Genomic DNA, 72,089 nt, shown 5'->3' with positions numbered 1-72,089 from the left:
TTTTGAGATTTCAAATATGATAATTTTGGTCTGATTGGATTCAAATCTTCTATTTGGACTGAGTTATTTACTCAGTTAGTTAATATTTCTATAGTTGTGGATGCGGTGTCCCTCTACATGTTAGCTAAGTCAAATTTACAAGGGAGACTCCGCTAAAACTTCTATAGTAAAATATGAAATAAATAAATATATATATGTGTGTGGTAAATAAAAGAAGTAAAAAAAGATAATTTGAAGATAAATTTATTTTATTTCCGCATTTAAAGTGAAGTAAATGTTAACATATCTAGGTTTAAAATTTTTAAACTTGGGGTATTACACTGGGTTAGGACGATCATGATTGATATTAGCTACACCCTCCAAAATACCCAGGTGAAGGAGGAAATATGGGATGAGTAAAGGCTACAGTTTTTAAGGTTAGCACTACAACATAATTGTTTTTTTAGTAGCATTTATATTACTTTTTGGTGGCATTTCTAACTGTCGCTGGGCAATTTACTAGCATCTGAGGATTTGGACACTATAGTCAATGTTGGGAAAGGGTATTAGTGGCAAAACAACAATTGCTGGAGTAGATTCAAACAAATGTCGCTAAAAGACAGTCTTTTACGACATTTATAATATATGAGTAGCGATATTTATAAATGTCAAACATTCTTAATAAGAAAATTCAAATATTTTATAACAGCATTTATAAATGTCTAAAATTTTGGTTCATATAATAATTCCAATAACCTATAGCGGTATTTATAAATGTCATTAACTTTTGATCATAAAATAATTCCAATGACATGTGATGGCATTTAGAAAAGAAATAAAATTTTGGCCATAAAATAATTTCAATAACTTTTAGTGACATTTATATATAGTTAACAGTCTAACAAATAAAAATACATATAACTTAATTCCCAAAATCTCTACGAAAATCAAATAACAATCACAATCATTGTAATATTTGTACATGTATGAATCCAAAATTACATATGAATCCAAATTACAAAATCATATATGAATCCAAAAATTACAAAATCATCATAATAACCATAATAATAATTTTTAAAATCTCTGCATTAATCTCTCACAAAATGTGACATACGTGTGAAAAAATAAGATGTTAAAGTTCAAATAAAAAAATAATGTCATAATCAATACAACATAGGTACAAATAAATGTATATCTAGTTAAGAATAAATGTATTTCTAGCTACGTTGTATATACATTCTAACATGATACATGTTGAGTTTGATTCCGAAAATGTTTCGATGATATGAATTAAATGTAAAATTTTAATGAATATCTTTTAATTGAGTAAAATTCAAATCTAGAAGAATTAATTGAGTACTAAACTATCTTGGTCAAGTAACACATAATTTGAGCTTAATTAATCCAGTGAGTATAATATGGTCAAGTAACACATAATTGTTTACATAACCTTACACTTGTTCTTCAAAGGTGCATAGAAACTAATCTTGTGTTAAATACTGAAAAATGTCATTTTATGGTTGAACAAGGTATAGTTTTGGGTCATGTTGTTTCATTCAGGGGAATTGAGGTAGATAAAGCTAAAGTTGATATTATTCAATCCTTACATTATCCTACTAGTGTGCGGGAAGTTTGTTCTTTCCTCGGACATACGACTTTTTATTGAAGATTCATCAAGGACTTTTCCAAAATAACATTATCCCCGTGCAAGTTTCTACAAAAGGATGTGGCTTTTGAGTTCGATAAGGTGTTTAAAAAGGCATTTGATAAGCTGAATGAACTATTTACTTCTACCCTAGTTATCTAGCCCCCTGATCAGAATGTCCCTTTCGAGATAATGTGTGACTCAAGCGATTATATAGAAGGCAATGTTTTGGGTCAAAGAATTGGAAAAGCGTCTCATGCCATTTATTATGCTTCAAGGACTTTGAATGATGCCTAAGAAATTATTCTACTACTAAAAAGAACTTTTAGTTGTTTTTGTTTTAGAAAAAATTCAATCTTATTTACTCGGTACTAAAGTCAGTGTTTACTTTGATCATGTAGCTCTTCGCTATTTAATGACCAAGAAAAAGGAAAAACCAAGATTAATAAGATAGCTACTTCTCTTGAGTGAATTTGATTTGGAGATCAAAGACAAAAAGAGACAAAAAATTGTGTCGTAGATCATTTGAGTCGTTTAGTTCATGTGGAGGATGAACTTCATCTGTAATAAACGTTCTCTGACGAGTAATTGTTATCTGCCAGTGTGACATCACCTTGGTATGTGAATATTATAAATTATTTGGTTGCTAATATGTTCTCTCCTAGTTTGTCTAAGGCTCAAAGAGATAAGATCAAGAGTGATACCAAATACTATGTGTGGGATAATCCGTACTTATGGAAGCATTGTATAGATCAAGTGATAAGAAGGTGCATTCTTAAAAATGAAATTATTTCTATTCTCACTTTTTGTCATTCTTATGCCTATGGATGTCACTTTGGAGCTAAGAAGACGACAAGAAAAGTGTTAAACAATGGTTTTTATTGGCTATCTTTATTTTGAGATTCAAATTCGTTTTTGCAAGTCATACAATCATTGTTAAAAGGTAGGTAATATATCCCAAAGGAATGAGATTCCACAAACCCCCAAGCTATTTTGCGAAATTTTTTATGTTTGGGGCATCTATTTCATGGGACCATTCCATGTATCTTTTGGTTATACTTATATTTTACTTGCTGTTGATTATGTCTCAGAATGGATGGAAGCTAAAGCTACCAAGATTGATGATTCTAAAGTTGTTACAGATTTTATCAAGTCTAACATATTCTCCAAGTTTGGAATTCCAAGAGCTCTAATAAGTGATCGAGGCACTCACTTTTGCAATCACACTCTGAAAACTTTGCTGAGAAAGTACCATGTGACCCACAAGGTGTCAACTGCTTATATGCAAACTAGTGGACAAGCAAAAATGTCAAATTGAGAGATCAAATCCATCCTTGAAAAGATAGTCAATCCAAGTAAAAAAGATTGGAGTTTGCATTTGGATGATGCCTTGTGTGCGTATAAGACTGCATACAAGATGCCCATTGGTATGTCATCTTATTGGTTGGTGTTTGGGAAACCATGCCATCTTCGAACTGAGTTAGAACACAAGACTTATTGGGCTATCAAGAGTTTCAACATGAATATGGATGAAAGTGGGGAACACATGAAGTTACAACTATAAGAGTTAGAAAAAATTCACAATGATGCCTATGAGAGTGCAAGGATTTACAAGGAAAAGATGAAGGTTTTTCATGACAACATGATCTCTAGAAAGGAGTTTAAAGTTGGTCAAAAAGTCCTTATATACCATTCACGGCTTCGTTTGTTTCTAGGTAAGTTGCATTCTCGTTAGATTGGTCATTTTGTTGTTACTAATGTTTTTTCTCATAGTATAGTTGAAATTCAAAGTTTGGCAACTTCCAAAGTGTTTAAGGTGAATGGCCATAAATTTAAGCCTTTCTATGACGGTTTCCAAGAAGAGGATGTGGCAAAATTGGATCTTGAGGATTCAATTTATATTGATTAAAGATGGAAGCATTGAGTCGAGCTAACAACAATAAACAAAGGCACTACTTGGGAGGCAACCTAGGGGGAGTTTGTTTTTCCTTTTCTTCTTATTTTTGCATTTATATTTTGGATATTTTTGCAATTTCTTCATGGCTTTAGCTCCAATTTTTCTCTGTCTTTCCAAATTTGAGAATTTCAGAAAATAAACCGCTTCAAATCCGCTTGCAGGCTAAGGGACATTCCATAACTTCAACAATGCAGGAGCAACAAATTAAAGCCTGATTTCGATTTTAATAAAGCATTATCTCTTGAAACTCAAAATGTGAAAGTTGTAGATCTTTTTCTTGTTGTTCCATAACATCTTGAATTATCTCAATTAAAGTTCAGATGAGAGAGTTATGCCCAAATTACAAAGTGATGTCGAAACTGTTCAAAATTGCCCAATTAGCTTCGTATTGCACTTAATGCCTCCATTTGCATCCTAAATCAAAATATAAAAATAATGAGTACATTTAAGCACTAAATAAATATAAAAGAATAAACTTTAAGGGAAAATTTTACATTCTCATCACTAACCAAACCACTATATATCTTGTGTACTATATTGTTTATTCTAATTTTTATTTCAACACTCATATTTTATATTTTTAGCATAGTTTTTCAAGCTACAAAAAGATATAATACTATTTTTGTGCAAAATCCTTTCAAACCAATTTTTTTTTTTTGAAACAAACCAATTCACCTCCCTCTTGGGTGCACACACTCCTACATTTATTAATGATGCACTTATATCCTAACTTAACTATGTACCTTTTACTACATCAAAACTAACTTAAAATGTTGTTAAAAAAATCACACTCTAATAGCATACTCTCGAACAATAGACAAGATACAAAAAAAATAACAAAAAGATAGATACATACTTAATATCAACTATGTCATTACTTAGCTGAAAATGGCATCTTGATCCTAAAGACAAATTTATTACACAACATCTTGGAGATAAGATCAAGCAAATAACATCCATATAAAGATGAAAACTTACATTATCACTTCTCTTTCAATATCCAACAAACCTAATCCTAACCAAGATGGATACAAATTTTGCACTGACATAAGATATAATGACCTTGCAGAAAATATGACCACAGATAAAAATAATTGAAGGTTTAGAATTCATTGAGCGGACCCAGGGACTAAGATTTGTGGTGTTTGCTTCAATGTTGCCGGAATTTTCTATTCTGTCCTTGCAAAATTATCTTGTTCTTCTTTTATTTATTTGGTTAAAGAAATTAGTGCCCCCTAGCTAGGTTGGTAAAAATGGTGCTTGAATGTGCTATATGCATGCTTGTTATGCACCATATACTGGATTCTTTTACAAGGCCATATTAGTCTTCTAAGATGATTTTTAGAACAGGATATGCTAATTCCTAATTGCAATATGCACTTCGTGATCTAAGATCTTGAGTCATGCTACATTAGAAGTAGAAGCAGGCAGAGTAGTAACATAATGCTAAAACAATCATGGACCTGTATTTTAATTGTCACTGTATAGAAAAGAAAGTGAAAACGTACTACATCGATAAAAGTAAATCAAAGTATTTAAGATAAATTTATTTGGGATGATCGTCCTTGCGTGGCTTTCAGTGCTCGTGCATTCGATTACGTCAGAAAAAGTAAATAACAAGTTCGGCATTTGACCCTTGTGCAAGACAAGGGTCGAACTCAATCCACCAAATTGATATCGATATATTGCTTATCTGGCCACTCAATTTATGCTTGAGGCCACGAAGTTTACTTGATAGGTATTATATCCCACATGCACATAAAGATCTAGAACATCCTCCATATGTGTGGGACATACGTATCAAGTAAGCATTGTCTTAAATACTTTGCTGTATTTTCTGCTCAAAATGTATCTGAGTTTTGGACAATCTGAAGTATCAAGACACTAAAATGTTCTTTAATTGTTTGTTCAACTTTTAACTTACACATTAATGTACTAAAAAGATTATACTTTGCATAACTGTTTACAATAAAAAGTTGTACCAGAGTACCAATAATGTATCTTGTTTAAGAACTCCAAGAACCATGCACTTACAGACATTCTCGTTCTCTACTGTATTCTGTTTCCAATCATCATAATAATAATTTCACCTCTCACAACTGACTCTTGTCCTGTTTCTACAGCACATATCCAAATTTCGTTGCATCCACAATGATCTGTTCCTATATCTATCCGTACACATAGGATTCAATTGACAAATGTAAGAAAACGAAATAAACCAAAAAAAAAACGAAACAAATTGTGAGAAAACAGTTGCTTGCCACTCAGAAATAAAAAATAAGACGTTGCTGGAAGAGCAAAATGGCATAGAAGACTCACAATTGAAGATAATTGAACTGTGATCAAAGTGGAGATTAAAAGGGATTATAAAATTTGAGAGGAACAGGGGACGCGGCAATTGGAGGAGATTAGGATGGAGATTGAAGGAATACAAAGTAGAAGAGGATTGGGAGGCAGCAAATATATAATTGGAGAAGAGGTAGCGGACATGGGGGGATTAAATTAATGTAAAAAGAAGGGATGGTCGATTATTAATGGCGACGGAAGTGCGGCAGAACGAGGAAGAAGAACGGAGAAGCAAAGTACACAGCTTGACAAAACAAGGACCGAGTGGCCACCACTCGGTCAGCACCGAGAGACCACTCGGTCAAGAAGGTCCAAGGGCACATATAATATACAAACAAACAGCAAGTGCAATCCATGAGTAAACAAGGCAATTAAACAACACAAGCAAGAAGACCATCCAAATAAAATGAACAGAGAGATGACAAGAGTGGCCACTCGCCTTTGGGAGCCTCTCTCGTTGCCGACGAATCCTCCCGTGCTATTTATCCAACTGAATATATCAAGAAGTTTCAAGATTCCAAAAAATATACGTAGAATCTGCTATGAATATATCAGGAATATTCTAAAAACATGTTTGAAATATGCCACTTAAAAAACTCGGAATGCCGTGTCCCACTCTCTCTCCTCTATAAATAAGAGCTTGTTTTCTCTCTCAAGTACACTCACTTTGGTATTCAAATTTTATTTTTGTGCTCAAATACTTAAAAACTAACTTAAGTATCATTAAGTTTGTGCAAAAATAACCTCTCACGCTCTTAATTATTTTTTCATTTTGACAATTCTCTGGTCATTTGAAGCCTTTTGGTTAGTTAATCCCTTCCGTTTATCAGCAAACAACCATTCATCAACAACCAATCGCTCATTAGCAAGTCATCTTATTTTAAGGCTATTTAATCATTTGCTTCAAGATTTCCTGATCATCTGGGTTGCACGGAAATGGAAAACGTTTTTGATCGGAAATTCAAACGACATTTTTCTAAAAAAATAAGAAAAGGAAATGTGTGATAAAATGTAAATTAAAAAAAATATAGGAATTTTTTTTTTTTGTAAATAAGACTATCATAAATTATGTAATATTACATTAATATATATAAATAATATTGTCATGAAAATATAGTAATTATTTAAAAGATATAAATTTTTGTACATATTTTGAGTAATATATAGAATAAAAACTTTTTTATTTTATATATTATATATTGTAAAACACACCAACACTATACATTAATTTTCAGATAATACATATTTATTATATTTTATTTTTTAAGTCTAAATATTTATTGTTAATTAGTTTTATTATAATAAATGTATTATCAAAAAAGATATATTTAATTCTTGAGATTACTCGCCCTTGCATGGGTCCTCCTGTGCTCATGTCCTTGATTTCGTAGAGAGATGTAAATCGTGGGATGTGCCTTGAGGAGGCCAGGGTTTGAACATGCAACTTACTAGAATGACACCAGTATATTACGACCCGACTTCTACCATTCGAGCTATGCCCTTGGGGCAATATATATTTAATTCTTGTTAACCATATATATAGATCATAAAAATCAATTGATCAATCAAAAAGATTAAGTGAATCAAACTATATGTTATAATCCACCATCTGTATGCATGTTTATCATTCAACTAAAATTCTCTTGAGCATCTTTATATGATGTTATAATCATTGTTCTTGATTATTGTTATATTTAAAAAAATTATAAAAAAAATACTTAAAAAGTAAAATAGATAGAGTTTATGTGAAAAATAGTCGAAACTATAAGGGTGTATATAAAATTACTTTATAATTTATATTATATAAATAGTATTATAAATTGTAAACCCTAGATTGCAAATTTGCAAAGCAAAAGCATCTTATGTTGTTGAAGCCTGAAGGTTGGGAGTAGCTAGAGAAAGATCTATCGTCATCGACCCAAGTGTCCACTACTCTATCCATTAACTCGTCTTGCCGCTCGTCGCCAACCATTGACCATTATTGCATTTTCCATCTTTGTCGTCGCCTCTCTCATCATCGACGCCTCGCCTTACCTCTCTCACTGCCTCGCCTCTTGTTGCTAACCTGTCTTGCCTCTCACCCTTACTGTCGACCATCACTATATCCTCTATCTTTGCCGTCACCTTGCATCTTGATGGCCGAAAATAAGTTTCTGGCCATTTTCTATAATTTACAAAACAGTCCCAAAAAGCGTTTCAAGCCGTCCTTATCATTTTCGTGCTTTAGAGTTGATCATCATCACACCAGACTATCAAGATCATTCTTCTCACGTTATAAATTCATTATTGTATTTTGACAACAATAATATCTATTCTATTTATACCTTTAACTCAATTGTACAAATGCCGCTAAACAATTTTTAGCAAATGTCAATTTTGTTGTAGTGTTTTAGAGTTTTTTTTTATTGTAAATTTTAGATTTTAACAAGGGTATTATCAGATATCTTTCACTTAATTAACTATAACCTTTTTCAAGACAACTATAGTTTTTTATTTATAAGTGTTATGCAATTGTAGGTAAAAAAAAAAAAATTTGAATGAATATTAATTTCTAAAGAGTTGTGTTTAGTGTTTGAAAAACATTATTTTTTAAATAAGATGCAATAATTAAGGTTAATGTTAGCCATTTCCCTAATAGCAATAGTTAAAATGTAATAAGTATACTTTATTTTTAGATAAAATATATTTATTATATTTTATTTTCAACATCTGGACAATTTAATTGATTAATTAAATATTTTGAAGTATAATACATTTATCATTAATCAATTAAATTGTTTAGATGTTAAAAATAAGGTGCAATAAATATATTTTTCTTGAAAATAAGATATACACTTATTAAACTTTAAAATATTTCCTAATTAGCATTGCCCAGTAATTAAATATATCTTTTGTTGAAGATAAGTATTGTCATGTACCCTGAGGATTCCCCCACCCAAAAGAAAAAAAAAAAAAGGGCAGAGAAAGCGAAGTATATTGTCATGTACCGTGAGGATCGGCCCTCAAATATCTGTTTCCATAAACAGCATCTGCAAAGCAACCCAAACTTAAATGGGCCTTCCATTTATTCCAAACTTGAAAACCCATAACCGGAAGGAAGCGTTGATTCATGGAATGTGGAATTCAAACAGAGCAGGGGCGTTCACATTCACGATGACTTCCTCACCACAAATCATCAAATAAAGAGAAAAGAAAATGTGAATTATCCAAACTACCTGTCCACCATCTATCTATTCTTCACTCCTTAGCCCAATCTCAAATTTAATCCCCTTCCAAAGGAGGAAAAACACAGAAAAAACACACCATGATTATACACCTCTCATCCTCTCCATCTTCTCTTTCTCTCACCCGCCTGCTTAAGTCGAGGTCACCCATTTCGGATTCTCCCCACAAGCCCAAAACCCACTTCTCAAAATCGCATCTTTCTTCGGCGTTGAACTCATTCTCTCACAATTTCCACTGCAAGAATCAGTTTCTCTATGGAAAAAGCGGCGACCCAGTTGGGAAAAGGCGAAGTTCCAGGGCCTGGGCCTTCTCCGGATTCGATTCCGGCGGCTTCGAGAGCGCCCAATCGGTTTTAGAGGCGGCGGCAGTGTTGACGGCCATCATTGTTGTCCACGAAAGTGGCCATTTTCTGGCTGCTTATCTTCAAGGCATCCGTGTTAGTAAATTTGCAATTGGGTTTGGTCCAATTTTAGCTAAGTTCAATTCCAACAATGTAGAGTACTCAATTAGGGCATTTCCTCTTGGTGGTTTTGTGGGGTTTCCAGATAATGATCCTGATAGTGATATTCCAGTAGATGATGAAGATTTGCTTAAGAATAGGCCAATCTTTGATAGAATTCTTGTTGTTTCGGCCGGTGTCATTGCCAATATAGTGTTTGCTTATACGATAATCTTTGTCCAAGTATTGTCAGTTGGATTGCCTGTTCAAGAGGCCTTCCCTGGGGTTCTTGTGCCTGAGGTTAGGCCTTTTTCGGCCGCTTCGAGAGACGGTTTGCTCGCCGGAGATGTAATTCTGGCGGTTGATGGGTTTCAATTGCCGGAAACAACAGGGCCTGGTGCTGTTTCTGAGGTTGTTGATGTGATTAAGAAAAACCCCAAAAGGAATGTGTTGATTAAGATTGCTAGAGGGCAGGAAGATTTTGAAATTGGAGTCACCCCGGATGAGAATTCTGATGGGACTGGTAGAATTGGAGTTCAATTGTCCCCAAACATTAAGATTTCAAAGGTTAGGCCGAAGAGTCTGACAGAAGCCCTGAATTACTCGGGCAGGGAATTCTGGGGTCTGACATCTAATGTTTTGGACAGCTTGAAACAGACTTTTCTTAATTTCTCGCAATCAGCCAGCAAGGTTTCTGGTCCTGTTGCAATTATAGCTGTAGGTGCAGAGGTTGCAAAGTCGAACATTGATGGACTCTACCAATTTGCAGCTGTGCTTAATCTGAACCTTGCAGTGATAAACATTCTTCCTTTGCCAGCTCTAGATGGGGGTTCTTTGGCTTTGATTCTCATAGAGGCTGCCCGGGGAGGAAGAAAGCTCCCTTTAGAACTAGAGCAGCAGATTATGTCATCAGGAATCATGTTCGTCATAGTTCTTGGGTTGTTCCTCATTATCCGGGATACTCTTAATCTTGATTTCATTAAGGATATGTTGTGAATACTTGGCTGGTCTATGTGGTTCAGAATGATCAAATGCTGGTGCAAAATTAGGCATCTTCGCTGGCAATGTTCAATGAAAGCTATTACAATTGAGTTCATAATGTTTGCTTGAAGTGATCTCCTACTTGTTCTACGATTTTAGGGCTGGTAATTTTTGGCTCAGACTTGGATCTGTTTCATTTAACATTGTTCGGTCTCTGCCTTTGTCTGGCAACCCCTCATTGTGATACCGGTAACACTCATGAACTGGAGATTCAATACACATAAGGTTTTAAAACTTTTAGTAATTTGTATCGGTGTGTACATTATATGACATTCCTACGTGATATTTCATTATTGAACGCACTAGATCTAGCGGTTCCATGGTGGCTATGCTCTATTCTTTAAATTCAAACTTCAGAAAAGTGGAAAGTACTTTATTTGGGCTTTAACCTCTCTAACATTTTGCGAATTGTCATTGTTATTATTCTTGCTACTTATAGCTCAATTACCCAACTTGAAGGTGTAGATTTTTTTCGGTATAAACATACGTTGTTGTATGATTTGTTTATTGCCGATCCAAACTTATAGATTCATGGTTCCAATTAGAACATCAATCACCTCAATTGTTGAGCAGCGTTGGTCTTTGGCTGTTATCTGGGAAAGTGATTACAGAAACATAGGTTAAATGGAATATAATTTGCTTAAATTTTCTTAGCCTCCTTTTCTTTGCCAGTAGCTTGTGTAGCGTGTTGCCGAAGGAGGTTCTGTAAATTTTGTCAATTTTGCAAGTAAAGGACCTAGTCTTTGGAAGATGTTTGTGACTTGTGAGTGTGGTATATAATTTATCAGACTGGATAAATGACTTGCATATCAATATATGTATATATGCCTTGCTTATAGAGTTATAAGGCCTTACAGAATGAATATAAGGCCGTGGATAGAAATGATTGGCGAGCTACAATTTATGTAGCCAACACACATTGTGAGATTAAGGCTTGATATATTGTTATATATATCTTGCTTACAAATTAATGAGAATGTGACAACACTATATGTGCCTCTGCAACTTTATGAGTCTCTCTTCTCTTTCTCATATGATGTTCTCGCATAACAAATTGTAACAACAAATTTGCAATATTTATGTCTATGTCAAGAAGAGATTTGTTCTTTCTGCCCTAATGTTAATGGCAAAAGGGTGCTCCAAATGCATGAAAGAGATTCCTTTCTTTGTGAGGATTAGGCGATAGTCATATTTTTAAGCAATATTTCCCTTGCGTTTTCTGGGGACAGATTATTTCTACAACTCAAATCCATGACCCTTTCGGCTACAAAGAATCAACCTTACCATTACTACCAAAGCTCACCCTCATCCTAATATCCTGAACTAGAAAAATGAATGATCTCTGCTGCTTTATGCTTTGACTTGAGTCTCTGTTGAAGCAATTCCAGGGGAAGGAGTTAGATGCACTTGTTCCTGGTTAATTACATATATCTGAAAATTTTCTGTTGGAAGAACAGGTGGGATGGAGAATAAGGTTGTGTTTGGAACTAGAGGAAAGACAACAAAAGAAGAAACAAGTTCTCCTTCTTCCCCTGTTTGGTGGTTCAAGGGTGAAAAGAGACGGAGAAGAAAGCAGAAAATATAGTTAAAAGAAAGACTGTTTTCCCGGCTATTTTCAGATGGGTTTTTTGTTTTCCTTGAAATCAAACAAGAGAAGGATATTTTCTTCCCAGCTAACTTCTTTCAACTTTTTTGGGTCTTTCCCGTCCAAAAGTTCCACGCAGAGCCCAACTGTTGTTAATTGTTTGTCATCTTTTACCAAGCCATTAAACTGATTAAAAGCCGAAGCATCTGTGGGCTGGTTTGTTTGGGGGGGGGGGGGGGGCGAACTTTGGAACTTTCTTACTGAATGTTTGGCCCTGCATACACGATACACCAAAAGTATGCATTTTTGTTGATTGATATAAACCAATGAAGCGTTAGTTTTAAAATGCTTATTTAATATATTCTTATTATTACGGTTGGGCTGCCGAATTATCAATGTTAGATGGAAAATGCATGTTGGCTCGTGTCGTATTTCTTTTTCTGTTTTCGTTTCCTTGGAATTTGTCATTGAAGAAGATATGTGGAGACATAATCACGTCGTCCATTGAAATTCTGGGCTAAGGCATTCCAAGTGGACAACAAGAGCATGCTACATCAGTGGATCATCACCTCCAATCAAACTTCTCCCTAATTATATCCCTTTCAAACACTTAATTTTAATATCTTAAATATTTTTATTAAAATTAAATATACAAATAACTTAAGGTTCCATAGAATCAAGAAAGGGATCCAATATAAATGAAGAAACGATATTTTTTTAAAAAAATAAGAAATAAAAATGTAAAGAAATACATAAAAAAATATATATAAAGATCTTTTTATAAATATAATTGTTGACGTAAAAAATTATTAAAAATGTTATTTAATTTAAAAATAAATATAAATTCTATAGCATATTTAAATACATTTTGAAAAAATAAAAATTTTGAGTTAAGAGTTTTTCAAAGCACATTTTTAATATTATAAAATATAAAATAGAATCGAAATGTTTTTAAAATTATAAAAATGAGTCAAAAATATTTTTTTAATCTTTTTTAACGTTTTGAAAAGAAAAAATTCAAAAACATCCAAACGACGTCGTAGCGTTTCCGTGGATCATAGTAAATAACAGTTACGTTATTATAAATAGAAGGTATTCTGATCCAGACCGAAGCACTTGGAAGAATATTCATATTCATATTCAGTCTACTACATGCAAATCACAGATTCTGTTTTAATTTTGTATATCTTTTTATTTTGATAGAATTGTTAAAGATAATATAATCAAATTAATTTCCTAGTTCCATTTTAATCTTCATCCTAAATATAAGAACTAAAATTCAGTTTTAATTTTTAATATTTTGTTTTAAACGAAATGATGAGGAATCTAATTAATTCTATTAGCTTAATAACTAATTAAAATGATGGAATTTCAATTTCCATATTTTTACCTCTTTTATTATAAATTTATTTATTTTATTTATTCCAGTTACCATTTATTTGAATTTTTTGAATTTTTAACATAACCAAATCATCTTATATATAATCACTTCATACACATATCATTCTCAATATAATTAAGTTTTTAACTACAATATTTCATCATCGATAATTTTATATTTTTATTTCTTATACATTTACAGAGATATACTTATCTTAATTACACTTATATTTTATTTATATTTTACATGTATTGATATTCAAGTTTTTTATTATACTTTTTATATATTTTTTACGATATATTATGAGTCATGAGTGCGTGTCTGACTTATCTTAGGAATTTTGCATGTAAAATGATTTTGTGTATAGTTTGATTCAATATGTCTATGTAATTGAAACTTACCAGAACCACTAATAGATAAAGATGTTTTTGAAAGTTAAATAAATCATTTATAAAATAAATTATTTAAAATATTAAAAAATAATAATATTATGAGTCATAACGGTGGCATTAGTTATGTGGCGTCTCTTTATTGGAGAAGATAAAGAGACTATGTATTATTATTTTTTTTATTTAACATATTCTCTAATGAAAATGCAATATATGAGTGATGACACGACCATTAATTATGACTCTAAATATTATTCATTAAAAAATGTGGTGAAGTTACTATTTCAAGAGAAATAAAACTTTAATTGCATTTATGCTCAAAGTTGTTTTTTTTTCAGGAACTAGAATATATTAGCGAACTATGGGTGCAATAATTATGAATTTTTCTGTAAAGTCTATGTAGAAAACTCTAAGTAACGCACTGTTCCATAATAATGGTCTATTTCAATTATTTACTACTATCTGTAAAAGAGGTATAAAAATATGAAAAAAAAAAAATTATACATGATGTTTTGGAAGTCTAGTTTCTGAAAAAATATTTTTCACAACAACCCTAGTTATGTGCAAAAACAAAATATGGTCAATTTAGTACCGACTGTGTAGCAATCAATTTACGAAAACAACTGAGTTTGGGTCAAATTTAAAGAGATCACATCTTCATAAAAATCAAATGAATTTTGGGAGATGTTGTAACCCATCAAGTAAGTTTCCCAACAATATATGGCTCATGCAAAGATGCGGAAAATTGTTCAGTCAAATACCAAAAGACTAATTTAAGTTGAATTACGAGTCTTCTAGTTTTGGAAAAAGTTAATAAATTTTTACATTAGGTTATATATTTTGAAATTTTAATTTTGGTAGGACATGTTGGGTGGTAGCAATGCTAAATAAAAAACTAAGTTTCCTAAGCCTAAGAGTGTATCAAGACGACTTAAAGTATAAATTGTCAAAATTATTAAAATTTGATCTAAACACATTTATATATATGCGTCAAAACTCTAATTTTTCACTCTTAGTCAAGATTTTAGAACAAATTATTATATATATTAATGTAAAATAAATTAAGGATGAGACTCTTAAACTGTTCCTTGTAAGCTTAACTCAGAACAAAGGAGTGTTTTAAGTAACTTATTAGATGAGCAAAGGGGGGGGGGGGGGGGGGGGATTATTATTTAATAATAAAAGTTATATTAGTTATTTTTTAAATGAGAAAAAAATCTCTAACTTTTAATTTAATGACACATTATTACGTGCTTATCTCAATTATGTTCATATTTTATACATATTTTACATATATTGTTATTCAAACTTTGTAATATATATATATAACATCACTTACACTTTAAACTTACATAAATTTAATTTAGAGCTTACTTACCTTTAAAAACTTTTTTTTTGAAGGTGTCCCTGTATATATTTACGTGTTTATCTCTTTTGAGTGTAGAAAAATTTGGATCTTGATAGCAACCTGACTCTTTAGAGCTACACAAATCTATAAGTGTAATAAAAAAACATGACCCGAATTTCAATTTTATCTAAAAATTGAATATCGTATATTTTAGGAGGAGACCTTTTCAATTATAAAAATATCACTTGATTTTAATATCGTTCTTTTGCACAAAGATAGCTTTATTTATATATATATATATATGAATATAATTCTAGAAAATTAGTGTTCAAACAAAACTAAAAGAAAAGATTAAAAATCAAAAACCCTCCATCGAAGAACAAAAATAGAAAAATAAAAAAGCTTGAAACTCGGTGCGAAATACAAGCTCGGACCTATAAATTCTCACAATCCTCTTGTTGGTTTCGCTCTCACTTCTCCCCCCCTTCTCTCTGGTCCCACTTCTCTCATTCTCAACTCTCTCTCTCTCTCTCTCTCTCTCTCTCTCTATCTCTGATTTCTCTCTCTCTCTATTTCTCAAGCGACCCATACCCCCCCCCCCCCCTTTTCATCTCTGCATCTATCTCTCTCTCTATGAGAGGGAGAGACCTCGCTTCATAATTAATCCCATAATCTCAAAAACCCAGAAAAGAAAAGGCAAAAAATTGGAACGAGAAGAAGATCCAGATCATTCTAGGAAATAATTAAGCAGCAGGAGGAATATGGTGGCGAGCACAAGCAGTGGATCGTCGGGGAGGAGCCGAGGCGGCGGCAGCGGGCGGCATGTGCTGAAGAAGGGGCCGTGGACTCAGGCGGAAGATGCAATCTTGATGGAGTACGTGAGGAAGCACGGCGAGGGGAACTGGAACGCGGTGCAGCGGAATTCTGGGCTGTTGAGATGTGGAAAGAGCTGTAGGCTGAGATGGGCGAATCATCTCAGGCCTAATCTCAAGAAGGGCGCCTTCTCTCCTGACGAAGAGAGGCTCATCATTGAACTCCACGCCAAGCTCGGCAACAAATGGGCTCGCATGGCCTCTCAGGTTCTCTCTTTCTCTCTCTGCCCCCATCTTTCTTTCGGATTTTCATCTCCTCTTCCTTTCTTTTAGGTGTAGACGAGATAAACTTACGTAACACTCCTCTACAGATCATATGTTTGTGTTTGAATTTAACCCAGAAAAATTGAACCCAACATTAAAATAGATCACTTTAACCCCTTGCCGGCAACCCTAGCTCGTGTAACCCTCTTCCTTTCTAATTTCTTGACTTTGCTTCTTGTTGAATGATCAGTCGCTTTCTTTGACTTTAAGTTCTGCAACTTTGATGACGCTTTAAGATCTTTCCATATATATGTAGTATATGTATGTATGCATGTATGTATGTGTAGTATCTCTCTCTCCCTCTGCGATTTGTTTAATTGAGTTTCTCTCCGTGTTTCTCTGCAACTCATCCAATTTGGACGTTTGGATCTCAGCTTCCCGGAAGAACAGACAACGAGATAAAGAACTACTGGAACACCAGAGTGAAGAGGCTTCAACGAGCTGGTCTCCCTATTTACCCAGACGATATCTTGCTTCTCCACAACCAGCCCACTCTACAGACAAGAAACCCTAATTTGTCACCTTCTTCCCCCTTTTCAACCTCCAAATTGACCAATCCCTCTCTCTCCCTCTTCGACCCCATCAATTTCTCCACTATCATAAACCCTAATTTACAGCCAATCACCGGTTCTCCGTTTTTCTCCCACCCCACCCACCAATTCAAGCTTTTCCAGCGCTGCAAGGAGAGCAGCAACAATTTCGCCTTGCCATTGACGCCTTCCTTGAACTTTAATCCATTTTCGTCTCCTCCACCGAGCCTGTTGAACCAGGGATTTAATGGCCAACTGTTGCCGGCGTTCCCAATTCAATCAAAGTCCGTTGATCTTGACTTTATAGGCGGCGCCTTCAACCCTCTTGGATTAGACGCCGAGAAAGAACTCCCTTCGATCCAATCTCCGGCTCTCACCGCGGCAGCTACGCCGGCTTCTTCCGTGACTACCGGCGGCGATTACGTGATCGGGACGCCAAGCGATGGTGAAACGTTTTGTATTGGGCCTGAGGCGGCCAGTAGCGGCTTGCTGGAAGCTCTTCTCGAGGAATCTAAAGCCAGATCTTTGGGCCACACAGAGAAGACGAAGATGGAATATATCCCATTTGAAGAAGACAAAGGTAAAGAGAAGTGTGATTCTGGGACTGGAATTCCGGAAGATGCTATAAATGGTGAGCTTGATCCCAGTCCTGCTCATTCATCTGCTGGTGAGTTTGCTAATGAAACCGTATCTACTATTTTTCAAGTATATATACTTTGACAAAGTAACTGAGTATATGGAATAAACCTCTTCCCCGAATTTCTATGCCTCTATATATATTAATGAAAGTACACTAAATCTAAACCTTTACTTCTTTTAATTATTTTCCTAATTGTTCAGTACTTATTACCAATGACTAAGGTTTTTAAACCATTCGAGTTCCAGTATTTATGATTCAATCAAAGGCAATAAACCGAGTAAAAGTTAGTTGAATTAGCAATTACTTTAATATGTAGATAATAACTGCAAACCAATGTTATTGTTTCTTAAATTGCAATTAATTAATTTTGATGCTAAAGTTTCTATCTTTACCTAATTTTACCATATGTAAATATTAGATTCTTGCTAATTACAAACTGCTCTAAAACTATAAAATACAGCTTAATTATATTAAGCTCGTTTGCAGCCAGCAACCAGATTCTTAGGGGAAACTTTAGCTGCATGATCTGATAGAGCACAGAATTTATTCAACCCTTGTGCCTTGTATTCTTTTAGTTTTAACAATCATACAAACTGCAATTAGTTTTTGTTTGACATAGGGATCAAAGAAAACGACTCGATGGAAGGGATGAACTCCATTGATGATGATCTATCCAGCCTGCTCAACAATTTTCCATTGTCTGTGCCGGTCCCAGACTGGTATAGGGGCAGTGCCAACAGCTCGAATGGGCAGCCATCAAGCTTGAAAGATGGCGATTCAGGCCTCGAGAACCTCCTAGTCGACGGACCACAATCTCCGGCTGCAACCAGCTTGGAGACAGCAAACCCAAAATTGACTCTGGGATCCTGCTGTTGGAACAACATGCCCAGCATTTGCTAGGAGCTGAATTAATAGAGACATTATAGCAGTGGTTGATCTATATATGTCAAAGATTGAGAGATCAACTTAATTAGGCCTCTATCTCTCTTTGATTCAATGCTACGGTTTCTGTAGTTCTCTGTGCCTTATAGGTTATGTAATTTGAGAAATTAGGACATATATATATAGTTCTTGCAGCCAACAATTGCTTCATCTTGTTGGATAGAGAATGTTGTAAGGCCTTTGTACTGTTTTTGGTTGTCATGAACTTCTATAAGTGCCAAAAACCTTCTTATTGTTGATGCTACTGCTCTTTGCAGTTCCAGCAAGCTCCTTAGTTCAATGTTACGTTTTCCTAGTCTAGAAAGTAATTAATTTCTTGATTAATTAAGCAAAGCTCAACCCTTAACCTTAAGTTCTGCAGATTGATTATTTGCCTCCAATTTTACAGTATGAACTCTTATTTTAATTAATGCCATAGTCTACTTGAGATCTCTCCCTCAATTCAAAGTCCAGCTTTGAATTACACAAAAATGGGTCATTTAAAATACTTCTTCTCTTGGATGAAGACCGCCGCCGTAAAGGCTTTCCGACCACCGCCTTGGCCAGTTTTATTATTTGCCCACGGCCCTCCTTGTACTCTTCCCTTTTCTCTCACTTTTTCCACCGCCGTTGTTCTTCACCTCCTCGCCGTCGTCGATGAGAAATTAGGGTCACTGTCTTAATTGGGGTAATCTCACTAAAAACGTGTGATAATACACACAAGTTTTATGGGTGAACTTGTCGTCGAGATATTTAAACCTTAGTAATAAAAGAAATTATTAAAGTCATCATTTATCACTAAAGTTAACCAAAGTCTTCATCCAATTATTAATACTGTTCACTTTCTACAATAAAAGAGAGACAAAAACACATTCATACGCTTGCTGCGTTAAAGTTAAAGGAGGAATAAATTCATAAACCCATTGAATTCACAAATTCAGTAATAGATATTAAATATATTTTTAATTTTTCATTTGATGTGTTATCAGATAATAGTAATGTGAATCACCCTCCTGCAAAGTGCAAATTATTTGAATATAAAATAAAATATTAAAATTAGGTTTGCAAACAATATACATTTCTGAGTATGTGTGTATATATATATATTTATGTATGGATAGCGTGTTTAATTATAGCATTAAAAACGAGAGAATGTCGTCAGCTTGGGGGTTGCCTTTAGTTTGTATCAGTTTCTGAGGCTCTTCTCAATCACACACTTCTCCAAGTTCTCTTTCCCCACAAACACAATCATCCTGCCCTTTGCCTTCGCCCTTTACTTTTTTCATATGGCAACCCCACCACTTGTTCTTGGAGAAAAAATAGGGCACAAAGCTACTTTTTCCCTACAGAATGATGATATAATTAACTCCATCTTTATCAGAAAGTTTCATGATAATGATTCCAATTTAGAAAGTCCCGATAAGATACCTAGTAATTAATTACTTAATGGGTTCCTTTTTAAGAAAAAAGTCCATAAAGCTACTACTTCTTTATACATATAAAAATATAATTAGAGATGAGCAAAGGCAGCATGGTTCTCGTTCCATCTCGTATGCTTTCGAAATCTTTAACCTGCAAGTAATGACGTGGACGTGTTGCATTCCTCCTCTTCTGAATTTTGTGCCATGTACGTACCAGTGGCAGCCTACGTCATCCCGTGGCGGCTCAAAAGATCTTTGTTTTATCACCTCGAGGTGCATATATATAGCACAAAATTTATGGAACCCTGCCCAAACTTTTTTCACATACATATATATAGATAGATAGATAGATAGATAGATACCCAAATGGCCTTTTTTGGTTATTACATTCAATTCATTTCCAAAAATATTAAGCACGAACCTCCTGTAACAGCATGCATGCATGCATGTTAATTACATTATTAATTGAGTGATACTCATACATACATTTTGTATTATACATCACATTCCTTGAATTATACAAGCACATAGGTACCATAAGCTATTATAAAATTTTCCTCTTATATATATGGATATTATCAAAATCATAAGCTATTATGTTCAATTTTTACAAAAATAATCTAGACAATACATTCGAGAATCCTATTTTTAGTATTGCTTTGCAAAAGTAATTAATTTTAGTTATATATAACTTCAAGTTAAGATCTTATAATTATAAATGAATAGCTTTACTATTATATTCAAATAAAACTCGTTCTTCTCCTCAATTAATGAATTCTTTTGATCCATGTAATGTAAGGAAGGGTAATGGAATTTTGGTGTTGTGGGTAGGGCATAGGATTAGGGGAAGAGGATATGGAGGAACACAAACATTGCATGAGTAATGTGCTTTGAGGGATTCACCCCCATTTCAAGCCATTGAATCCTCCCCCCACCATTCTTGTGTTCCACTCGATCCTCATTTCCCATTCAATCTTGCAACTCTTCTCAATTCCCTATCTTCCACCTAATTAATTAAAATATTCACCTTCCAAAGTATTCCCCATCCCCTCACCATCCTTCCCTCTTTTTCACGCTTCTAGTCATCATGCTAAAGAGTTTAGAAAGATTTAAAAATATATCAGAATTGATATAGTTAAATCATCTTCTTTTTTATTCTTTAATTTAATTTACTTTAATTTTCTAGACCCAATTGATATCATCAGGTGGGTTGGATTTGGGTTAAGTCATGAGATACGAGTACGTAATCTTGTCTAATTTAATTTTTCTTTTATTTTTTGATAAATTTAAAATTAAGATGAATCTTAGTGTAATAGTAAGACTATTCTTATTTTAATTAACTTAAAAGATTTGAGGTCCCCTTAATGTGTTGTGTGTTCTTCTTAAGCACACTAATATAAACAAACCATTTCAAAAGATAAAAACGATTTTGCACACAAAATCAAGAGTTTGCTTAAATAATAAAAATATATTCTATTCTATTCTATTATTATAAGAAAGCAAAATAATTTAATATTATAAGATCCTGTTAATAAAAATAAATTTTAAAAATACCCCTTTACATATTTTATTTTAAAACAACAAAAATAAACTCTATCAATATAAAATTTAAACTCAAAACCTTTAAATTATACTTCACTTAATTGTACTATACTATACCAAATCTTTACTTCAAAAAGATACTCTATGCTGTCAACCCTCATCTGCAGACCTACATGCACCCCAATGCTCCAAAGCTATCAAATTAATTCTTAGCTTCCAACAGAGACAATATATATATATATATATATATATATGATGTCAACCAGCTCTTAATTGTTCCTTGTAGATAAAGCATTCTTTTTTTTTCTAAATATAGCATATAGTTATCAATTGTTTCACAGACAAGAGGTGATATGTGCTGACGAAGAGATGATTGAATCATCTATGTATATCATACATAATATTTGAATATTTTTGCTTTTAGAAAAATAAAAAGAAAATAAAATATACTCATGATTTTGGCTATAGTTGTCATGTCAAATACGTATCTGGTGGGGCCGGGCTGGCCCACGGGCCATTTCAGGCCGGCCAGCATTAATACATACATACATATGCAGGCAGCAAGGGCAAGGCCTTGTTGAATTTAATTTTTTTAATTAATTCTATTTTAATATAAAAATAGTAAATGGTTTTTTAATTCATCAAGAATATTTAAAATTTATTCTCAAAATAAAATAATGGTCTCTGTGGATAAAGGAGATGGGACTTATATGTATCATCCTTTTATCTTTCTATTTTATTATAAGTCTCGCTTTTTATCTAAAGTAACAATATTATGGTTTGTATTTATTTAATTATACTAGGCCACAAGCCCAAGGCTCTTGGCCCAGCACGGCCTACTACTGTATTGTTGGGTCGTGTTGAGTAGGTGTGTAGTAGTCGGTTTAAATAGTTTGGGATATATTTTTAAAATTTAATTATTATTAGTTGTTTATCTATCCTTTAAATTATTATATGCTTAAGATCACCCAAAAAAACATTTGATGGTTTTGGTTGGTTTTGATAGTTTTAACTATAGCAATTAATAAAAATTTATAAAAATAAAAAACATACATGTCAAGAACAATTTTTTTTTTATTTTTGGTTTTAAAACTATAGTCATATTCTCAAAATTCTAATAGTAACACCTTTAACACTAAAATATAGTCCAAATTTATGGTAAAAAGATATTAGATAAATACTCTCGTTCTCAAAATACATCACCTGGAATATATAACTAAAAATTCAAACATCAGTACATTACGTTTATACAAAGTCGAAAAAAAATAAGAGTAAATTAAGTCGAAGTTAAGGGCGAACTTGAATGATAACTTTTCCAACATTAGAGCTTGAGAATAGAGAAGCAAAAGCCTCCAAGAAGCTCTCAATCCCATGGTAAATTGTGCTTTGAGACTTGATCTTTCCGTCAATTAGGTACCTTTCCATCTCCTTAGTGAACTCCCCGAAACGATCGAGATACGATCCAGCGAGGAAGCCTTGCATTGTGACACCTTTTCCCACCATATTCATTAGGTTCCTCACCCCTTCTCTCTCAGTCCACGTCTGCATGTATAATTAAAATATCGAACATTCATTTATACATATATATATTAAAATTTTGGTGAGATTGAAGATGCAACTGTATGAGCAACATGAGGAAGATGATGAATATATATTAACCTTGTTATACTGAGATATCATGCCACAAAGTGGAATGCAAGCTCCAGTGTTGACATGGTTGAGAACTGCCTCTAGCATCTTCCCACCAACATTGTCCAAGTACACATCAATGCCATTAGGGAAATATCTGTATTATTTATTCATATATATATATGAAGGAAACCCAAATAATTAATGATCTACAATTACGGATAGTGTATGCTACTTAAGGAAAAAACACATTTTGTTCCCTTACCCCTTAAATTAGGTATAAATAAAGGGACTTCCCCTCAAGATACTGAAATTACCCAAACTATATATCACTGTTATAAGTAGCATACATCAGATTACTTTCAATTGTTAAATTTACAGGTTTTGAACATTTGTTTTATGGATGGGATATACTAGTATATATATATCTATATAATTTTCAAAATGATAGGGCTCTATGCATTGTAACTTAGTAAATATCAGCAGCCTCTGTAAATATTTATTCTTAAAGATAACATAAATTGCAATAGTCTTTCTTACTTGCATGCCCAAAAATAATTGTAATAAACTTAATTTATAAAAGAAAAAGAGAAATTAATTACTGCTTTTGAATTTTGTTTTAAAAGGGAATAAATTACTTGGATAAAGCAGCATCAAGATCAGTCTCTTTGTGGTAGTTGAATGCATCGTCATACCCCAACTCCTTCAAAAGTTTTACCTACCAAGCAAAGAGATCAAACTAAACATATATATATATATATATGTGAAAATTAATAATAATAATAAAATATTGCATAATATATGAAGAGAGAAACATATAAAATGCATACATATATAGCACTAAGGGTACCCCAAGCTTGACTATGACAAAGATGGATCCTAGACTATATAAGACAACCACTACTGTTGAAGAGGTGTGACTTCTTCAAAACCAATAAGTTGCAGAGGACTGACTGTATGATGCGATGGGCGGTGTGCTCCTAGCCGAGGGCCGACTGTGTGTAGGCACAAGTTCGTGTAGGTCTCAATGGGGCCTCATTTCATAAGAGCCACATCACATGTTAGACGCTAATGACATTGATTAGAAAGTAAGTAATTTACTCAATTCTTAAAGGTGGTCATGCCCCTTGGAAGACATTGATTAATTGACTTACGAGGTAGACAGGGACGGATCTATGTGTGAGCTGCCCTAGGAGTTCAGAGCAGCCCACAACAAAAATGAAATTTATGAAGTAAATTTTTTGATTATGTAGTATTAGCCCAGCCCAAAGTCACTCCAGCCCACCCTTATCTTCTCCTTCCTCTCTTGACCTCCATCTCGCTCACGGCTCACCCTTGCTGCCTCTCGTTGTCTGCCTCCTCTTCTCTTGCTCGTCCCCTCACGGTTACCCTCGCTCTCTGCTTCTCTCTTGCTCTTGCTCGCCCTCGCTGCCTCTTGCTCTTGCTCACCCTCCGGCTCTCGTTGCCTTTCTCTTGCTCTCGCCCTCGCTGCCTCTCGTCCTCGCTCTCTACCTCTCTTGCTTTCATTCGCCCTCCGGCTCTCGCTACCTCCCACCCTCGCTCTCTGCCTGTCTGCCTCTCTCAGTCTCTCTTGCTCTCGCTTGCCCTTACCCCCACGCTCGCTCGACCAATCGGCCTTGCCCTCTAGCTCGCTACCCTGGCCCCTGCTTTTGATTCAGTCATTCAGGTCTTCGTTTTAACACCCCCTCCCCCCCAAAACATCCATATTTGCTTCATTCGAGCCCAGGTATGTTTTCTCTTCTTTCAGTTCTTTGATTCTCTCGATTGACAGCTAAATCTTGATAGTTTTTCTATTTTTCGCCCATAAATTTTTTTTACTTGTTTATGCTTGATTTGTTGTTGAAATCGCTACCTTTTTTAGCAAGTTTTAAGTAAGTGATTTTGTTGTTTATGCTTGATTTGTTGTGTCTGCTTGCCTATTTGACTACTGCATTTAGCTAGGAACTTAGGAATTGGTGTGGCTGGAAGTTTGGAATTTGTTATTGAATATTTGAATCGACAATAATAGATATAGGTTATGTTGTAGGTGAATTTTTTGTTTCAAAATCTCATTAAGTACAAGTTTAATGAAAATTTATTGTACTAACTTTTTGGTTACATAAAAATTTTATTACATTAACTTTTTAAATTTCGACCCCCAACTTAAATTCCTAGATCCGCCTCTGGAGGTAGACATAAGTCCTTGTGTTTTAATGATGAAGCTACCGACTAATTGACATGCCAACTGCGATTAAAAAATTGAAACGTTCATATCGAATTTGTTAAGTTAGTGATGTGTCACTATTAATTTCCCTCGAGACCATATGACTTAGGGATCTTCATGTTTCATAATTACGTAACGCTCTATGCTTTTTTCATTCTTTTTTAGATGAATATTTTTGTTTTTACCATAATCTTTTAACCATTATCTCTTTTAAAATATTAAACTTACATATAAATATAACATGCATATATTTTATATTATTAAATATGCCATCCAACTAATTATTAATTAAATCTCTAAATTGGATCGTGTTCGTGAGTCCTAATTGATGGACCAACAGGAATACACTTAATAAATTAATATACCTTTTCATCTGACCCAGTGCTTCCAATGACCTGACAGCCTCTAAATTTCGCCAACTGTCCGGCGAGCATTCCAACACCTCCGGCCGCCGCTGATATGAACACGGTGGAGCCTGGCTTAGGGTTTGCAATCAGCTCTATACCAACCCATGCAGTAAATCCCGGCAATCCTATATTACACGTCATGGATAAACTTGTAAATCAATATAGAGGTTAGCCCAAAAGATAGTGTACGATATGGTAATTTGACAGTAAAAAAAAAGTACCAAGTGGGCCCAGGTAATCCGGCAAGGCAATCTCGGCCTTTGGATCAACCTTTCGAAGGGACGTCGTCGGTATAACACTATATTCAGCTATGGGTAAAAAGGGTTCAATTACAATATCACCCTTAGAGAATCTGTCGTCCGTGGACCGAATTACCCTTGCTACGCCAAATTCCTTTATGACCTGTCTCATAACAATTTCAATCAAATAGTAAATAAAACCAAAAGTGCAATCAAATGGATTCTTAGATTTCCTATTGCACAGGTAGGAGGGAGAAATTTTTATTTGATTGGATAAAAATTAAATAATATGAAAATTAAAATAATATAATATTAAAAAATATATTAATAAATTACTACAATTATTCTCAATCTATTTTCATATTTTGATAACATCTTATAATAACATCATTATTAATTTCATTGAATATATCATTTTTAATATATACAACTAAACTCTATCATTCAACCATTAATCTCTAATTCGATTACGCAACTTTGTCTTGATAAGTTTCATGACAAAAAATGTTCTTTCTACTATAGCAGTAGCAACAGAAAAAATTAATCCTAGTGTCACAAGTTTGTAAACTAATAGATACACATTATTTTTTCATCATTACTAACTTTTGTGCAAGATTTCTAAGGCATTGTAATCCTTCAAAAACACTTTTTGATTTAAATTTTATCTGTCTAAATACAGAGATTACAGAGACAAACTATAAGCGATGAGATCTAGTCAAGTAGAAATCAAAAACACTTTTAATCCACAATCCACATCATTCATTAACAATCAAAATTAAGAAAATAAGCTAAATTACTTTTAATCTAAAGACATTAAAATGTCAAAAAATAAATGAACTAATAAGGAGATTTTGTATGTAGTTAGGAGTGTTCAAAAAAATCAACAAATCGTGAAAATTGACCGCATCATGAGATTTTTTTAGGGAAATGGTTCAGCACAGTTTGAGAAATCTTCAAACTATGTGATTTGCAGTTTGAGGATTTCTTAATTCGCTTAAAAATCGAACAGCTCGAGTAGTGTACTTAAAAAAATTAAGAAAATTGAAAACTCATCTTCAATATTCCCTAACTTGTTAACAAAATTTGAGAGATAAAAACTGTCAAAGAAATTTAAGAGATAAAAAGAAACCAGAATATAAACCGAAAAAAATAAAAATGAAGGATTAGAGAATGTTAGAAAAAAGAGAAATGATATTTAGGATGAATTACAATTATAAGTAAAATTATCATAATAACTAAGTCTTCAAAATTTTTCGTACCAAAAGATTATGGAGGGTAAAAATATAAACTCAAAATAAATATAATAAATTTTTAAAAAAAATTGTTTGAGCATAGGCCCCCCCCCCCCCCCCCCCCCCCTGCCTCCACGGTGGATCCGCCCCTGCTTTTGGGCGTGAGTCTAATTTCAAGTCTTATGACAACAATTGAATGTTTTATGTGATTCGGTAGTTTATATATTTAACAGACTAATAGCTAAGATTATTATGTTACTAAGAAAGCTGTGTTTTAGTCGTGCAATGTAGGAAGAAACCCCATAGGGAAGGGGAAGGGTACCTGATTGAAGTCAAATTGGGGAAGATAGAGGCCGTCCTCTCGGCCCGTCATCGTGAACCGTGTGTACGGATTCACGGCCACCCAGAGGGCCTCGACCGCCACGTGCTGGTGGGGGATGGAATCAGCATCCAGTGCTAGCTTCACCGTTCTGAGTTTCAGGTGATCGGAGGTTGGCACGCCGTCCGGCGCGTAGGCAGTCAAGAACCACTCCCTGCTCTCTTCCGCCGCCGCAGCAATGCCGGCCATCGAAATGGATTTCACTGAAGTGCGGCAGCAGGTAGATCCAAGATTAAGAAGATGCGTTCATGGGAGATGGTGGATGCGGATGTGGATGGTAGGTAGTGGTTTAGCGTCAGCTTTCACCAATAATCCCAATTGATAAATGGAAAATTGCCAACAACACCCGTCACTCACGTTTAATGAAATTGTCAAAAGCTTCTAGTTCTATAAACAAAAACAAGTAATTAAAATAGAAGTAGGGGTTTAAGTGGGCTCATAAATGCAACTAAAATAATTTTATTTAAAATAAAAATAAGTATAAATATAAGATAGAAAGATAAAATTTATTTGAATAGTTAATTCAATTCTATTTACCTCCTAGAAACAAGAAAAATGACTTAGCAAAAGGGAGAAAATGTCAAAAAAGAAAATACTTTACAGGACCAGACAAATAGATTTGTCCCACTCATATATTTAATAGCTTAGTTTTGGCCACGTCACATAACACATCTACATTTAAACTTAAATTTAAATATATTATCGGACATTATCAAATCTAAATCTAAATATTTTTTAACAACAAAAAGTTACTTCAAGTTACAAGTACGTAATCAGAATTGATATAGTCAAATCATCTTTTTTTATTATTATTTAATTTACTTTAATTTTAAATTTAATATTCTAGACCCAATTAATAAAATCAGGTGGGTTGGATTTGGGTTAAGTCATGATATACAAGTACGTAATCTTGTCTAATTTAATTTTTCTTTTATTTTTTTGATAAATTTAAAATTAAGATGAATCTTAGTGTAATAGTAAGACCATTCTTATTTTAATTACTTAAAAGATTTGAGGTCCCCTTTATAAGTTGTCGTGTGTTCTTCTTAAGCACACTAATATAAACAAACCATTTCAAAAGATAAAAACGATTTTGTACACAAAATCAAGAGTTTGCTTAAATAATAAAAATAGATAAAAATATATTCTATTTTATTCTATTCTGTTATTATAAGCAAACAAAATAATTTAACATTATAAGATCCTGTTAATAAAAATAAATTTTAAAAATACCCCTTTACATATTTTATTTTAAAACAACAAAAATAAACTCTATCAATATAAAATTTAAACTCATAACCTTTAAATTATACTTCACTTAATTTTACTAATACCAAATCTTACTTTTTATTTATTTATTTACTTTCACCAACATAACACAACGTTCCTACCTCTATAATCTTTACTTCAAAAAGATATCACTCTATGCTGTCAGCCCTCATCTGCAGACCTACATGCACCCCAATGCTCCCAAGCTATCAAATTAATTCTTAGCTTCCAACAGAGACAATATATATATATATATATGATGTCAACCAGCTCTTAATTGTTCCTTGTAGATAAAGCATTCTTTTTTTTTCTAAATATAGCATATAGTTATCAATTGTTTCACAGACAAGAGGTGATATGTGCTGACGAAGAGATGATTCAATCATCTATGTATAACATACGTAATATTTCAATATTTTTGCTTTTAGAAAAATAAAAAGAATTAAAATACTCATGATTTCGGCTATAGTTGTCAAATGCGTATCCGGTGGGGCCGGGCTGGCCCAGCGGGCCATTTCAGGCCGGCCAGCATTAATACATACATACATATGCAGGCAGCAAGGGCAAGGCCTTGTTGAATTTAATTTTTTTAATTAATTCTCTTTTAATATAAAAATAGTAAATGGTTTTTTAATTCATCAAGAATATTTAAAATTTATTCTCAAAATAAATGTGGATAAAGGAGATGGGACTTATATGTATCATCCTTTTATCTTTCTATTTTAATATAAGTCTCGCTTTTTATCTAAAGTAACAATATTATGGTTTATATGTATATATATATATATATATTATAACAAAATAGCCGTCAAATTCTTTTCCATCCATTTTTAATTTCTATTTTGATATTTTATTATGTTTTGTTTATTTTTTTTCTTACCCGAAATAGAATTTTGTAAATCATTAATTAAGTCTAGATTTATGAAAAACGTATAGTTCTTGAAACCTGTACATAATTTTTTTTAGCTGAAAAGTTCTTAGAGAATGTTTAAGTATGGTATATGAAGAGACAATATATAATCCATATTATTAATTCTTAAATATTAATATATTATTTTAATTGAAATAAATTATAGAAAAAAATGAGATTTTTTTAAATCGAGAGAAATCTTAAGATACCAAGTAATACCATCGGGTGCCAAGTAAATTTTTTAAAAAATAAATTTATTTTTTTATTTTATTTCCCATAATTTATCTCTCATTCTCTCTCAATAAAGTCACCAGTCAAAACTCTAAAACCCTTAATTAGTTTCAAAATCATGCAAAAACAGTACAAATCATATATATGTTTATATTATTACTTAATTTTGAAAATAATTTGTTGGTAGGTTATGTTAAATTAGATATTTAGGTAAAATTGGATTATTTTAAATAAGTGATTTAAGTTATTTTGACAAAATTAATATTTTGTATAGGCTATTTATATTTATCATATGTTGTCATATTTATTTTAAAAAATTTATTATATTTTATATTTTTATTATTGACAACAGGAATATGTAAAGTCATATATGGATAATTAATTCTGAAATTTTGATTATTATCATTTATATAATTAATTAATTATTTAAATTATTTTTATTTTTATATATAATTTAAATTTATTTTTTTACAATTTTAAATATTATAATTTTATATATAACTTAAATATTAGAATTTTATTTTTAACTTTATTTTTTTTTGTTACTTTCTTAAAAATTTGACCTATCTTGAATGTGGTAATTGATTGTCAGAAGAAATATATAAAATCATGTATGGATAATCAATTTAAAAAAATTTATTATTGTCATTTATATAATTAATTGATTATTTAAATTATATGTATTTTATATATAGTTTAATTAATATAAATTTATTATTATATTTTAAAATATTATAATTTTATTTTTTAACTTTATTTTTTTCATTACTTTCTTAAAAATTTGACCTATCTTGAATGTGATAATTGATTGTCAGGAGAAATATGTGAAGTCATGTATAGATAATCAATTTCAAAAATTTGATTATTATCATTTATATAATCAATTAATTATTTAAATTATCTTTATTTTATATATAATTTAATTAATTTAAATTTATTTTATTATAATTTTAAATATAATAATTCTATATATAACTTAATTAATTATTATCATTTATTTAATTAGTTTAACCATATTTTCTTTTTTTCAACCAATTAGTTTTAACCATGTTTCTGGTACGTCAATGTAAACGAATTTTGTGTAACAATTTAATTCTTTAGAAGTCATCCCAACATTAAAATTTTTAATTAATAGTTATTTTTTAACTTTTAGTTTTCTAAGAGAAATATGTAAAATCATGTATGGATAATCAATTTTGAAAATTTGATTATCATCATCTATATAATTAATTGATTATTTAAATTATCTTTATTTTATATATAGTTTAATTATTTTATTTTTTATAATTTTAAATGTTATAGTTTTATATAATTTTATAGTTTAATTAATTTAATTTAATTTTTTAAAATTTAAATGTTATAATTTTATATATAACTTAATTGATTATTATCATTTATTTAATTAGTTTAACCATTTTTTTGGTTTTCAATCAATTAATTTTAATCATATTTGTGGTTTGTCAAAGTGAACAGGTTTTGTGTAACAATTTAATGTTTTGGAAGTCATCATAGTATTAAGTTTTTCAATTAATAGTTATTTTTTAACTTTATTTTTTTTGTTACTTTCAAAAAAAATTGACCTATCTTAAATGTGGTAATTAATTGTTAGAGAGAAGATGTGAAATCATGTATAGATAATTAATTTTGAAATTTTGATTATTATAATTTATATAATTAATTAATTATTTAAATTATCTTTATTTTATATATGTTAGTTAATTAATTTAAATTTATTTTTTAAAATAAGTGTTTAAGTTATTTTGACAAAATTAATATTTTGTATCGGTTATTTATATTTATTATATGTTCTTATATTTCTTTTGAAAAATTTATTATATTTTATATTTTTATTATTGGCAGGAGAAATATGTGAAGTCACATATGGATAATTAATTTTAAAATTTTGATTATTATCATTTAGATAATTAATTGATTATTTAAATTATCTTTATTTTTTATATATATAGTTTAATTAATTTAAATATATTTTTTATAATTTTAAATGTTATAATTTTATATATAGCTTAAATATTATAATTTCATTTTTTAACTTTTTTTTTTTGTTCTTTTCTTAAAAATTTGACTTGTACTGTATGGATAATCAATATGTAAAGTCATGTCAATGTGAACAGATTTTGTGTAGCAGCTTAATTTTTTAGAAGTCGTCTTAACATTAAGACTACATTCTCTTTACTTTTTAATTTTTAATTGTGGAATTTGCCTGAAACCAGCTGATTCCGACCTCTCTCGAGCTCCCGATGCAAATTAAATCATTTCCTAGCAAATAACACAACCGGGACTCAAATTAATTAATTTTAATCGCGTAAAGTTTATAATTTAAACATATCAGGCTTCTATTAATTTTTACCCACATACCTGATCACTTCCTTTGCTGAAAAATCCCAAAAATCCTATTATTTTTCCTATTTTTCTTTTCTTCCTTTTTTTTTTTTTTTTCTTCTTCTTCTTCTTCTTCCCTGCATCTCCCGCGCCTACAACTCCATTCTTCTTCTTTTTTTCTTCTTTCTTTTCCTCTTCTTCTTCCTTTCTTCTTCTCCTTCTTCTTCTTCTTCTCCTTCCCTTCCCCCCGTTCTTCTCCCAACGGCCGAACCAGCCCCGCGCGCCAGCCCGATGAACTCGCGGCCGCCATCACCGCCGCCGCTGCAACCAACCTCTCGAACTTCCGCCGCCATCGCCAGTCGCCGCTTCGCGTCGCCATGGCCACGGCTGGGTGCTCGGCTACCATGGTCGAGCTCTCGGCCAGCTCCCATGGCCGCACTACACCTTGCCTCTCTCTCCCTCTCTCGGTCTCTCATTTTCTCTCCATCTCGATCTCTCTCTCTTCTCTCTCTCAATTACTCGACCCCTCCCAGCTTCCTCTCAAGCTCTCCCTCTCCAGCTCTCACTCTCTGTTCCTTCTCCATTTTCCATTTGACAGAAAACGGCCACTGATGATGGCTTGGAGACCACGCACACGCACCGCCTCTCATTTTTCATTTTTATTTTTTTATTTAATTTAATTTATTCTTTTATTAATATTTTCAAAATTTGAGGATATTACAATTCTCCCATCCTTATTAGAATTTCGTCCTCGAAATTCACGTTCAATCCTTGTCCTCAAGATATGCTCACAACTCTCATGAGATTACCTAACATCTCTTTCAGGACATTCTATATCATCATTTTCCAGTTCCCACAAGTCTGAGTCTACTACGTCTTCCACTTGACTTAACGCACTAGCTCATCTCCCCAATCCATCACCTCACTTGAACCACGTTATGACACCTAATACTATAATCAACTCAGGGAACATCATCAGTCATATTACCTACAACCACAAGGTTTGCCTATTGTAGTATCATAACCTCACCGTATACCTAAGCTATCCCGTGATTTCATCGCACCTCCGTTTGGTACTATCTCAACCATATATCAACCTAAAGGAAAACTCAACCCTCAGAGATATTCAATCCCAATGATAAACTAACTCGCACCTCTAAGCTTAATGCAATTGCAGTTAACTTCAAATGCAATCAGTAACGGTAGGAGTGGGGCCATTCTCTTGCATGACGAGAAATTAATGCTCAGTAACGTGACTGGAACCTGCCACATACTCGCAAAGCATGGGAACATGGAAACGAGACGACATACTCAATCAAGAATTCATAGCAATGTCCTTTAGTCTGACTTTTCCAACTAATTCTTAACCAGATACACAACATTTCCTCGACAGTACTTCCTTCCACAATTTGCCGCTTATGCTCGAGGTCCCGTCAATAAACATGGATAGCCATTTACTCAGAACTATCAAAGGTTACATATTCTCCGCTTAATACACCTCGAGATCTTAAATGTCGCCAGATCTCCCCTCCTTAAAGGAATCTACACACCCAATTTTGACTTATTCGGTGACCACCAACCTTCAATCTTGTCCTTGCCATTGATCTTAACTCTCAGTAGCTAATTGGGCCGTACCTAATCTTGATCGTTAATTACTAACCCTGGCCCCCTTAAAGACTCAATAGGCTAGTTAGAACACGAGCTCTAAAACTAGTGTTATTAACTCTGTAGCCTACTTAACTGATAGTACCTCACCGTGTCGGTAACTGTTCTAAACCCCAAGGCATCTCGTTGTTCTCCCTAATAACGAAAAGAAACTGAAGTGGGTTAAGCATTCTTTTGAATGGCATAACAAGCCATCTCATGTTTCTGTCGATGTACCACTTGACCAGTATCTAGGGGAATCTCATCTCCTCAACCGGTCAATAACCGACCCTAGGGCATGTGGTCCGTGATCAGTACTGCGCATACTCATAGCAACTACTATCCTTGTAGTAGAACCCAACAGTTACTTAGACCTGTATCCAATTTCAGCCTTGGCCATACACCTGGGTATCTCCCACAACAATAATCTTATAGGGAATTTTCTTATTCCTAATTCACTTTATCACCAATGTTCTACGGCAGTGCAAAACGTCTATTACCACATTTGCTTAATCATATTTATCACAGAACCTCACAGCCTTAGTCATTTGCCACGCCAATCGCGGCGTCACCTGAACTCCGCTCCACCTGTGAGAACTAAACACCTACACCCTAGCCAGGTAGTAATGCCAAATCTCCAAACAGCATAACCGCTGTAAAAGCTAAGTCCACAAGTTCGTAATAATCCCTCAATAAATTCCCAGCACAGATCTCTCGTCCGAATATACACAGATGGTTTAACGGTCAACTCCACACGAGCTACCGCATAACCCAACCTTCAACTCCCCGTCTTAGTATGCCATGTACACATCTCGGTACCTACGTATCTGCCATTTACCATTAGACTCCCATAGCACATTCCCACATGGTGGGACCTTTTCATACCACTCCTGGCAAAATCCAATCATGGACCTCCATCTCACATTCTATCACAACCTCATCTCACATGAGATTGACGCAAGCCTTTATAGGGTGTCGACAACGCCTGGTGAGACCAAGGAAACTCCAGACTGCTTTCTCTGTCGCCGATCCCGACCAATCCATAAATACTACGAAGGCATTGGTCAACCCCAAATGGCATGGCCAGAACTCCTAACGGTCGTACGAGTACGATAAACAATCATTAGGAAACACCTCGAAGTTAGCCCAACAATCATCTGCTCGGAAGGGAAGACATTTATGCCTCAAGGCTGCCCGGTTCAATTGCAGGGTCAATCTCTTACTAAGCCAACCTCCCTAGTAAATCCTCAAGAAAGCCAAGAGTATCCCTCGCTCACTCACAACCGATGAAAGAATCCAGCCATACACGCTCTTATCATGAGCAATGCACGCCCTAAATGCAGTTTCAAAGGTTCCCTTAATTCACTTCCCTTAGACGAGGTACGCGTCATCTCTAATCCACATCGCCAATAGACAATGGTTAGGAACCCGACAAATCTACCACAAATCAGGTGTCCAGTCCACTCGGTCTCAGTGAAAACGGTCCACAACCAAATGTCTATCGTAGGTTCGACCTGTGACTTTCCAGGTCCATACTATTCATCATATCAGATCACTAGGACACTCTTTGCTAATAGCAATGACTACTTGATTCCTAAGGATCCCAAGGTACATAAATTTACTAAATACCTCTCATCACATAATACCCTCAAATATTGCACCTGATGTTTCTCACATAATTCTCATCCTTACAAAACTCGTAATTTACAACCTTACATTTTCATTACAGCCCTTTAATAACCATACTAACTAGAACTCCTCTTATCACCTCTGGCAACCGAGGTAACTTCATCTACCAGGTAAGCTAAGTCCTCAATGCTAGCTACGCTGGAGCTGGGTCCAACAGGTCCCTCTAGTGGCTGTGACGATTCCCTCACGGTGGCTTGGACTGACCAGGTGTCAAGTAGTGCTCCAACCTTGGGCACGTCTTGTACTGGTCCCTGGGAAAAACTCCCAAATGGCAACTTGTTACCTCACAACCCTAGCAAAAACATCATAATGGAAATGAAGACTCACATCATTCATCATTACTTCAATCAACTGTCTCTACACGTCATTCATGTGCTCATGGGCGAATAAGACTTGTCTCTGACAGTCCCAAAAGATCTCGTGGATCGTCTCTTGAGACAACTCGTCAAGCCGATACATATAACTCACTAAGTACTTCTCTTTATCTGTCCTGCCTCCCCATCCAGAAATAAACTCTTGGTCCCACCGACACCATAAACAATTCAATTCTGGGAGGGCATTCGAATTGGGTAGGGGTACACCAGGGTTTGGGCCTCCAGATTCCATTGGGAATCCTCAAAACCTGCATACAACACCAAATATCAGGCGAATAGATTAAGGCTAAACCAACCTCTTACCCAAATACCTACAGGCAGACACATGTCCTAAATAACGCCAATTCGTACCATCTCACGGTCCCATCCCAACGTGTACTTATCACCCCTGCACGAACATAAATCAGTACACAATCTCTCACACGAACCAGTAAAACTTAACTAGGACACAGCCTAACCCTATTCGATTCACCTTGACCTCCCTAAAACTACCTAACAACCTTGGTGTACAGGAACTCGTCCTTCAAAACTGACTCAAACAACGCTCTGATACCAACATTGTAAGCACCCCCGCCCGGATATCCCAGCCGCCTAGACTATCCGAACGGGAGCACTTACGGAAGGGGAAAAATAATGAAACACGAGACAAAGACCACCCCGGCATGCATACACGAAAATAAGAACAGCGGAAGCAAAGCTCAAGACATGCATGCACTCTGGGTACCCCGCTAACACAGCAGTCACAAGATAAATAAATAAACACAAACTCCTGTGCCGGCATACACAAGACTCGAGAAAACACCTGGCACAGTACGAAATAATAGAGTAAATTCTACTTGGACATCAGAGTGGATAGGGATTGACGAGACTGCCTGTACACCACACCGACTCTACCATTAAAACTGACTCCCTTGCTATGGCCCACGCCGCCACTACCTGGAATGAAGGAAAGTAAGGTGAGTCGAGAGACTCAGCAACCATAAGGAAGAAAAGGCTGAAGGCTACACAAAACTAGAAATCTCACCCTAGAATAAACCCCCAGGTACACACAAGCCATGAGACGCTACAACACAACAGCTCAATAGCATAACAAAATAAAAGCACATACCGGTCCTTGGGGCCCACATAAGACACTTGGCACCCAAGTCCCATACCAACCTGTCGCTGCCCTGAAAGGCAACAAATATCTCCACAAACCTACGCGCGCAATCCCGGGTCGGTACTCCCGTCACTCGTATCCATCGGTACTCCCAACAACCGAGCCATAGGCTCCCTCAGAACGGTACTCCCGTCCGAGAACTAAATACTACCAGTATCCATACAATGCACATAGAAATGCAATGGCGTAGTGAGCATCAACGTGATACAAGGCGCCCATACATCCAGGCATCAGGCCATGCTCCGCCCACATAGTAAATCACACGCCATGCATATGTCGCGCTGGATGCAACCTAACCAAGTTAGAATGTTCGTGTCCAAGCATACTCAATAAATGAATATCCCAACATGCATCCCGTACCCATGTGCATATCAAATCATGAACAGTAATACAAGGTATCGAATCATGCAGTAAATCACATACCGGCAGAGCTAGTCAGTAGTGCCCGGCACCGGTCAACGGTCAGTGACTAGGAGTGTCCGTCCAACGGTCCTCTTCAGGACCGTACCCTAGTCTACCCCAACGTCACCAAACGGTTGACCCCTACCCCACTGCTCAATAGCTCTAACCAAATCATAAGTAAATTCGAGAAAAACCGTAAATAAAACCCGCACGACTAGGAACCTAGTTCCCCAACTGGGTTCAGCATCATTCCGAAAGGAATGGGGGCGGTACAAACCCCCGTAGGCTCACAACGAATAAAATTATAGAAAACTCAGATTTAATTTAAATTAAAACAAATGAATAATAGTTCAACCAATAAGGCAAGGTGCCGAATTAAAGTAAGGGAGGTGATAAAATATAGGGAATTACGGGGTCTTCCACGAGAATTAAAGATCAGGAAGAGAGGATTAAGAGCTTGCCTTTACACGGCCGTTCCTTGCTTTTCTTGCACACCCGCTGCGAAGTAAAATGTTCGCTGGCAATAAATAAAATCCCGACTTTAATTAAATAAATCTACCGTGTAATATAATTAATTTAGCCTTCTAAAATCCCACTTAAGCGCACCACAATTAAAATCTCAACGAGTCTCATATTTATTTTAAATTAAATCACGCTAATAAAATCATCAAAGCCCGCTTAATAGATTAAATTTAAATTAAACAACTCAAATTTCATAATTAATAAACGAGCCGAAACAGACGAAAGGAGGGTATAAAATACGAGAAATCACAGGGTTTCTCACGGGAATTAAGGAATACGAGGAAAGGAATTGGAACTTGCCTGAAACCAGCTGATTCCGACCTCTCTCGAGCTCTCGATGTAAATTAAATCATTTCCTAGCAAATAACACAATCGGGACTCAAATTAATTAATTTTAATCGCGTAAAATTTATAATTTAAACATATCAGGCTTCTATTAATTTTTACCCACATACCTGATCACTTCCTTTGCCGAAAAATCCCATTATTTTTCCTATTTTTCTTTTCTTCCCTTTCTTTTTTTTTTTCTTCTTCTTCTTCTTCCCTGCATCTCCCGCACCTGCAACTCTATTCTTCTTCTTCTTTTCTTCTTTCTTTTCCTCTTCTTCTTCCTTTCTTCTTCTCCTTCTTCTCCTTCCCTTCCCCCCGTTCTTCTCCCAGCGGCCGAACCACCCCCACGCGCCAGCTCGATGAACTCGCGGCCGCCATCACCGCCGCCGCTGCAACCAGCCTCTCGGACTTCCGTCGCCGTCGCCGGTCGCCGCTTCGCATCGCCATGGCCGCGGCTGGGTGCTCGGCTGCCGTGGCCTAGCTCTCAGCCAGCTCCCATGGCCGCACTACACCTTGCCTCTCTCTCTCTCTCTCGGTCTCTCCTTTTCTCTCCATCTCGATCACTCTCTCTTTTCTCTCTCGATTACTCGCCCCCCCCCCCAGCTTCCTCTCAAGCTCTCCCTCTCCAGCTCTCACTCTCTGTTCCTTCTCCATTTTCCATTTGACAGAAAACGGCCACTAATGATGGCTTGGAGACCACGCACACGCACCGGCTCTCATTTTTCATTTTCATATTTTTTATTTAATTTAAATTAATTTAATTTATTCTTTTATTAATATTTTCAAAATTTGAGGATATTACAATAAGTTTGGGGGTTCCTAATATGTATGACGTAAGTACTAATTAATGACATTATATTCTAGATTTCTTCATCTAATGATGAGGTTACTACATCTCTGAAGTCAAGTCGTGAGTTATAGATACATTGGAAAACTATGAAGAGTATTTTGCCAAAAGGGCTCTTGTTGGCAGTTTGTTGACTAATGCAACTAAGAAGATTTGATTGATGATCAAGAATGTGGATAACTGAAAAAAGTTTATCTGATTGGTTTTGGATTACAATGTTTTTTTTCATTATTATTATGACCTATTCCTATAAAAATTTTGAGGTTGTTTTGTTAATTGCTACTGAATTTTATTTGTTGGCTTTTGTTATAATTTCTTAGGTTTAATTTTATTTGTTATAATTTTATTTGTTGGCTTTTGTTATAATTTTTTATGCAAGGGAAACTTGGTTTGCTAATTTTTTATTTTTAAATATTTTGGTTGTTGCCGAATTTATATCTAGACAATTTGTTTGATCTACATTTTTTTTGTTTTCTTTTATTATTTAGTTTTTTTCTTTTTTTTTACTGATCACTTTTATTTATTTGTATATTTTTTTTAGTCCACTAATTTATAATGGGTGTTTAACGTTCCTAAGTACATTCTTACCTACATTTTTTTTTCATTGCACAAATTATTATTTTCAGCGTATTGCACAAGAATTTATCATAATTGAGCTATAGTTTAATAACATACATAATATTGAATTCATAACGAACGAGAAACATCTTCAATCAAATAATTAATAAAACAGATCAAGAAATCACCATTTATACTAAGTAATCAACTACCTTGTTACTGAGAGTTTAAAATAAGACATGCCACATTTTTAGTGTTTCGTGCATCAAATTGAAAATAGTGTATTAGAAATTGTAGACGTTAACCTCACTCTAACAAGTCACGAATACTATAGACGTTGGGTACAATCTTTTGTTAAAGACACACATATATGTCAGTAAAAAGACCATAATAAAAGTATAAAAAATGTCCCCCAAAAAAAAATATCAAACAAAAAGGGGCATACATATTCCAGAATAATTGAATAACTAATTTTGTTGCATGTTTGTTTATTTTTCATGATTGCAATATGATTATTTTATTTATTTTCTACTTCTTTATTATGATATTCATTTGTTATAACTACTGAATTATGTAACTTCCACTTTAACGATTATTTTTTTCTTGCGATATCCATGCATCGCACGAGTGATGCACTAGTTTATGTAATTATACCATGCCCAAGATCAACCGATGCCTTGCTAGGCCACAAGCCCAAGCCTCTTGGCCCAGCACGGCCTACTACTGCATTGTTGGGTCGTGGTAAGTACGTGTCTAGTAGTCAGTTTAAATAGTTTGGAATATATTTTTTAAAATTTAATTATTATTAGTTGTTTATCTATCCTTTAAATTATTATATGTTTAAAATCACCCAAAAAACATTTGATGGTTTTGGTTGGTTTTGATAGTTTAACTATAACAATTAATAAAAATTTATAAAAACAAATAAAAATAAAAAACATACATGTCAACAACAATTATTATTTTTTTATTTTTGGTTTTAAAACTATAGTCATAGTCTCAAAATTCTGGTTGTAACACCTTTAACATTAAAATATAGTCCAAATTTATGGTAAAAATATATTAGAGCGTGTTTAATTGGCTATATTTTTCATCTAAATTCTAATTTTGGAGGTGTTTAATTAGCTATATTTTTTAGATAATACAAATTCTAACTTAGTGAAAGTTTTTCTCATTTTTGCTAGAAAACAAATTCTTAGGCAGGCAGGGGGGAGAAAAGAATACATTTTCTAGGTGATTCATTTTCTCCCTCATCACTCACGATTGCTCCTTCATCCTCGAGTTTCTCTTCCATTCGGCATCTGATCTTCCCCTTGTTCATTGCCATTTCCACCGAAGACAAGCTCCTTGAAGATCTAGAAGTAGATCTACAACGAGAGTGGGATAGCGAGCGAACAAGAAGTAGAGCCATGGCGTTTCAATCTTGACAAACTGCAACTCCCTTTTCTCCCAAGAACCATATAATGTCTTCAATCTTGACTTCTCAGGGTGTGGTCTTGGCCACTACCATGGTCGTCTCCAACACTGTCATCCTCCTCGTGTTGTGCCTCTAGAAGTCCTTCCTGGTCACCGCTAGGGGTGTCAACGGTTCGGATTGGTCCAGTTCTATAAGAATCCAGTAACCAAACGATTTTTAACGATTTCGAAAAAATAAGAACCGTAACCGAACCATTACATATATAAAACCAAATCATGACCAATCCATCGTATCGAACCGATTTCAGTTCGACTTAGGTTCTATCCAATTAACATTTAGCTTCTAAACATTTTCGCAAAATATGAAATTACAAAAAAATTGTCAATTAAAATAAACCCATAAGTTCATTAATGCTTCAAATCTTGAAGTAAAAGTAGAACAAAATAATTCATAGTTTACCTCATCAAATGAGATTACATCAACCATTTAGTATAGCAATAGCGTATAAAAATCTAGAAATAAAAGAGTTCATGAATAACAATAACCAACAACAACAAAAAAATAAACAAAAACTAGCAGATTAAAATTGCAAGTAATAATATATTTATGCGTATGTATATATATACTCAAAAAATTATAATATATATACAAGTATAATATCGGTTCCAGTTCAGTTTGAATTACTGTTTGAAAAGAAAAACCAGCAACCAAACCAAATATATCGGTTCTTAATTTTTTAGAAGCAAAACCTAACCGTTGAGCCATAGAACTAATCCAAAAGGCACGATTCGATTCAATTTGATCCGGTTCACCGATTTTTTGATTTTTTTGACACCCCTAGTCGCCGCATCTCCGGCCCCTCGGCCCTGAGTCTCCAGAAGTAATTCAAGAAAGAGAAAGTACATTTTGCAGAGAGAAATAAGTGCCCATGTACAATCCCTAATTTACCCTTCTAATTTTTTACAAATTAGTGGATCTTCTTCTTCTCTTTCTTAATATTCCCCGCTTCATGGGTCTCAAGCTTGCCAAGTTCTAACTTCCCAAGCTTGGTAGTTGACCCACAATTGAGGTTTGCAGGGCTTCTTCAATACATATATACTTTTTTGTGAATTAAGCTTTAATAATTTTTTTTTATGAATTATACATATGATGGATGGAGTCTATTTCAAATTTTAAGTTGAAATTACCCACTTTCCATGAAAAAATAAATAAATTTTATGAAATATAATAATTATCAAACAAGCAAAATTAGAAAAGATGACTAATTTTATGAAAAATAGTGACAATCAAATATCAAAAAGAAGAAAAGTACAACAAATTTTAGGTAAAAAATTAATCTATACAAACACCCTTTCATGCAAATTATTTTTAAGTAATTCAATTACCTAGAACTTATTTTTTTTCATGTAAGTTCCATACTTGCAATCAAACACACCTTTAGATAAATGCTCTCGTTCTCAAAATACATCACATGGAATATATAACTAAAAATTCAAACATCAGTACAATTTTGTTTTTTTGCGACAAATAAAATTATGACATACATTAAGTTAATATAAAGCCGAAAAAGGATAAAAAGTAAATTAAGTCGACGTTAAGGACGAACTTGAATGATAACTTTTCCAACATTAGAGCTTGAGAAGATGGAAGCAAAAGCCTCCAAGAAGCTCTCAATCCCATGGTAAATTGTGCTTTGGGACTTGATCTTCCCATCAATTACGTACCTTTCCATCTCCTTAGTGAACTCTCCGAAACGATCGAAATACGATCCAACGAGGAAGCCTTGCATTGTAACACTTTTTCCCACCATGTTCATTAGGTTCCTCACCCCTTCTCTCTCAGTCCACGTCTGCATGTATAATTAAAACATCGAACATGCATTTATACATAAATATATATATATATATATATATATTAAAATTTTGGTGAGATTGAAGATACATCTGTATGAGCAACTTGAGAAAGATGATGAATATTAACCTTGTTATACTGAGATATCATGCCACAAAGCGGAATGCAAGCTCCAGTGTTGACATGGTTGAGAACTGCCTCTAGCATCTTCCCACCCACATTGTCCAAGTACACATCAATGCCATTCGGGAAATACCTGTATTATTTATTTATATATATATATATATATATGAATTAGGAAACCCAGATAATTAATGATCTACGACTATATATACAAGAAAGAGAGAGAGTTTAAAAGGAGATTATAGGAATAAGGTGTTCGGATAGTGTATGCTACTTAAGGAAAAAACATATTTTGTTCCCTTACCCCTTAGATTTGGTATAAATAAATTAAGGGACTGCCCCTCAAGATACTGAAATTTATCCAAACTATATATCACTGTTATAAGTAGTATATATCAGATTACCTTCTATTGTTAAATTTACAGGTTTTGAACATTTGTTTTATGGATGGGATCTATTAATATATATAATTTACAAAATGGTAGGGCTCTATGCATTGTAACTTAGTAAATATCTGCAGCCTCTGTAAATATTTATTCTTAAAGATAACATAAATTGCAATAGTCTTTCTTACTTGTAATAACGGTATAAAAGAAAAAGAGAAATTAATTACTGCTTTTGAATTTTGTTTCAGAAGGGAATAAATTACTTGGATAAAGCAGCATCAAGATCAGTCTCTTTGTGGTAGTTGAATGCATCGTCATACCCCAACTCCTTCAAAAGTTTCACCTACCAAGCAAAGAGATCAAAGTAAACATACATGAAAATTATTAATAATAATAAAATATTGCATAATATATGAAGAGAGAAACATATAAAATGCATACATATAGCACTAATTAAGGGTACCCCAAGCTCGACGATGACCCAAAACCAAAGATGGATCCTAGACTATACGCCAACCACTACTGCTGAAGAGGTGAACCAATCAGTTGCAGAGGACTGACTGTAGGATGGGATGGGCGGTGTGCTCTAGCCGAGGGCCGATTGTGTGTAGGTCTCAATGGGGCCTCATTTGATAAGAGCCACATGTTACACGCTAATGACATTAATTATAAAGTATGTAATTTACTCAATTCTTAAACGTGGTCATGCACCTCGGAAGACAATTGACGTACGAGGTAGACACAAGTCCTCGTGTTTTAATGATGAAGCTACCAACTAATTGTCACGCCAATTGCCATTAAAAAATTGATCAGTTCATATCAAATTTGTTAAGTTAGTGATGTGTCACTATTAATTTTCCTCGAGACCATATGGCCTAGGGATCTTCATGTTTCATAATTACGTAACGTGCTATGCTTTCTTCGTTCTTTTTCAGATAAACATTTCTGTAAGGCTCACTTTCGAATATTCTCACACAGCATAGGATATTAAAAAAAAAGGTCATTATAGATATCATATAGGATAAAATTGATCTAAAATGACAACTCATTTCATTTCTACCAGCGGAAATTAAATTAAAGTTCTGTTACATCTACAATATCTCATAACTATGGGCTCGATGGCTATACAAAATAATAAGAGGTTCACATGTCAATAAACATAATAAATTCACATCAACTATAACATCATCAAATCACTAGCTAGGATCTTTAAAGTTAGGACGCGTCTCCGTACACCACTATTCCTGGGCTATAGTCCTACTGGACTCGCCCCCAATAACAGACTTTCCTTTACCTAGAATGGCAAAGAAGATCAAGTGAGCCACAAGTCTCAGCAAGCTCGAGAAACAATGAATACTATATAGGATCCAAGAATATGATGATACCAAGAAGAGTAATCAAGGACTCCACAATTATATACAAGATTCATAATTCATGAATTTTATCAATTGAACTTAATATATCATGTCACCATGTATCACTATGCAAATGCGCATAAAATTTCAATATCATTATCAATTCTCATAAACTCGCAAGCCATAAATCAATACATGTAAAAGTGCATCATTTCATTATCAATATCAATTTTCTCGTCTCCCAAGCCATAAATCGATGCATGCAAAAGTGCATAAATTCCATAAAACCTCACAATTAAATATGGAGTTAACCTGTCGGGTTATAGCCACCTCGTCCGACGCCAAGTGCTCTAGGGTACCATTTTCTCCCTCCGTGCAAAATAATATTTGCGCAAAACATATATATATATATGTAACATGTACATATATGCATTTGCCAACCACATGTATTTAAATTCTTGTTTCTCAATATTCATACTTTCAACACCATTTACCCATACCGAATATTTTACCATCATTAGATAATTCAACATATCTTATTTCATAACATTTACCACGATCAAGATGAAAATTATAACACAGAAATAATATTTGGGATATGTTATTTAAAGTTAAATCTTGATTCACCATTTGAGGAGTAATATAGATTTAATATGTTATTTTTCCCATCATAAAATCTCTGATGATTTATTTAATAACTATACTAAATTGATATTGATATGAATTTTGAAAAATTAAATAAGGTATTCGGATTTTGGCATATATATTCAAATATGGGAAAGTGTATTCAGATGGGTTATGGCCTATTCAGATATATTGGAGGGACATTGAGTGGTATCCGGATGGCTGGAGGTGTATTCGGATGTCTTTGGGAGTGATTGAGAGTGATATCCGAATATGGAGTGATACATCCGGATGTTAGAAATCAAGAATATGAGTGATATCTGGATGTTACAATAGCGTATCCGGATGGATATCCGGATATGGGCTAAGACATCCAGATGCACCATATTTTAGAAATTCAGCTTCAACAAGATTTCGTATTTTAAGAATAACTTTTTCGTTGAACTCCGATTGAGATGATTCAATATGATATGGAAAGAAAATAAAAATATATACAACTTTTATGTTTTGAGTTTTCAAATATTCGCGTTTAATGGAGATCTAAATTTGGCTTGAAGTTTACTACTATTGCGTTATATTCGAATTTGAATATACAGTTCGATAGCATTTGGTATTCTGGGTATATCTTTGTCATATGAACTCCGATTAAGATGATTTAAGATGCTATGGAAAGCTAAGAGAAATATCTACAACTTTTGTGTTTTAAGTTTTTAAAGAATCGGGGTGTATAAAGGTCGAAGATAGGCCTAAAGTTGCTGCGATGGTAAATTATCCGAATAAGGCTATCTTTGGAGGGTAGTATTCGGATGGGTTGATATATATCTGGATGAGACACACACTCATCCAGATATTACTCATATGGCTTCCCAAGACTCATTCGGACAAGTCATTTTCTATTTGGATGACTGAGAAACGATTCATCAACTTTTTTATGGAGACGACGATTTATACATATATATATAACACAAGTAATACCTATGGGCTACACCATTCCGAAAGAAGATTGGGGAAGACAATCCCAATGGAAATAATGACAATTTGGGGTGATTCAAAGCTAGGTTAGAAGGGAATATAATTGGATGTATATATGTATATATATATGTATGAACAGTAAATTTACAGGGAATGAAGAAGAAGATTAGTTCAACTAATCATCTAAATACATACTCTTATGATCAAAAGAACTCTCGAATGGAAGAACGAAATGAACATAAAAGAGTGGTGTGAGGAGAAGAACTTGCCTGATGAGACTCCTCCATTGAAGCTCTAGTCGTCAATAGAGAAAATGGGTGGAGAAGAAAAAGAAGATAAAAGCAGAAAAAGAACATGGAGAAAAAAGAGGTGAAGTAGAAGAAGAGGAAGACAGAGAATAAATGAAGAAAGAACAATGGAACAGTTAGGAAAGAAGAAGATGATACGTACTAGAATTAGGAGATTTGTATGTGGAACAAGTTTGCACGCCAACTTTTGAAACTACCAAATTGCCATTCCTTTCATATTTGAGACAAAAATATTTAGGGGCATTGTGACAAAATGTTGACTTTATTTATTTATTTATTTCAATTTCTTATTACCCCACAAATTTTATTATTTTCAAATTATTTATCAACATCAGCCTAAACCCAAATCACATATACCCCATATATATACCAAGCCCACCAAGCTTGATTTCCCACTCAAAACAAACCCGTGACCTCATTAACTAACTAATTGCGGCCCATTACATTATTTCCAATTTTTTAAAAATTATACCCTTACACTTATTTTCATGATCACTTGAACTATAAAATAAAATTATACAGTCCAAGAATTCTTTTTATGCCTTCAAAGCAAGTTATCATTAAATATTAAAATACTTAAACCCACATTTAAAATACCATTAAACTGACATTAAGTAATAAAACATATAGACCCATTCATAATATAATTAAAATTCTAAGCACATCTCAATGGTCCAATTCATTTGGACTTTTCTCACATTTTTTAATTCCATTTGGATGGGCTATCAAATTCTTATTTCCACTTACACTTTATTCCATAAAAAAAAAGTATTTTCAATCCTCAATCAATTAAAGAAAAAATTTGGAGCCCATAATAAAATATCCAAAAACGCCTAGACCCCTTAACGGGTCGTTATAATTTCTGTTTTTGCCATAATCTTTAACCATTATCTCTTTTAAAATATTAAACTTACATATAAATATAGCATGCATATATTTTATATTATTAAATATGCCATCCAACTAATTATTAATTAAATCTCTAAGATTGCGTTCATTTTCCGTTTTTAATTTTCAATTTTAAGTTTTAAATTTATTTTTAGTTTATTATTTTGATAGTCTATTTTCAAAAAATTGAAAATATATTCTTCTTGTTATTTTAAAAAATAACTTTTTAAAATAGCAAATTAGAAAACACTCTTACTTTAAAATTTTAAGAAAAATTATTTTATGATATTTTATTTAATAAATATTATTATTAAATAATAAAATTAACTCTTTTTAATAAAATTTTATTATTAAAATAAAATAATAAATTTGATTAATAAATCGTTCACATCAAGTGATCATTTATATTAAATATTATTATACATAATATGTGTAATATACCTAATAATATATTATATGTTATTTTATATTTTTAATTATAATATAGATATATTATATTTTTTAAATTTTAAATAAATATATAATTTTATTCCTTCTTTCTTGTCAGTTTTCTTTTTTAGATACAAAATATAAAAAATAGATTGTGTTTTTCATGTTTTGAATAGAGAGTTTATTTTGGTTGAAAACAACCGATTTCCTTTACAAATTTTTTTTCTTATTTTTTAAAATATATTTTTGAAAATGATAAATTAAACGTATTTTTATTATTTTAAAAAATTAAAAGTAAATTAAAAATAACGAAGAGAACAGAATCTAAATTTGTATATTGAATTGTGTTCGTGAGTCCTAATTGATGGAATTTAATAAATTAATATACCTTTTCGTCCGACCCAGTGCTTCCAATGACCCGACAGCCTCTAAATTTTGCCAATTGTCCGGCGAGCATTCCAACACCTCCAGCTGCCGCTGATATGAACACGGTGGAGCCTGGCTTCGGGTTTGCAATCAGCTCTATTCCAACCCATGCAGTAAATCCCGGCAATCCTATATTACACGTCATGGATAAACTTGTAAATCAATATAGAGATTAGCCCAAAAGACAAGGTACGATATGGTAATTTGACAGTAAAAAAAAGTACCAAGAGGGCCTAGGTAATCCGGCAATGCAATCTCGGCCTTTGGATCAACATTTCGAAGGGATGTCGTCGGTATAACACTATATTCAGCTATGGGTAGAGAGGGTTCAATTACGATATCACCCTCGGAGAATCTATCATCCGTGGACCGAATTACCCTTGCTACTCCAAATCCCTTTATGACCTGCCTCATAACAATTTCAAGAAAATAGTAAATAAAACCAGAAGTGCAATCAAATGGATTCTTGGCTTTCCTTTCGCACAGGTAGGAGCGATAAATTTTTATTTGAGTGGATAAAAATTAAATAGTAAGAAAATTAAAATCATATAATATTAAAAATATATATTAATAAATTACTACAATTATTCTTGACCTGTTTTCATATTTTGATAACGTTGTATAATAATATCATTAGTAATTTTATTAAATATATCATTTTTAATATATACAATTAAACTACTATTCAACTATTAATCTTTAATTCAATTGTACAACTGGATCTTGACAAGTTTCATAACATAAAATGCTCTTTCTGCTGTAGCACTAGCAATAGGAAAAATTAATTCCAATGTCACAAGTTTGTAAACTAATGGGTACACATTATTTTTCTTCGTCAATACTAACTTTCGTGCAAGATTACTAAGGCATCATAATCTTTTAAAAACACTTTTTGATTTAAATTTTATCTGTCCAAATACAAAATTTAAAGAGACAAACTATAAGCGATGAGACCTAAATAAGAAGAAATCAAAAACACTTTTAATTCACAATCCACATAATTCATTAACAAATCAAAATTAGGAAAATAAGCTAAATCACTTTTAATCTACTTTAAAGACATCAAAATGTCAAAAAAATAAATGAACTAATAAGGAGATTTTGCATGGGTGTTCAAAAAAACTAATAAACCGTGAAAATCGACCGCATCGTGAAATTTGTTTAGGGAAACGGTTCAACACAGTTTGAAAAATCTTCAAATCGTATGATCTGCGGTTTGAGGATTTCTTAATTCGCTTAAAAATCAAACAGTCCAAGTAATGTACTTAAGAAAATTGAAAACTCATCTTCAATACTTCCTAACCTGTTAACAAAATTTGAGAGATAAAAAAAATGTCAAAGAAATTTGAGAGATAAAAAGAAGCCAGAATATAAATCGAAAAAAAAAATGAAGGGTTAGAGAAAGTGAGAAGAAGGGGGGATGATATTTAGGATGAATTACAATTATAAGTAAAATTACTATAATAACTAAGCCTTCAAAATTTTTTGAACCAAAAGATTAGTTGGGGATATAAATTCAAAATAAATATAATAAATTTAAAAAAAAATGTTTGAGCATAGGGGACAGCCGACCCCCTGCCTCCACGGTGGATCCGCCCCTGCTTTTGCAACGTCTAAAGTATTGTAAGTCGATTTGGGCGTGAGTCTAAGTTGAAGTCTCATGACAACAATTTAATATGTTTTATGTGATTCGGTAGTTTATATAAATTTAATATGTTTTATGTAGGAAGAAACCATAGGGAAGGGGAAGGGTACCTGATTGAAGTCAAATTGGGGAAAATAGAGGCCGTCCTCCCGACCATTCATCATGAACCGTATGTACGGATCCACGGCCACCCAGAGGGCCTCGACCGCCACGTGCTGGTAAGGGATGGAATCAGCATCCAGTGCTAGCTTCACCGTTCTGAGTTTCAGGTGATCGGAGGTTGGCACGCCGTCCGGCGCGTAGGCAGTCAAGAACCACTCCCTGCTCTCCGCCGCCTCACCAATGCCGGCCATCGAAATGGATTTCACTGAAGTGCGGCAGCAGGTAGATCCAAGGTTAAGAAGATACGTTCGCGGGAGACGGGGATGTGGATGGATGGTTGTTTGTGGTCTGGTAGGGCCGGCTATGAGAGTTGAGGCTTTAGGTCATTTAAAATTTAGAATTATTTTAAAAAATAATAAAAAATATGAAAATTTTATAGAACTCCTTTTTAATACTAAAATATTTATCATTAAAAATTTATTGGATCCTTTTTGGATAAAAAAAATTATTTTTAATATTAAAATATTTTTACAATTAAATTTAACAAAAAAAAATTATTAGATCCCCTTTAGGGGCCCTAGGCATAGACGTTACTAGCCTATGCCAGCCCTGAGTTTGGTGTCAGCTTTCACCAATAATTGATAAATGAAAAATTACAAACAACACCCGTAACTCACGTTTAATGAACTAATTTGGGTTCGTCACTAGCACTAGCATGTGATAAACCATGAGATAAATGATGTCTGATAAAGTTTGAGATGAATAAAAAAATAAAAAAAAGAGTCAAATTCAAAAAATAGATAGAAAATAAGAAACCACCCCCCCCCCCCCCCCAAAAAAAAAAAAAAAGCAAAAAAAAAAAGAGCTCCACTAGAAAATAGATAACTGATAAAGCTTGAGATAAAAAAAAAAGAGTCAAATTCAGAAAATAGATAGAAAATAAGAACCCCAAAAAAAGGAAGAAAAAAGAGTTCCACTAGAACTCAAAAAAAAAAAAAAGAGAAAAATGATGAGAGATAAAGACTTATTGCTATAATTTTTTTCACTATTGTTGTTCCCGGCCACCTCTTTAAAAAAAAAAATAGATAGAAGAAGAAGAAGAAAAAAGAGTTCCATTAGAACTAAAAAAAAAAAATGATGGAAGAGATAAAGACTCATTGTTATAATCTGTATCGCCATTACTTTCACTGGCCACCCCTTAAAAAAAAAAAAAAATGAGTTCCACTAGAACTCAAGACAAAAAAAAAATGATAAGAGAGATAGACTTATTGCTATTATCTCTGTTTCTATTGTTGTCACAGGCCATTTAAAGTGAGAAAAAAATAAATGAAGAAGTTTAAGAAAAAAATATAAATGAAAAATAAGGAATAAATATTTAAATATAAAGATATTTTAATTACTTTATAATATTTAAAATAAATTAATTAACAATAAATAAAAATTATAATATTACATTAAATCTCAAGATGGCATGGCAGTTTTGCCTTCATAAATTCGTAAAAATGGTACATATTTGTTGAGAGAGGGCCCAAGCTTAATTTCCATAACTCTACTTTGGTAGGGGTGTAAATGGGCTCACAAATGCAACTTAAATAATTTTATTTAAAATAAAAATAAGTATAAATATAAGATAGAAAATAAAATTTATTTAAATAGTTAATTCAATTCTATTCACATCCTAGAAACAAGAAAATTGAATTAGTAAAAGGGTCACCTAAAAATAGAAAATGTCAAAAAAGAAAATACTTTAGCATATACCAGACAAATAAGCCCCCTCATATATCTAATGGCCTGGTTTTCGCCACGTCACACAACACATCTAGATTTATCAAATAGTTAACCAAATTCTGGGTAATTCGATTTAAACTTGGGCATCAGACGAATCCACCTACAAAGACCCATTAAATAATTAGATCACATGTTAATTTTAAAACCATAATTAATTGTACTAGAGTCCAAATCCAGCAATACGGACTTGAAACGACAAGTTTACCAGGCCAAGCCAAGATAGGCTCGTCAAGATTTAAAATTTCAAGAAGATTTCAACGCTTGATCGCATTCATTCGGCAACTAGTAGTAGTAGTTGATCTGATCAAAATACAAAATAAATATTATTATTTTTTATTTGATGATAAAAATATTAATTTTGATTCTCCATACTTTAAGATAAAAAAAATGATAATAAGAAAATAAATTCAATATTAAATAAATGAATTAATTAGATAATAATTAGTGTAAAAATATTCTCTACACTTTTTTCATAAAAATGTTCATATCAAAATATTATAAGATCACATATATAAATACTAGTTTTAACACAAGGACATAATAATTAACGCAAAAGACATATATAAATACTAGTGTTGAAAAATCCTTCCAAATATAGGTGACATAATAATTAAAGCAAAAGACAATTCAAATGTGAAAGACATAATATTCAAAAGAAAAGACAAATATTTAAAGATAAACATCCCTCCAAGAATGGGTGACATAATAATTAAAATAAAAAACACAATTCAAATATGGAAGACATAATAATCAAAAGAAAAGACAAATATTTAAAAGATACCCAAAAAAATTCAAAAAATGCTCCAAATCCATTACTCTGCTCCACCCAATGAATAATGACCACCAAACTCGAAACGGCCATAAAATACAACTAGAAAGTTGAAATGACGCCCATAAATATAAGAAGTTGTAATTGAAATCTTGAGTTTTCTATTGACATGTGACACCTCATAATTCCAAACCATTCAAAAGTTATAGAGTTCCAAAATTACCCCTCTAATCAGTTTCATGACTAACCTACCAAGCAAGTGAGCAATGTGATTAATTCAACTTTAAGTTCTTCACTTTGAATTCTAACTCCTTCAAATGTGTTGGAGTATTTCCAATAAATAGCTCAAGTTTTTTTTGGGAATTGTATAGCCCTTGAGTGAGTAATTGGCCCAAAACTTCAAATTACATGTCCTTGGATAGCCCTTGCCTTCACATATTCATTGTTCACATCATCATCCCCGGGTAGAATAAGATTAGCCCTCAAATTCAACTCTTCGATGTTCTCCAAATAAGGTATTAAATCCCTCACATTAAATATAGTTGATACTTAATAATCACCTGGTACGTTAATCTTGTATGCATTATCATTAACCCTCTTCTAATACCTTGAAAGGACCATCGGCTTATTACATAAGTTTGGACTTCTTTTTACTTGAAAATCGTTTTTCTCGAAGATAAATCCACACAAGATCACCTGGAGAAATTTGAACTTGCTTCCTGCCTTTGTGTGCCACTTTTGCATAAGTTGCATTTCACTTTTCTATTTGTTGTTTCACACTTTCATGCAACTTCTTGATCAAGTCAGGATTTCTTTCTCCATCCAAACATACTCGCTCATTGAGCAAAAAATGTGTTAAATCAAGTGGTGTAATGGGATTAAATCCATAAACCACCTCGAATGGAGAATATTTGTTTACACTATGCACACTCTTATTACATGAAAACTCAATAAAAGCGAAGCCCTCATCTCAATTCTTAAAATTTTTATTAACAACAGCTCTAAGTAAAGAAGAAAGTGTACGGTTTACCACTTTGATTTGTCCATCGATTTGAGGATGATAAGCGGTACTAAAGAGTAACCTTATGCCAAGCTTCTTCCATAATGTCTTCTACAAATAACTCAAGAATTTTGTGTCTCGATCAGACACTATACTTCTTGGTATTCTATGCAATCTTACAATGTCTCAAAAGAATAAGTCTGACATATGAGAAACATCATCAATTTTGTGACAAGGCAAAAAGTGAGACATATTTGAGAACCTATCAACAACCACCATGATTAAATCATTTTCTCTTTGAGTTCTTGGTAGTCCAAACACAAAATCCATGATCACATTAACCCAAGGTTGATCTGAAATAAGTAATGACATGTATAACCCATGAGTAACTTCCTTACTTTTCGCCTTCTTACAAACTACAAACATTTCTAGCACTGAGTGCACATCTCTAATCATTCTCGGCCAATAGAAGTGTTCTTTAATCAGCTCTAAAGTCTTCTTCTCACCGAAATGACAAACTAAACCTTCCCCATGTGCTTCCCTCACCAAGAGTTGGCTTATAGATCCATTAGAAATACAAAGCCTCCCAAAATCTAAACAAGTACCCTTCCTGCCTGTAGAAACCATTAACAACCTGTAATATCCCCAATTAATTAAATTAAATTAAATTAATTAAATTAATTAATTTGAGTTAAAATTTGAGGCGGTGCGCTTGTGTTGGTGTGCTAAGCATAAAAAAAATTTGCTATTTTCTTTGTGTCTCTCATTGAAGCTTCTTGAAGCTTCTGGCTGAATAGAGAAACAGAGGAGAGAAGGAGGTGGCTGCGCTCGGCCAAGTGAGGGAGAGATCGAAAGGGAGAGGAAGAGATTGAGAGAGTGAGAAAGAGAGATGGAATGAGGGAGAGAGGGTGGTGGGAGCCACGGAAGCTTCGAGTGAAGCTCGGTCATGGCAGCCGAGCAACTTACAGCAGCGGCAAAAGCGGAGCAGCAGGCTCGCGGCGGTCGGGGCGGCGCAGTGGTGGCAGGTGAGGGGTGGCCGATTGCAGTTGCAGCGGCAGCGACAGCCGCGTGCGTGCGCGGGTGCGGTGGCCATGGTCGCGGCTGAAGTAGGGGCGCGGGAGAAGAAAGGAAGAAGAAGAGAAGAAGAAGAAGAAAGAAAAGAAAAGAAGAAAAAAAAAAGAATTTTGGGATTTTTCGGCAAAGGAAGTGATCAGGTACGTGGGTAAAAATTAGTAGAAGCCTGATATGTTTAAATTATAAATTTTAGGCGATTAAAATTAATTAATTTGGGTCCCAGTTGTGTTATTTGCTAGGAAATGATTTAATTTGCCTCAGAAGCTTGAGAGAAGTCAGAATCAGCTAGTTTCAGGCAAGTTCCTAACCCTTTCCTTGTATTCTTTAATTCCCATGAGAAACCCTATGATTTCTCGTATTTTATACTCTCCATTCGTCTGTTTCGGCTCGTTTATTAATTATGGAATTTTGAGTCGTTTGATTTAAATTTAATTTATTAAGCTGGCTTCGAGAATTTTATTAGCGTGATTTAATTTAAAATAAATATGAGACTCATTGAGATATTAATTGTGGTGCGCTTACGTGGGATTTTAGACGGCTAAATTAATTATATTACACGGTAGATTTATTTAATTAAAGCTGCAATTTTATTTATTGTCAGCGAACGTTTTACTTCGCAGCGGGTGCATAAGAAAAGCAAGGAACGGCCGTGTAAAGGCAAGCTCTTAACCCTCTCTTCCTGACTTTTAGTTCCCATGAAAGACCCCGTGATTTCCTGTATTTTATCACCTTTCTTACTCTAATTCGACATCTTGCCTTATTGGTTGAACTATTATTCATTTGTTTTAATTTAAATTAAATCCGAGGCTTCTATAATTTTATTCGTTGTGAGCCTACGGGGGTTTGTACCGCCCCCATTCCTTTTGGAATGATGCTGAACCCAGTTGGGGAACTAGGTTCCTAGTCGTGCGAGTTTCATTTACGGTTTTTCTCAGATTTACTTATGATTTGGTTAGAGCTATTGACCAGTGGGGCAGGGGTCAACCGTTTGGTGACGTTGGGGTAGACTACGGTATGGCCCTGAAGAGGACCGTTGGGCGGACACTCCTAGTCACTGACCGTTGACCGGTGCCGGGCACTGCTGACTAGCTCTGCCGGTATGTGATTTACTGCATGATTAGATACATTGTATTACTGTTCATGATTTGATATGCACATGGATACGGGATGCATGTTGGGATATTCATTTATTGAGTATGCTTGGACACGGACATTCTAGCCTTGTTAGGTTGCATCCAGTGCGGTATATGCATAGCGTGTGGTTTTCTATGTGGGCTGAGCATGGCCTGATGCCTGGATGTATGGGCGCCTTGTATCACGTTGATGCTCACTATGCCATTGCATTTATATGTGCATTGCATGGATACTGGTAGTATTTAGTTCTCGAACGGGAGTACCGTTCCGAGGGAGCGTATGGCTCAGTTGTCGGGAGTACTGATGGATATGGGTGACGGGAGTACCGACTCGGGATTACGCGCGCAGGTTTGTGGAGATATTTGTTGCCTTTCAGGGTAGCGGCAGGTTGGTATGGGACTTGGGTGCCGTGTGTCTTGTGTGGGCCCCAAGGACCGGTATGTGCTTTTATTATGCTATACTACTGTGTTGTAGCATCTCATGCCTTGTGTGTACCTGGGGGTTTATTTGAGGAGAGTTTTCTGGTTATGTTCAGCCTTCAGCCTTTCTTTTCTTTATGCTTGCTGAGTCTCTCGACTCACTTTGCTTTCCATTATTCCAGGTAGTACCAGCGTGGGTCCGAGCAAGGGAGTCAGCGTCTAGCTCAGTATGGTGTACAGGCAGTTCCGTCAATCCCTGTTAACTCTGATGTCTGGGTAGGGTTTACTCTGTCATTTTGTACTGTGTCAGGTCTTTCCTCGAGTCTCGTGTATGTTGGCACAGGAGTTTGTTTTCATTTATTGATCTTGTGATCGCTGTGTTAGCGGTGTACCCGTAGTGCATGCATGCGTTTAGCTTTGCTTCCGTTGCTCTCATTTTCGTGTATGCATGCCAAGGTGGTCTTTGTCTCTGTGTTTATTACTTTTCTCCTCCCGTAGGCGCTCCCGTTCGGGTAGTCCGGGTGGTTGGGGATATCCGGGCGGGGGTCCTTACATGTTGGTATCAGAGCGTTGTTTGAGTCAGTTTTGAGGGACGAGTTCCTGTACACCAAGGTTGTCGGGTAGAGTTGGAGATGTCTAGGTGAATTGAATAGGGTTTGGTTGTGTCCCAATTTATGTTCGTGCAGGGGTGATTAGTGCATGTTAGAATGGGACTGTGAAGTGGTATGAATGGGATTTCTTTAAGACTTGTGCCTGCCCTAAGTGTTTGGGTAAGAGGTTGGAATATATTTGCCTGATATTTAGTGGTTTTTACAGATTTTGAGTATTCCCAATAGGACCCGAAGGCCTAGATCCCAGTGTACCCTTACCTAACTCGGATGATCTCTCAGTATTGGATTGTTTATGGTGTCAGTGGGAGCAGGAGTTTGCTTCAGGATGGGGAGGCGGGCGAGACGAAAAAGGAATACCTATTGAGTTATATGTATTGGCTTGACGAGGTGTCTTAAGAAATGATTCACGAGATCTTGTGGGGATTGTTAGAACGACAAGTCCTGTTCGCCCATGAGCACATGAATGACGTGTGGAGGCGACTGACTGAAGCAATGATGAACGATGTGGGCCTTCGTTCTCATTATGATGTTTTTGCCAGGGCTGTGAGGCAATAAGCTACCATTTGGGAGCCTTACTAGGGATCGGTAAAGAGTGTGCCTAGGATTGGAGCACTACCTGACACCTAGTCAGTCTGAGCCATTGTGAGGGTGTCGTCATAACCACTAGAGGGACCCGTTGGACCCAGTTCTAGCATAGCTAGCAATGAGGACTTAGCGTACCTGGCAGAGGAAGCTATCTCGGTTGCCAGGGGTGATAAGGAGAGTTCTAGTTAGTGAGATTATTAGGGGGGGGCCATAATGCAAATGTGTGGTTGTAAATTACGAGTTTTGTAAGGATGGGAATGGTGTGGGAAGCATCAGGTACAATGTTTGAGGGTATCATGTAATGAGATATATTTAGTAGACTTGTGAGCCTTGGGATCCTTAGGAATCAAGTAATTATTGCTATTAGCAAGAGTATCCTGGTGACTTGATGTGATGAATAGTATGGACCTAGAAAGTCACAGGCCAAACCTGCGATGGACGATTTGGTTGCGAATTGTTTTCTCTAAGATCGAGTGGATCGGACACTTGATTTGCGGTGGATTTGTTAGGTCCCTAATCATTATCTATCAATGATGTAGATTAGGGATAACACATACCTCATTTAAATGAGTGATTAAGGAAACTCTTAAGGCTTCAATTAGGGTATGCGTTGTTTATGATGAGGGTGTGTATAGTTGGATTCTTTTCTCGGTTGTGAATGAGTGAGGGATACTCTAGATTTTCTTGGAGATTTACCAGGGAGGTTGCCTTAGTAAGGGATTGACCCTGCAATTGAACCGAGCAGCCTTAATGCATAGATGTCTTCTCTCCCGAGCAGATGATTTGTCGGGCTAACTCTGAGGTGTTTTCTAAAGAGGTCTGGAGTTCCTTGGTCTCACCAGGTGTTGTCGACGCCCTATTAAGGCTTGTGTTAATCTCATGAGAGATGAGGTCGTGGTAGAATGTGATCTGGAGGTTTATGATTGAATTTTGCCAGGAGTGGTACGGGAAGGTCCCACATGGTGGAAAATGTGCTATAGGAGTCCGATGGTAAATGGTAGACCCGTAGGTACCGAGATGTGTACATGGTGTACTGAGACGGGAAACTGAATGTTGGGTAATGTGGTAGTTCGTGTGTAATTAACAGTTAAATTGTCTCGAGAGATGTGTTATGTGATGAGGTATGGCGGTAAATTGAGGTTCTGAGGGGTTTGCATTTTCTTGGAGGTTTAGGGCATCCACCCTAAGTTTAATCAAATCTAGATGGATAACTCGGAACACCAATACAAAGTCCCAAGAGGGATCTGTGATGGGAATTTATTGAGGGATTATTATGGACTTGTGAACTTGGAGTTTACAGCGGTTATGCTGTTTGGAGATTTGGCATCACTACCTGGCTAGGGTGTAGAGGTGTTTAGTTCTCATAGGTGGAGTGAAGTACAAGTGACGCCGCGATTAGCGTGACGAAGGACTAAAGTTGTGAGATTTTGTAATAAATAGGGTAAAGCAAAAGTGGTAGTAGACGTTTTGGGCTACCGTGGAGCATTCGTGATAAGTGAATTAGAAATAAGAAAACCCCTCTAAGATTGCAGGAGATACTCGAGTGTATGTCTAGGACCGAAGTTAGTTGTATGGCTAGGTAACTATTGGGTTCTGTTGTAAGGATAATGGTTGCTATGAGTACGCGCGGTACTGACCACGAACCACATGCCCTAGGGTCGGTTATTGACCGGTTGAGGAGATGAGATTCCCCTGGGTGCTGGTCAAGTGGTACATCGACAAAAGCATGACATGGCTTGTTATGCCAGCTAGAAGAATGCTTAACCCACATCTTTAAGTTGCTTCTCCCCAAAAGCAAGACCTATGAGATGCCTAGTGGACTAGAATGACTACTGGTACAATGAGTTGCTTTTAGTCGAGCAGGCTTCAGAGCAGATAACACCGGTACTAAAGATCGAGTCCTAGCTACCGTATAAAGTCTTGAGGAGGTCACGGTTAATAATTAATAATCAAGATGAGGTACGACCCAATTAGCTATTGGGAGTTAAGATCAGTAGCAAGGACAAGATTAAGGGTTGGTGATCATCGAATGAGTTATAATAGGAACCCTTAATTGGATGTGCCGATTCCTTTAAGGAGAGGAGACTATCGGGTGACATTTTAGATCTCTAGATATATTGAGTGGATAACGTTTATTCCTCAATAATCCTGATTGAATGGCTACCTATATTTACTGACGGGACCCTGAGCATTCGTGGCAATTGTGGGAGAAAGTGCTACTGAGAAAATGATGTGTATCTGGTTAAGAATCAGTTGAAAAAGTCAGACTAAAGGATATTGCTGCTGAATTCTTGATTGAGTATGTAGTACCGTTTCTTAATCACGTTACCGAGTATTAACCTTTCGTCATGCAAGAGGGTGGCTTCACCTCTGTTACTACCGGTTGTATTTGCAGTTAGTTGCATTTGCTTGGGGCTTTGTGCTATGAATCGATTTATTATTGAGATTGATATGTGTTCGAGATAGTATTAAACGGAAGTGCGATAGAAATGCAAGATAGTTTTGAGGAACAGTTGGATTACCATATTGTAATAGGCGAACCATGATGAGTTATGAATGACGACGTTCCTTACGTCGGTTGAGGTATCAGTGGCCATAACGTAATCCAATAAAGGTGATAGATTAAGGAGTTGTGGGAACTGAAAAATGATGATATGGAATGTCCCAGATGTGAAGTTGAGTAATATCATGAGAGTTGTGAGCGTATCTTGAGGACATGGACTGAGCGCGAATTTCGAGGACGAAATTCTAATAAGGAGGGGAGAATTGTAATATCCCCAATTAATTAAATTAAATTAAATTAATTAATTTGTGTTAAAATTTGAGGGGATGCGCGTGTGTTGGTGTGCTAAGCATCAAAAAAATTTGCTATTTTCTTTGTGTCTCTCATTGAAGCTTCTTGAAGCTTCTGGCTGAATGGAGAAACAGAGGAGAGAGGGAGGTGGCTGCTGTAATACCCGGTATTACATGGTATTGAAAATAAATAATTTTTGGATTATTTTGTCAGGACCTCGGGCGGTTCGAAAAGCCCAAGGGTCAATCTTGATAAATTAATTAATAAAAATTGTCGAATTGGCGGCTGGGAGTGTCTCGGGACTTGGATGTCCAGGGAAGAGGGCAAGAAATTGGCGAGCATCTCGGGATGAAGATAAATGGCGTTGAAAGCAGTCCGATCGGAAATAATTTTCGAAATAAATTCTGTATAAGCCTGAGTGGGTGTCATTACCGAATAGTCGGAGAGGACCTCCCGGAAGCTGAGGGGACCTTAGGGGTGGTTCGGTTTTCTGAGTAAGGCAACCCTTAAGTATTTTCGAGACGAATAAAGGTCCCGTGTAGGCGCAGGGACGAGGTCAGTATTCCCGAATAGCGGTCGGCTATTAATTTTTGATAAATCGAGATGTAGCGTGGCTTGATGATAATTTAATTAAGCCTTGGAGGGTCAAAGTGTTATTATTAAAAGTCTCAAGTGTAATTAAAATTTCTTAAGTGGGATTAATGATGTTAAAGGGGGTTAATGTGCAATTATATATACATATATAGATATGTGGCGCTCTGCTCATATTTCAAAATTTGAAACCAAAGCAGAGGAGGAAGAGAGCTCATGAGAGAGCAATGGCCGAGACCAATGGAAGTGAGATGCAGAGAGGTTGCGAGATAGAGATCGCGAGAGGGAGAGTTGCTCGAGAAGGAGATGGGCCGGCCTGAAATTGCGGACAGTGGCGGCCATGGAAGCCGCAATGCAGCGAAGCAGAGGCGGCCGTGGCTAGGTGATGCGATGACGAGCTTGGCGGCCGATGGTGGCCGCAAGTGGCTGGTGGCTCGCGGGAGAAACAACTAAGGTGGTGCGATGGCACGCGGAGGCATCGATGTGGGCTGTAGGCAGCAAAGGCGAGCAGCCATGGCAGCAGCTTCGCTGCTGTTCCAGCTGCTGGTCAGCGTCAGGGGACGCACGCAGGACGTCATCAGCAAGCGTAGGGGCGCAAGGAAGTGTCGGGGATGGCCGGGGACGCGGCCAAGGCAGTTGCGAAGCTGCTGTTGCAGCAGCCAAGCGCGGCCATGGCTGCGCGCAGCAGCTGCAACAGCGAAGCGGGCGACGGGCAGCAGTTGCGTGGTGGCCGGAGGAGACATGCTAGCAGGCGGCGGCGTTCGACGGAGGCAAGTAGCGGCGGGTGGCTAGCGGAGCCATGCGCAGGTCGCACGCGGGAGAGGAAAATGAAGAGGAAGAAGGAGCTGCGTGGAAGAAGGTGGAGAAGAAGAACAGTGGATGAGAAGGAAAATTAGAAAAGAAAAGAAAAAAAAAATAAAAAGAAAAAAAGAAAATAAAAGAAAAGGAAATAAGGGAGAAAATAGGGAAAAATTCCAAAAATTTCTAGAAAAATGGGTGAAAGCCATGGAAATTAATTTGAGGCTCGAGGATTGGGCCGGAGGTTCGATATGGGAATCCGAGGGCATTATGGCAGTCCAATAGGCGATGCCAATATGGGCGATTAGCTAATTTTCTCTTCCAGATTAATTGAGGTGAGTTAATTAATTCTCTTCAAAATATTTCCTTTATGTGAGATATTAAAATGTGTAAAGTAATTTAATTGTTGGATTAAACCCTGGGTCGAGGTTGTTTGGAAATTATTAACGGCTGGTGTATGCCGTGGTTCGTTGTTTGGAAATAGTGTTAATGGTGATTTTGCAATGAGTGACGAAATAGAGGGCATTGGGTTAATGCCGAATGTTTATGGGTTGGGTTTTTGTGTGTTTGCCTCTAGGTTCGATCGGGAAGGCGATAATCCTAGAAGAGCTCGGAGTTCGGGCTGGCGTTCTCGCCGAGGCAAAAATGAGGCTTCGAGCCAGATGATGCAAGTCCAGATGCAAGCAGGGATGGTGCCGGGAGGCTGTTGGGGCAATTAGCTTGTTGCCTGAGATGTGTGGATGTGTACTCTCCTGTATTTTGATTCTTGTATTTATGTGATTGAATGTAAACGATATTGAGCACTAGATGTGTTTAATTGTTGTAATCATTATAGTGTCATAAATGATTGTGAGATTATTCGTTATCTATGGCTTAGTTGGAGAGGCCGAGTTTCGGACCGAGTAATGATAAGTGAGGTATGTTCTTATCAATCCCCAATGCTCAGCGAAGTGTTTGTTATGCTAGCTTTGTGCCTGGGTCACCTCTGGCTTGCTATGGGGCGAGCTGAAGAGAGGTGACGCCCACTCGAGTTTCGGGTCTCGGTCCACTGTGTTTTCTTGATTGAGTTGGGACCGATTCCCGAGTGGAGCGAAGGGAAGGACGAAGCCTAGTTCCCACCTAGGGCGTTTCCTGTTGAAACATAGTCCAACCCTTCAGTCGTGGTTTGTCGGGTGACTAATCAGGTCGATTATTTACCGGTGACGCCGTAAGTGGGAGCAGGTCGTTACAGCTGCGCTCGGCCAAGTGAGGGAGAGATCGAAAGGGAGAGGAAGAGATTGAGAGAGTGAGAAAGAGAGATGGAATGAGGGAGAGAGGGTGGTGGCAGCCATGGAAGCTTCGAGTGAAGCTCGGTCATAGCAGCCGAGCAACTTATAGCAGCGGCAAAGGCGAAGCAGCAGGCTCGCGGCGGTCAAGGCGGCGCGGTAGCGGTAGGTGAGGGCGGCCGATTGCAGTTGCAACGACAGCGGCAGCCGCGTGTGTGCGCGGGTGCGGCGGCCATGGCCGCGGCTGAAGCAGGGGCGTGGGAGAAGAAAGGAAGAAGAAGAGAAGAAGAAGAAAGAAAAGAAAAAAAAAAGAATTTTGGGATTTTTCAGCAAAGGAATTGATCAGGTACGTGGGTAAAAATTAGTAGAAGCCTGATATGTTTAAATTATAAATTTTATGCGATTAAAATTAATTAATTTGGGTCCCGATTGTGTTATTTGCTAGTAAATGATTTAATTTACCTCGGGAGCTTGAGAGAAGTCGGAATCAGCTAGTTTCAGGCAAGTTCCTAACCCTTTCCTCGTATTCTTTAATTCCCGTGAGAAACCCTATGATTTCTCGTATTTTATACTCTCCCTTCGTCTGTTTCGGCTCGTTTATTAATTATGGAATTTTGAGTCATTTGATTTAAATTTAATTTATTAAGCTGCTTCGAGGATTTTATTAGCGTGATTTAATTTAAAATAAATATGAAACTCGTTGAGATATTAATTGTGGTGTGCTTACGTGGGATTTTAGACGGCTAAATTAATTATATTACACGGTAGATTTATTTAATTAAAGCTACGATTTTATTTATTGCCAGCGAACGTTTTACTTCGCAGCGGGTGTGTAAGAAAAGCAAGGAACTGTCGTGTAAAGGCACGCTCTTAACCCTCTCTTCCTGACTTTTAGTTCCCGTGAGAGACCCCGTGATTTCCTATATTTTATCACCTCTCTTACTTTAATTCGGCACCTTGCCTTATTGGTTGAACTATTATTCATTTGTTTTAATTTAAATTAAATCCGAGACTTCTATAATTTTATTCGTTGTGAGCCTACGGGGGTTTGTACTGCCCTCATTCCTTTTGGAATAATGCTGAACCCAGTTGGGGAACTAGGTTCCTAGTCATGCGAGTTTTATTTACGGTTTTTCTCGGATTTACTTATGATTTGGTTAGAGCTATTGAGCAGTGGGGCAGGGGTCAACCGTTTGGTGACGTTGGGGTAGACTACGGTACGGCCCTGAAGAGGACGGTTGGGCGGACACTCCTAGTCACTAACCGTTGACCGGTGCCGGGCACTGCTGACTAGCTCTGCCGGTATGTGATTTACTGCATGATTAGATACCTTGTATTACTGTTCATGATTTGATATGCACATGGGTACGGGAAGCATGTTGGGATATTCATTTATTGAGTATGCTTGGATACGGACATTCTAACCTGGTTAGGTTGCATCCAGTGCGGTATATGCATGGCGTGTGGTTTACTATGTGGGCGGAGCATGGCCTAATGCCTGGATGTATGGGCGCCTTGTATCACGTTGATGCTCACTACGTCATTGCATTTATATGTGCATTGCATGGATACTGGTAGTATTTAGTTCTCGGACGGGAGTACCGTTCCGAGAGAGCCTATGGCTCGGTTGTCGGGAGTACCGACAGATATGGGTGACGGGAGTACCGACCCGAGATTGCGCGCGCAGGTTTGTGGAGATATTTGTTGCCTTTCAGGGCAGCGGCAGGTTGGTATGGGACTTGGGTGCCGTGTGTCTTGTGTGGGCCCCAAGGACCGGTATGTGCTTTTATTATGCTATACTACTGTGTTGTAGCGTCTCATGCCTTGTGTGTACCTGGGGGTTTATTTGAGGAGAGTTTTCTGGTTATGTTCAGCCTTCAGCCTTTCTTTTCTTTATGCTTGCTGAGTCTCTAGACTCACTTTGCTTTCCATCATTCCAGGTAGTACCAGCGTGGGTCCGAGCAAGGGAGTCAGCGTCTAGCGACCAAGTTAGTATGGTGTACAGGCAGTTCCATCAATCCCTGTCAACTCTGATGTCTGAGTAGGGTTTACTCTGTCATTTTGTATTGTGCCAAGTCTTTCCTCGAGTCTCGTGTATGTTGGCACAAGAGTTTGTTTTCATTTATTGATCTTGTGACCGCTGTGTTAGCGGTGTACCCGTAGTGCATGCATGCGTTTAACTTTGCTTCCGTTGTTCTCATTTTCGTGTATGCATGCCAGGGTGGTCTTTGTCTCTGTGTTTATTACTTTTCTCCTCCCGTAGGCGCTCCCGTTTGGGTAGTCCGGGTGGTCGGGGATATCTGGGCGGGGGTGCTTACACAACCCCTTTTTCACAAACTAAATAAGTAAAAGCAAATGTTGGATCATCCACATATTGATTTTTAATCAATTCAAACCCTGATTGTTTAGCATTCATCGTGGTGATTAGAGCATACCTCTGTGATAATGCATTTGCCACTACATTTAAATTTTCCTTTTTGTATTTGATGACATAAGCAAATGCTTCTAAGAACTTCACTGTAATATCCTAGTATTTTGAAAATAATAATAATTAATTTTTTGTGTTATTTTTTACGTCAATTGGATATTATAATTGAAAAAAACTAATGAGTTTAGAGTTAGTGGGCTAAGTTGAAAGAGGAAAGGCTAACTAAATGGGGTTAGAGTTAATGGACTAGGCTAAATAAATGGGCTTAGAGTTAATGGGCTAAGTTAAAAAAAAAAAAAAAAAGCTAAGTAAGTAAGTTTAAAATTAATGAACTAAATGAAAGAATAATTTATTTAAAAAAAGATTTAGTGAAAAATAATTAAAATAACAAAATAATTAAAGATAGTGAGAGAAATAATTGAGAAATGTGGAGGACAAAGTAAGATGTAAAAAAATAATTAAAGATTATGGGTGAGATTTAGTAAAAAACAATTAAGAAGTGTGACAAAATAATTAAAGATAATGGGTGAAATAATTGAGAAATGTGAGAAACAATTAATTTATATAATGGGTGAAATAAGAAATTAATTAGTTGATAATTTTTATTATTTTTTATTCAATTTATATAAAGGGGCACACTTGAGTAAATTTGCCCTAGATCTTAGAAAACCCAAGACCAGCTCTACTTGCAATCAAACACACCCTTAGATAAATACTCTCGTTCTCAAAATATATCACATGAAATATATAACTAAAAATTCAAAAGTACAATTTTGTTCTTTTACGGCAAATAAAATTATGACATACATTATGTTAATACAAACACTAAAAAGGATAAAAAGTAAATTAAGTCGAAGTTAAGGACGAACTTGAATGATAACTTTTCCAACATTAGAGCTTGAGAAGATGGAAGCAAAAGCCTCCAAGAAGCTCTCAATCCCATGGTAAATTGTGCTTTGGGACTTGATCTTTCCGTCAATCATGTACGTTTCCATCTTCTCAGTGAACTCCCCGAAACGATCGAAATACGATGAAACGAGAAAGCCTTGCATTGTGACACTTTTTCCCACCATGTTCATTAGGTTCCTCACCCCTTCTCTCTCAGTCCACGTCTGCATGTACAAAATATCGAACATGCATTTATACATATATATATATTAAAATTTTGGTGAGATTGAAGATGCATCTGTATGAGCAACATGAGGAAGATGATGAATATATATTAACCTTGTTATACTGAGATATCATGCCACAAAGTGGAATGCAAGCTCCAGTGTTGACATGGTTGAGAACTGCCTCTAGCATCTTCCCACCAACATTGTCCAAGTACACATCAATGCCATTAGGGAAATACCTGTATTATTTATTTATATATATACATATATATGAATTAGGAAACCCAGATAATTAATGATCTACGACTATATACAAGAAAAAGCGAGAGTTTAAAAGGAGATTATAGGAATAGTGTATGCTGCTTAAGGAAAAAACACATTTTGTTCCCTTACCCCTTAGATTTGGTATAGATAAAGGGACTGCCCCTCAAGATACTGAAATTACCCAAACTATCACTGTTAATGAGTAGTATACATCAGATTACCTTCTATTGTTAAATTTACAGGTTTTGAACATTTGTTTTATGGATGGGATCTATGAATATATCTATATATATATATATAATTTTCAAAATGGTAGGGCTTTATGCATTGTAACTTAGTAAATATCAGCAGCCTCCTCTGTAAATATTCATTCTTAAAGATAACATAAATTGCAATAGTCTTTCTTACTTGCATGCCCAAAAAGAATTGTAATAACCTTTTTATATAAAATAAAAAGAGAAATTAGTTACTGCTTTTGAATTTTGTTTTAAAAGGGAATAAATTACCTGGATAAAGCAGTATCAAGATCAGTCTCTTTGTGGTAGTTGAATGCATCGTCATACCCCAACTCTTTCAAAAGTTTCACCTACCAAGCAAAGAGATCAAAGCAAACACATATATATGAAAATTAATAATAATAATAATAATAATAATAATAATATATTGCATAATATATGAAGAGAGAAACAGATAAAATGCATACATATTGCACTAATTAAGGGTACCCCAAGCTCGACGATGACCCAAAACCAAAGATGGATCCTAGACTATATAAGACAACCACTACTGTTGAAGAGGTGTGTCTTCATCAAAACCAATCAGTTGCAGAGGACTGACTGTATGATGCGATGGGCAGTGTGCTCTAGCCGAGCGCCGATTGTGTGTAGGCACAAGCTCGTGTAGGTCTCAATGGGGCCTCATTTGATAAGAGCCACATCACATGTTAGACGGTAATGACATTAATTAGAAAAGTAAGTAATTTACTCGATTCTTAAAGGTGGTCATGTCCCTCGGAAGACATTAATTGACGTACGAGGAGACATTAATTGACGTACGAGGAAAGCATAAGTCCTCCTGTTTTAATGACGAAGGCTGGCCCAACTCATAGGCAACTAAGGCTTATGTCTAGAGCCCTTAAAAATTTGGAACCCCTAAAAAATACACCAAACCCACCCCCTCTCAAGAAAAATTTATTATCGCCTAGGACTTCACTGAACCTTCTCCCCCCCCCCCCTTCTCAAGAAAAATTTATTATCGCCTAGGACCCGCCCTGCAACTAATTGATACGCCAACTACCATTAAAAAATTGATACGTTCATATTGAATTTGTTAAGTTAGTGACGTGTCACTATTAATTTCTCTCGAGACCATATGCTATTAACGCTCTATGCATGATTTCTTCATTCTTTTTTAGATGAACACTTCTGTTTAATTTTGCCATAATATTTAACCATTATCTCTTTTAAAATATTAAACTTACATATAAATATAGCATTGCATATATTTTATATTATTAAATATGTCATCCAACTAATTATTAATTAAATCTCTAAAACTACATTCTTTTTGCGTTTTTAATTTTAAGTTTTGAATTTTAAATTTATTTTTAAATTAATTTTATATTTTTAAATTTATTCATTAATTAATTTTTAGTTTTGAGTTTTAATTTAATTTATATTACATCTAGTGATAATTTATATTAAATATTATTATACATAATATGTGTAATATACTTAATAATATATATGTTATCTTATATTTTTAATTATAATATAGATATACTATATTTTTTAAATTTTAAATAAATATATAATTTTATTTTTAAAATTTAAAAATAAATTTTTCTTCTTTTTTTCATTCTTTTTTTCACTTTTCTTTTTTAGAGATAAAATATAGAAAATAGATTGTGTTTTTCATGTTTTGAATAGAGATTATTTTGGTTGAAAACAACCAAAACCATTTCCTTTACAAATTTCTTTTCTTGTTTTTAAATATACATTTTTAAAAATGACAAAGTAAATGTATTTTTATTATTTTAAAAAATTAAAAAATAAAAATAAATTAAAAATAACAAAAAAACACAACTTAAATTTATAAATTGGATCGTGTTCGTGAGTCCGAGTTGGTGGACCAACAGTAACAGATTTAATAAATTAATATACCTTTTCATCCAACCCAGTGCTTCCAATGACTCGACAGCTTCTAAATTTCGCCAACTGTCCGGCGAGCATTCCAACACCTCCAGCCGCCGCCGATATGAACACGGTGGAGCCTGGCTTTGGGTTTGCAATCAACTCTATTCCAACCCATGCAGTAAATCCCGGCAATCCTATATTATACGTCATGGATAAACTTGTAAATCAACAGAGGTTAGCCCAGAAGATAGTGTACGATATGGTAATTTGACAGTAAAAAAAGTACCAAGAGGGCCTAGATAATCCGACAAGGCAATCTCGGCCTTTGGATCAACCTTTCGAAGGGACGCCGTCGGTATAACACTATATTCAGCTATGGGTAGAAAAGATTCAATTACGGTATCACCCTCGGAGAATTTATCGTCTGTGGACCGAATTACCCTTGCTAATCCAAATCCCTTTATGACCTGCCTCATAACAATTTCAAGAAAATAGTAAATAAAACCAAAAGTGCAATCAAATGGATTCTTACATTTCCTTTTGCACAAGTAGAAGCGAGAAATTTTTATTTGAGTAGATAAAAATTAAATAGTAAAAAAATTAAAAAAAATATATTAATAAATTATTAAAATTATTCTCAACTTGTTTTCATATTTTGATAACGTCATATAATGACATTATTATTAATTTTATTAAATATATTATTTTTAATATATATAATTAAATTATCATTCAACTATTAATCTTTAATTCGATTGCGCAACTAGATCTTGACAAGTTTCATAACAGAAAATATTCTTTCTATTGTAGCAATAGCAATAGGAAAAATTAATATCACAAATTTATAAACTAATGGATACACATTATTTTTCTTTGTCACTACTAAATTTTCTGCAAGATTACTAAGGCACTGTAATCCTTTAAAAACACTCTTTAATTTAAATTGTATCTGTCCAAATACAGAGATTACAAAAACAAACTATAAGCAATGAGACCTAGATAAATAGAAATCAAAATCACTTTTAATCCACAATCCACATCATTCATTAACAATCAAAATTAGAAAAATAAGTTAAATCACTTTTAATCTACTTTAAAGACATTAAAATGTCAAAAAATAAATAATTAGTAAAGAGATTTTGCATATAGTTAGGGGTGTTTAAAAAAATCAACAAATCGTGAAAATCGACTGCATCGTGAGATATTTTTAGCGAAATAGTTCAGCACAATTTGAAAAATCTTCAAACCGTGCTACTTGCGATTTGAGGATTTCTCAATTCGATTAAAAATCGAACAACCCAAGTAGTTTACTTAAGAAAATTAAAAACTCATCTTCAATATTCCTTAACTTATTAACAAAATTTGAGAGATAAAAAGAAGCTAGAATATAAATTGAAAAGAATAAAAAATAAAGGGTTAGAGAATGTGAGAAGGAGAGATGATATTTAAGGATGAATTAGTAAAATTACCACAATAACTAAGCCTTCAAAATTTTTTGAACCAAAAGATTAGTTGGAGGGTAAAAATATAAACTCAAAATAAATATAATAAATTTTTAAAAAAAAATTGTTTGAGCATAGGGGGCAGCCGACCCCCTGCCTCCACGGTGGATCCGCCCCTGCTTTTGCAACGTCTAAAGTATTGTAAGTCGATTTGGGCGTTTGAAGTCTTATGACAACAATTTAATATGTTTTATGTGATTCGATAGTTTATATATTTAACAGACTAATAGCTAAGATTATTATGTTACTGAGAAAGCTGTGTTTTAGTCGTGCAATGTAGGAAGAAACCATATATAGGGAAAGGGAAGGGGATGGGGAAGCGAAAGGGTACCTGATTGACGTCAAATTGGGGAAAATAGAGGCCGTCCTCCCGGCCATTCATCATGAACCGTATGAACGGATCCACGGCCACCCAGAGGGCCTCGACCGCCACGTGCTGGTGGGGGATGGAATCAGCATCCAGTGCTAGCTTCACCGTTCTGAGTTTCAGGTGATCGGAGGTTGGCACGCCGTCCGGCGCGTAGGCAGTCAAGAACCACTCCCTGCTCTCCGCCGCCTCAGCAATGCCGGCCATCGAAATGGATTTCTCTGAAGTGCAGCAGCAGGTGCACCCAAGATTTAAGAAGATGCGTTCATGGGAGATGGTGGATGATAGGTACTAGGTAGTGAGTGGCTTGGTGTCAGCTATAATCTCTGTCACTATTGCTGTCATCAGCCACCTCTTTAAAAAAAAAAAAAAATGAGCTCCACTAGAATTCAAGAAAAAAAAATAATAATAGAGAGATAAAGACGTATTACTATAATCTCCGTCACTATTGCGGTCCCTGGCCACCTCTCTTCAAAAATAAAGAAAAAAGAATTCCACTATAACTCCAAAAAAAAAAAAATGATGAGAGAGATAAAGACTTATTGTTATAATCTCTGTCGCTATTGTCCTCACCGGCCACCCCTCAAAAAAATAAAAACAAAAATTCCACTAGAATTCAAGAAAAAAAAAATGATGAGAGAGATAAAAATTTATTGCTATTATCTCCGTCGCTATTGTCGTTACCGGCCATTTAAAGAGAGAATGAAATAAATGAAGAAATTTAAGAAAAAATATAAATGAAAAATAAGGAATAAATATTTAAATATAAAGATATTTTAATTACTTTATAATATTTAAAATAAATTATTTAACAATAAATAAAAATTATAATATTACGTTAAATCTCAAGATGGCATGAACAATTTTGCAATGTTTTAAAAATTGGACCGGAGAGCAAATCGGCCTATTAATTGAGTCATGGGTCACTTGGTCCGACCGGTTAGATCGGAGTGGTTCGACCGAATGATATCATATATATATTTTATATATTATTATGAAAAGTGTTATTAT

The 72,089-nt window shown here is 35.0% G+C and overlaps 4 protein-coding genes across 6 annotated transcripts; 2 read left to right on the top strand and 2 right to left on the bottom strand.

Moving 5' to 3' along the window:
• The first annotated feature begins 9,035 nt into the window (after nucleotides 1-9,035).
• LOC127791360 (membrane metalloprotease ARASP, chloroplastic) lies at nucleotides 9,036-11,023 on the top strand. Its single transcript, XM_052321177.1, has one exon. It carries the CDS (start codon nucleotides 9,235-9,237, stop codon nucleotides 10,588-10,590), a length of 1,356 nt encoding a protein of 451 aa, XP_052177137.1. The 5' UTR covers nucleotides 9,036-9,234; the 3' UTR covers nucleotides 10,591-11,023.
• Nucleotides 11,024-15,952: 4,929 nt separating this feature from the next.
• Nucleotides 15,953-18,820, top strand: LOC127792270 (transcription factor MYB101). The gene is made up of 3 exons (XM_052322721.1): nucleotides 15,953-16,417; nucleotides 16,849-17,671; nucleotides 18,264-18,820. The coding sequence occupies exons 1-3, from the start codon at nucleotides 16,100-16,102 to the stop codon at nucleotides 18,542-18,544; spliced, it is 1,422 nt and encodes a 473-aa protein (XP_052178681.1). The 5' UTR covers nucleotides 15,953-16,099; the 3' UTR covers nucleotides 18,545-18,820.
• A 3,859-nt stretch (nucleotides 18,821-22,679) lies between these two features.
• LOC127792629 (2-alkenal reductase (NADP(+)-dependent)-like) lies at nucleotides 22,680-27,917 on the bottom strand. The gene is made up of 6 exons (XM_052323212.1): nucleotides 27,582-27,917; nucleotides 26,010-26,190; nucleotides 25,747-25,913; nucleotides 23,796-23,875; nucleotides 23,188-23,314; nucleotides 22,680-23,070 (listed from the first exon to the last, which is right to left on the bottom strand). Exons 1-6 carry the CDS (start codon nucleotides 27,825-27,827, stop codon nucleotides 22,816-22,818), a joined length of 1,056 nt encoding a protein of 351 aa, XP_052179172.1. The 5' UTR covers nucleotides 27,828-27,917; the 3' UTR covers nucleotides 22,680-22,815.
• Nucleotides 27,918-42,786: 14,869 nt separating this feature from the next.
• Nucleotides 42,787-71,381, bottom strand: LOC127792630 (2-alkenal reductase (NADP(+)-dependent)-like). 3 transcript variants are annotated; one of them, XM_052323216.1, is made up of 6 exons: nucleotides 50,448-50,789; nucleotides 48,917-49,097; nucleotides 48,655-48,821; nucleotides 43,954-44,033; nucleotides 43,311-43,437; nucleotides 42,787-43,179 (listed from the first exon to the last, which is right to left on the bottom strand). In XM_052323216.1, exons 1-6 carry the CDS (start codon nucleotides 50,688-50,690, stop codon nucleotides 42,925-42,927), a joined length of 1,053 nt encoding a protein of 350 aa, XP_052179176.1. In that variant the 5' UTR covers nucleotides 50,691-50,789; the 3' UTR covers nucleotides 42,787-42,924. The 3 variants fall into 3 exon arrangements, with proteins under 3 accessions (XP_052179176.1, XP_052179175.1, XP_052179173.1); XM_052323215.1 differs by lacking the exons at nucleotides 43,311-43,437; nucleotides 43,954-44,033; nucleotides 48,655-48,821; nucleotides 48,917-49,097; nucleotides 50,448-50,789 and adding exons at nucleotides 66,923-67,049; nucleotides 67,581-67,660; nucleotides 69,237-69,403; nucleotides 69,496-69,676; nucleotides 71,043-71,381 and having other exon boundaries at nucleotides 42,891-43,179; XM_052323213.1 differs by lacking the exons at nucleotides 42,787-43,179; nucleotides 43,311-43,437; nucleotides 43,954-44,033; ... (1 more) ...; nucleotides 48,917-49,097; nucleotides 50,448-50,789 and adding exons at nucleotides 66,417-66,807; nucleotides 66,923-67,049; nucleotides 67,581-67,660; ... (1 more) ...; nucleotides 69,496-69,676; nucleotides 71,043-71,378.
• Nucleotides 71,382-72,089: the final 708 nt, after the last annotated feature.

This window comes from Diospyros lotus, chromosome 15 (assembly GCF_014633365.1).
Source record: "Diospyros lotus cultivar Yz01 chromosome 15, ASM1463336v1, whole genome shotgun sequence".
Classification (NCBI taxonomy): Eukaryota; Viridiplantae; Streptophyta; class Magnoliopsida; order Ericales; family Ebenaceae; genus Diospyros; species Diospyros lotus.
The sequence above is the reverse complement of the archived record's forward strand: the minus strand, read 5'-3'. Positions and strand labels throughout refer to the sequence as shown.

Coding starts and splice junctions, on each gene's coding strand:
- LOC127791360 (XM_052321177.1), top strand. CDS start 9,235: ATGATTATACACCTCTCATCCTCTCCATCTTCTCTTTCTCTCACCCGC.
- LOC127792270 (XM_052322721.1), top strand. CDS start 16,100: ATGGTGGCGAGCACAAGCAGTGGATCGTCGGGGAGGAGCCGAGGCGGC. Junction 16,418..16,848: donor GGGCTCGCATGGCCTCTCAG/GTTCTCTCTTTC, acceptor TTTGGATCTCAG/CTTCCCGGAAGAACAGACAA. Junction 17,672..18,263: donor TCCTGCTCATTCATCTGCTG/GTGAGTTTGCTA, acceptor TGTTTGACATAG/GGATCAAAGAAAACGACTCG.
- LOC127792629 (XM_052323212.1), bottom strand. CDS start 27,827: ATGGCCGGCATTGCTGCGGCGGCGGAAGAGAGCAGGGAGTGGTTCTTG. Junction 26,191..27,581: donor CCCAATTTGACTTCAATCAG/GTACCCTTCCCC, acceptor GTTATGAGACAG/GTCATAAAGGAATTTGGCGT. Junction 23,071..23,187: donor TGATATCTCAGTATAACAAG/GTTAATATATAT, acceptor TTATACATGCAG/ACGTGGACTGAGAGAGAAGG.
- LOC127792630 (XM_052323215.1), bottom strand. CDS start 71,285: ATGGCCGGCATTGCTGAGGCGGCGGAGAGCAGGGAGTGGTTCTTGACT. Junction 69,677..71,042: donor CCCAATTTGACGTCAATCAG/GTACCCTTTCGC, acceptor GTTATGAGGCAG/GTCATAAAGGGATTTGGATT. Junction 43,180..66,922: donor TGATATCTCAGTATAACAAG/GTTAATATATAT, acceptor TTATACATGCAG/ACGTGGACTGAGAGAGAAGG.